The sequence below is a fragment of the Sphaerodactylus townsendi genome, linkage group LG04, assembly GCF_021028975.2.
Source record: "Sphaerodactylus townsendi isolate TG3544 linkage group LG04, MPM_Stown_v2.3, whole genome shotgun sequence".
Classification (NCBI taxonomy): Eukaryota; Metazoa; Chordata; class Lepidosauria; order Squamata; family Sphaerodactylidae; genus Sphaerodactylus; species Sphaerodactylus townsendi.
The window spans coordinates 82,722,944-82,794,629 of record NC_059428.1 but is presented as its reverse complement, the minus strand read 5'-3'; the positions used below and the strand labels follow the sequence as shown (position 1 = coordinate 82,794,629).

Here is a 71,686-nt window from a genome sequence, read left to right as displayed (position 1 = left end):
CAAGGTGTCTGTTGTGAGGAGAGGAAGAAAATGCATTTGAAAGCTCCTTTGAGAGTCCTTACAGAAGAGAAAGCCGGGATGTAAATCCAAACTCCTCCTCCTCCTAATAGTTTAATCCTATATCAAGCAACTGCTGCCCAACTAACAGATCTGGGGGTAATTGGAGTATGGTGGAAGGGGATTAGGAGGTCTGCTGGTTAAACAGGAAGTCAATTAGGGACTTGAGGTATTTTTAATATAGTTAAAGTTTGGATGCTGTTCTTGTCATCGGAGACAATTAAAAGTTAAAAGCCTTCTGTTCCATGTAATAAGTCTGACTCAAGCAAGAAACCTGTTTTGTAACTGTTATGCTTTAGTAGGTCCCAGGTCTTCAGTAACTTTGTTACTATAATACTGAGAAGGTTAGAGAGAAGGAAAACAAAGAAACAGCCAAATGATGCATACTACTGAAATAAAGCAATATCTCAGTTGTTTTTATCAAATTTGCTGCATGGCTCCTCAGATCTATAATTCCTTCTTAATAGGCTAAGTGAATGCACCCTAAATCCAGGCATTGGCCTCACTGAGGACTAGTAGTTCCAAAAGCCTTAATTATGAAATTAAGTTTTTGTTTTTAAAAAGAAGTTTGTTGGGTGAAAAATTTAAGTCTCTAGTTTCTAGGTCTGGTGACCGAATCGGATGTCACCATCACACTCTATCTTAAGACACTTGGACCCACTACTCATCTGAACAATTACAGCAACGGAAGGCTGTCAGAGTCAGACAGACCCAGAGAGACTGCCATTTTTATTGCAAGAGGGGAGTTGTATTTAGTATCTGTGAAAGGCAAGATGGGGACCATGGGCTGTATGCTTGACTAAACAAAAGCTTGCTGAGGAAGCATTATGTTTGGCTGTACATGAGAGGAGAAGGGACAATTAGGGGCCCTGGGAGGCCAAGAATTTCATAGGATCATTCCCCTAACATCAAGCCACAGCTTATCTCATCCAAACTAATTACTTCAGTGAAAAATTAACTGCAATCCCAGGAATTCTTGCTTAGTCCTCACCATTTCAGTTCAAATCAGTGTGTTTGTGAAGTTTCATTTATATCCAAAATTTATCATACCAGCAATATAGTTTACATAAATTCACCTTGAACATCAATTGCTAATCTTCACTCCTTAGATAAAGGTCTTTCAGTAATTTTGATATAAGAGAATCCTAGCCATTGTTAGAATTAGTTTTCTTAAGTTGCCCCCATGTGGACATATGGGTGACTTGCAACTGATTTTTTGGTTATAAGTTAGAGGAAAAATTTGGATAGAAGTTAGAGGAGGAAACAGGCTTTTGGCAGTTTAGTAATCAGATGCCCACTGGTAGACGTTTAATTTTTGTCTTGCTAGCAACATCTTCTTCAGAAACAGTTTGGGTCATGGAGTGGGAACATTTTCTGGCTTGGACAAATACTTTTTATTAAGTAGTAGAATTTATGTCATTTTATGTCAGTGATTATCTCCAGTGATTACTAAGGTGTAGTTCTGTTAGTCTAATGTAGCAAAATTTTTAAAAAATGTCTAGTGGTACATTAAAGATTAAAAACATTTACTTCAATATGAACTTTTGAGAGTCACAGATTACTTCTTCAGAACCTCCCTTCTTGGGGGAGGGGGGAATTACCTAGAGAAGGAATTAATGCAGAGGGAATTTTGTCATGAGCCTTTTAAGATGCTTTCCCTTAAGGATTTCTGGTTTGATTTCCATATTTATTATTATTCACTTTATTTATACTCCATTCATCTCCCCAATGGGGACCCCAAACAGCTTCCATTATTCTCCTCTCCTCCATATTTCTCACACTTACCCTGTGATGTAATTGTGCTGACTGGTCCAAGGTTTGCATGGTTGAGTGTGGATCTGAACCTGTAACCTAGACCAATATTCTACCCATTAAATCACACTGGCTCTGAAGTATCTGAAGGAGTGAGCTGTGAGTCACAAAAACACATACTGAAATTAATTTTGTTAGTCTTTGAGGTGCTAGTGGACTTCTGTTTTACGCATCTCCAGTTAAACTTTCCAATAAATATAAGGAATTTGGACTATTAAAAGGGCATTGGTATTTATGAAAGCAACAAATTAGAAATGAGAGACTTTGCAAAGTACAAGAAATGACTATTGATTCTGAATAATTAATCCTGAAAACGGATGTGGTGCACTGAGTAGGTTAGGATCTAGGAGGCTCTAACTCAGTGGTTCTCAACCTTCCTAATGCCGCGACCCTTTAAGTGGTTCTCAACCTTCCTAATGCCGCAACCCTCAGGTTGTGGTGACCCTCAACCCCAACATTTATCCATTTTACAGATGGAGAACACTGATGCAGAGTCTTAGGCGACCCCTGTGAAAGAGTCATTTGACCCCCAAAGGGGTTGTAACCCACAGGTTGAGAACCGCTACTCTAGCTCAAATTCCCACTCTGCCAAGAAGGTTTGCTGGGTAACTTTGAGCCAGTCACATACTTCATTCTAACCTGTCTTTGTACATATTGGAATAAAGTCAACCTTAGATTACACAACTATTATTTCTCCTCTTAAACAATTATTTCACTTCCTATAACACCCTGCCAGTACTTTATGACAACAGGATATTCCCAGCATATATCACCCAAGCTATTTGTTATATCCCACAACATACGTTAGATACTGTCAGCATCTGTGAAACAAATAGTAGTACAAATAATTTTTTGCTAAATTTATAAGTCTTCTATTCTGAGGATTGCTGATTCTGGGTTGAGAAATTCTTAGAGATTTAAGAATGGAGTCTAAGAATGGTGCAGTTTCAGGAGGGGAAGAACCTCAGTGATGTAAAATGTCATAGAGTCCACCTTCCAAAACGGCCATTTTCTCCAGTGAAATTGATCTCTGTAGTCTGGAAATTCATTGTTAAGTGGAACAGATCTCCAGGTCCCACTTAGAAGGTACCCACTCCAGGTCCCACTTAGAAGGGAGCAGCAGTGGCGCAGTGGCTAAGAGCAGGTGCACTCTGATCTGGAGGAACCGGGTTTGATTCCCAGCTCTGCCGCCTGAGCTGTGGAGGCTTATCTGGGGAATTCAGATTAGCCTGTGCACTCCCACACACACCAGCTGGGTGACCTTGGGCTAGTCACAGCTTCTGGGAGCTCTCTCAGCCCCACCTACCTCACAGGGTGTTTGCTGTGAGGGGGGAAGGGCAAGGAGATTGTAAGCCCCTTTAAGTCTCCTGCAGGAGAGAAAGGGGGGATATAAATCCAAACTCTTCTTCTACCAATTCTTTCTATTCTAGATCACTTTTGGTCTATTTAAAAACTAGCCTGATCCGAATCTATACATCAATTTCAGATATCAATTACATGTTTTGCTAGTATGGCTATACAGATCTTTTAATCCACATTTAATACAGAAATAGGACTACATGCCGCACATTGTGGATCTTTTTCTTCTTTGTGTATTAACATAATATTTCAACATTGGCTATGCCTGCCTTCAAACACTATTGCCTGTGCAGAGGAATGTAAAATAAGCCAGTTCCTTTAGACAAGACATATAAAATGCTTTTGTTACATCATCAGGCCCTAGGGATCAAAGTGCTTACAGTTTTTAATTACTGGGTTTATTTCTTCCATGGAAACATCATCTAGGACTTTATGCTCTGATGATATTTGTGGTTTTAGGGTAGCCTTAATAAACTTTCCTGCATCATTGTTATTACAGATATCTGCCATATATAATACTTCAGAAAAAAAAATTGTACTCTTTTGCATTTTGGAAACAGAAAATATTCTCCAGAATTATTTTAAATTATTTTTAAAACTCTCATACTTTTTATTGTATTTTATTTCTACCCAGCCGCCTCCTCGGTAACAGCAGGGCTCAGGCAGCTGACAACATACAGCATATATCATTAAAATCCAGTGAAGATATAAATATATGAAACTTATATCAGATTGAAATACAAATGAGTATAATATAATCCTAAAAAAACTCTGATGTGGTATGTATGCTGAGATGTGATACAGCAGTGCCTCCCAACCTTTCTTCACTCACGTACCCCTTGGCAACCTAGTTTCCTAAACTGTACCCCCACATTACCAAACCCATTACATAATTTTTTTGCATACCCCAAACACTGTCTTGCAGACCCTTGGGGGTATCCCTGGGGATATATGTACCCAGGTTGGAAACTACTGTGCTAGAGGATTTTCAGATTAATTCTCTATTCAGAGATAGAGAGAGAGATAGAGAGAGAGAGAGAGAGAGAGAGAGAGAGAGAGCAATTTAAAGAGTTAGCTCAAGGAAAACTTCTTTTTGCATACTTCAATATTCCTTCAAATACAAACTTTCCACTTTTTAGAGCCATGTCCTACAAGATTAGCGACTTCAATATTGGTCCAATTTTGTCTTCTCTCAAATCCTTTCCCAACAATCTGAAGGCTGCTTCAGGTATTTCACCTTTCTAGAACATTATTTGGTTCTATTTGTGTTGACTACTGAAACTTACAGTGCAATCCTGAGGGGGTGGGACTGAAGTCTCTCAGGAGGTGGTGTGACCTTCCCAGAATGACCATGAATGCCACTTGTGCCAGCTTAAGGAGGATATTTACTGACACAGGCATTTATGCTGGTGTTGGGGAATTGCCCAATAGCATGATGCCTGGGTACTGATGCCACTGTGGTACCAGCACTCCTTCGGTGAAGCTGCTTGCACTGGCACCAAAGGCAGCATTTCCAGGGGCAGCGGTGGCTTTAGTAGATTTCCTGAGCTCTTTCAGACTGGGGAAGCCTGCATTTGCTGGTACAGATTTACACCAACAAAATCAGAGGCATAGCCCACTGAGCTGCATAGACCACTTTAATTCTTCTTATCTTTCTTAACTCTCTTCCCAACTTTGTTAGAATGCTCCTTGTTCTGTTCTTGCACAACTTTATGAAGTTGAGTACATTTAGGTTGGAATATTTTTTGCATTTTCTGAATCAATTTTAAAAATGATCAACAGACAGTATTCCAACACAGGTAATTGAGACTCTTGATTAATACAATCCATTCTATTTTGAGACTAAATCAGTTTCCAAAAACCTTCAACTGATCTAATTATTACTCACATGATATTAGCCATGGGCAGCCCTGGGAGGCTGGAGACAGAACCACTGGGTGATAATAAAATGTATTGTAGTATACACTAACAAATTTCCATTCCGCAATCACACTATCCCCATTAATAAGCAACAATGTTTAGAAGTTTTAATGCACGTTGTGTTAATAATTTTAATCCCATCTTTGATAATTATAATGTTAAAAAAAAGCTTCACTACAGTTGTTATAATTCCAACATTACATATACTCTGACAGTGGCAAGAGTATTAACGTATTACAATGTGTATAGTATAAAACTGGCACTGCACTATACGTCAATTGCTTAAATCTTATTTCAAACATTGGAAAATGTTAAATGCTTCAGAGATGCAACATCCTTAAAGTACTTCCGTCTATCAGGAGTAGGGAACCTGCGGCTCTCCAGATGTTCAGGAACTACAATTCCCATCAGCCTCTGTCAGCATGGCCAATTGGCCATGCTGGTAGGGGCTGATGGGAATTGTAGTTCCTGAACATCTGGAGAGCCGCAGGTGGGTGGGGGGGGGGGGGGGTGGGGGGGGGGGGGGGTGGGGGGGGGGGGGGGTGGGGGGGGGGGGGGGTGGGGGGGGGGGGGGGTGGGGGGGGGGGGGGGTGGGGGGGGGGGGGGGTGGGGGGGGGGGGGGGTGGGGGGGGGGGGGGGTGGGGGGGGGGGGGGGTGGGGGGGGGGGGGGGTGGGGGGGGGGGGGGGTGGGGGGGGGGGGGGGTGGGGGGGGGGGGGGGTGGGGGGGGGGGGGGGTGGGGGGGGGGGGGGGTGGGGGGGGGGGGGGGTGGGGGGGGGGGGGGGTGGGGGGGGGGGGGGGTGGGGGGGGGGGGGGGTGGGGGGGGGGGGGGGTGGGGGGGGGGGGGGGTGGGGGGGGGGGGGGGTGGGGGGGGGGGGGGGTGGGGGGGGGGGGGGGTGGGGGGGGGGGGGGGTGGGGGGGGGGGGGGGTGGGGGGGGGGGGGGGTGGGGGGGGGGGGGGGTGGGGGGGGGGGGGGGTGGGGGGGGGGGGGGGTGGGGGGGGGGGGGGGTGGGGGGGGGGGGGGGTGGGGGGGGGGGGGGGTGGGGGGGGGGGGGGGTGGGGGGGGGGGGGGGTGGGGGGGGGGGGGGGTGGGGGGGGGGGGGGGTGGGGGGGGGGGGGGGTGGGGGGGGGGGGGGGTGGGGGGGGGGGGGGGTGGGGGGGGGGGGGGGTGGGGGGGGGGGGGGGTGGGGGGGGGGGGGGGTGGGGGGGGGGGGGGGTGGGGGGGGGGGGGGGTGGGGGGGGGGGGGGGTGGGGGGGGGGGGGGGTGGGGGGGGGGGGGGGTGGGGGGGGGGGGGGGTGGGGGGGGGGGGGGGTGGGGGGGGGGGGGGGTGGGGGGGGGGGGGGGTGGGGGGGGGGGGGGGTGGGGGGGGGGGGGGGTGGGGGGGGGGGGGGGTGGGGGGGGGGGGGGGTGGGGGGGGGGGGGGGTGGGGGGGGGGGGGGGTGGGGGGGGGGGGGGGTGGGGGGGGGGGGGGGTGGGGGGGGGGGGGGGTGGGGGGGGGGGGGGGTGGGGGGGGGGGGGGGTGGGGGGGGGGGGGGGTGGGGGGGGGGGGGGGTGGGGGGGGGGGGGGGTGGGGGGGGGGGGGGGTGGGGGGGGGGGGGGGTGGGGGGGGGGGGGGGTGGGGGGGGGGGGGGGTGGGGGGGGGGGGGGGTGGGGGGGGGGGGGGGTGGGGGGGGGGGGGGGTGGGGGGGGGGGGGGGTGGGGGGGGGGGGGGGTGGGGGGGGGGGGGGGTGGGGGGGGGGGGGGGTGGGGGGGGGGGGGGGTGGGGGGGGGGGGGGGTGGGGGGGGGGGGGGGTGGGGGGGGGGGGGGGTGGGGGGGGGGGGGGGTGGGGGGGGGGGGGGGTGGGGGGGGGGGGGGGTGGGGGGGGGGGGGGGTGGGGGGGGGGGGGGGTGGGGGGGGGGGGGGGTGGGGGGGGGGGGGGGTGGGGGGGGGGGGGGGTGGGGGGGGGGGGGGGTGGGGGGGGGGGGGGGTGGGGGGGGGGGGGGGTGGGGGGGGGGGGGGGTGGGGGGGGGGGGGGGTGGGGGGGGGGGGGGGTGGGGGGGGGGGGGGGTGGGGGGGGGGGGGGGTGGGGGGGGGGGGGGGTGGGGGGGGGGGGGGGTGGGGGGGGGGGGGGGTGGGGGGGGGGGGGGGTGGGGGGGGGGGGGGGTGGGGGGGGGGGGGGGTGGGGGGGGGGGGGGGTGGGGGGGGGGGGGGGTGGGGGGGGGGGGGGGTGGGGGGGGGGGGGGGTGGGGGGGGGGGGGGGTGGGGGGGGGGGGGGGTGGGGGGGGGGGGGGGTGGGGGGGGGGGGGGGTGGGGGGGGGGGGGGGTGGGGGGGGGGGGGGGTGGGGGGGGGGGGGGGTGGGGGGGGGGGGGGGTGGGGGGGGGGGGGGGTGGGGGGGGGGGGGGGTGGGGGGGGGGGGGGGTGGGGGGGGGGGGGGGTGGGGGGGGGGGGGGGTGGGGGGGGGGGGGGGTGGGGGGGGGGGGGGGTGGGGGGGGGGGGGGGTGGGGGGGGGGGGGGGTGGGGGGGGGGGGGGGTGGGGGGGGGGGGGGGTGGGGGGGGGGGGGGGTGGGGGGGGGGGGGGGTGGGGGGGGGGGGGGGTGGGGGGGGGGGGGGGTGGGGGGGGGGGGGGGTGGGGGGGGGGGGGGGTGGGGGGGGGGGGGGGTGGGGGGGGGGGGGGGTGGGGGGGGGGGGGGGTGGGGGGGGGGGGGGGTGGGGGGGGGGGGGGGTGGGGGGGGGGGGGGGTGGGGGGGGGGGGGGGTGGGGGGGGGGGGGGGTGGGGGGGGGGGGGGGTGGGGGGGGGGGGGGGTGGGGGGGGGGGGGGGTGGGGGGGGGGGGGGGTGGGGGGGGGGGGGGGTGGGGGGGGGGGGGGGTGGGGGGGGGGGGGGGTGGGGGGGGGGGGGGGTGGGGGGGGGGGGGGGTGGGGGGGGGGGGGGGTGGGGGGGGGGGGGGGTGGGGGGGGGGGGGGGTGGGGGGGGGGGGGGGTGGGGGGGGGGGGGGGTGGGGGGGGGGGGGGGTGGGGGGGGGGGGGGGTGGGGGGGGGGGGGGGTGGGGGGGGGGGGGGGTGGGGGGGGGGGGGGGTGGGGGGGGGGGGGGGTGGGGGGGGGGGGGGGTGGGGGGGGGGGGGGGTGGGGGGGGGGGGGGGTGGGGGGGGGGGGGGGTGGGGGGGGGGGGGGGTGGGGGGGGGGGGGGGTGGGGGGGGGGGGGGGTGGGGGGGGGGGGGGGTGGGGGGGGGGGGGGGTGGGGGGGGGGGGGGGTGGGGGGGGGGGGGGGTGGGGGGGGGGGGGGGTGGGGGGGGGGGGGGGTGGGGGGGGGGGGGGGTGGGGGGGGGGGGGGGTGGGGGGGGGGGGGGGTGGGGGGGGGGGGGGGTGGGGGGGGGGGGGGGTGGGGGGGGGGGGGGGTGGGGGGGGGGGGGGGTGGGGGGGGGGGGGGGTGGGGGGGGGGGGGGGTGGGGGGGGGGGGGGGTGGGGGGGGGGGGGGGTGGGGGGGGGGGGGGGTGGGGGGGGGGGGGGGTGGGGGGGGGGGGGGGTGGGGGGGGGGGGGGGTGGGGGGGGGGGGGGGTGGGGGGGGGGGGGGGTGGGGGGGGGGGGGGGTGGGGGGGGGGGGGGGTGGGGGGGGGGGGGGGTGGGGGGGGGGGGGGGTGGGGGGGGGGGGGGGTGGGGGGGGGGGGGGGTGGGGGGGGGGGGGGGTGGGGGGGGGGGGGGGTGGGGGGGGGGGGGGGTGGGGGGGGGGGGGGGTGGGGGGGGGGGGGGGTGGGGGGGGGGGGGGGTGGGGGGGGGGGGGGGTGGGGGGGGGGGGGGGTGGGGGGGGGGGGGGGTGGGGGGGGGGGGGGGTGGGGGGGGGGGGGGGTGGGGGGGGGGGGGGGTGGGGGGGGGGGGGGGTGGGGGGGGGGGGGGGTGGGGGGGGGGGGGGGTGGGGGGGGGGGGGGGTGGGGGGGGGGGGGGGTGGGGGGGGGGGGGGGTGGGGGGGGGGGGGGGTGGGGGGGGGGGGGGGTGGGGGGGGGGGGGGGTGGGGGGGGGGGGGGGTGGGGGGGGGGGGGGGTGGGGGGGGGGGGGGGTGGGGGGGGGGGGGGGTGGGGGGGGGGGGGGGTGGGGGGGGGGGGGGGTGGGGGGGGGGGGGGGTGGGGGGGGGGGGGGGTGGGGGGGGGGGGGGGTGGGGGGGGGGGGGGGTGGGGGGGGGGGGGGGTGGGGGGGGGGGGGGGTGGGGGGGGGGGGGGGTGGGGGGGGGGGGGGGTGGGGGGGGGGGGGGGTGGGGGGGGGGGGGGGTGGGGGGGGGGGGGGGTGGGGGGGGGGGGGGGTGGGGGGGGGGGGGGGTGGGGGGGGGGGGGGGTGGGGGGGGGGGGGGGTGGGGGGGGGGGGGGGTGGGGGGGGGGGGGGGTGGGGGGGGGGGGGGGTGGGGGGGGGGGGGGGTGGGGGGGGGGGGGGGTGGGGGGGGGGGGGGGTGGGGGGGGGGGGGGGTGGGGGGGGGGGGGGGTGGGGGGGGGGGGGGGTGGGGGGGGGGGGGGGTGGGGGGGGGGGGGGGTGGGGGGGGGGGGGGGTGGGGGGGGGGGGGGGTGGGGGGGGGGGGGGGTGGGGGGGGGGGGGGGTGGGGGGGGGGGGGGGTGGGGGGGGGGGGGGGTGGGGGGGGGGGGGGGTGGGGGGGGGGGGGGGTGGGGGGGGGGGGGGGTGGGGGGGGGGGGGGGTGGGGGGGGGGGGGGGTGGGGGGGGGGGGGGGTGGGGGGGGGGGGGGGTGGGGGGGGGGGGGGGTGGGGGGGGGGGGGGGTGGGGGGGGGGGGGGGTGGGGGGGGGGGGGGGTGGGGGGGGGGGGGGGTGGGGGGGGGGGGGGGTGGGGGGGGGGGGGGGTGGGGGGGGGGGGGGGTGGGGGGGGGGGGGGGTGGGGGGGGGGGGGGGTGGGGGGGGGGGGGGGTGGGGGGGGGGGGGGGTGGGGGGGGGGGGGGGTGGGGGGGGGGGGGGGTGGGGGGGGGGGGGGGTGGGGGGGGGGGGGGGTGGGGGGGGGGGGGGGTGGGGGGGGGGGGGGGTGGGGGGGGGGGGGGGTGGGGGGGGGGGGGGGTGGGGGGGGGGGGGGGTGGGGGGGGGGGGGGGTGGGGGGGGGGGGGGGTGGGGGGGGGGGGGGGTGGGGGGGGGGGGGGGTGGGGGGGGGGGGGGGTGGGGGGGGGGGGGGGTGGGGGGGGGGGGGGGTGGGGGGGGGGGGGGGTGGGGGGGGGGGGGGGTGGGGGGGGGGGGGGGTGGGGGGGGGGGGGGGTGGGGGGGGGGGGGGGTGGGGGGGGGGGGGGGTGGGGGGGGGGGGGGGTGGGGGAGAGGGGTGGTGGGGGGGGGGGGGGGTGGCCGGGGGGCGGGCGGGGGGCGGGGGGGTGGGGGGGGGGGGGGGGGGGGGGGGGGGGTTTGGGGGGGGGGTGGTGGGGGGGGGGGGGGGGGGGGGGGGGGGGGGGGGGGGGGGGGGGGGGGGTGGGGGGGTGGGGGTGGGGGGTGGGGGGGGTGCGGGGGGTCCTCTGGTGGGGGGGGGGGGGGGGGGGGTGGGGTTGTTTGTTTGTTTGTTTGTTTGTGCATTCCTTCCTTCCTTCCTTCCTTCCTTCCTTCCTTCCTTCCTTTGGGGGTGGGGGGGGGGGGGGGGGGGGGGGGGGTGTGGGGGGGGGGGAGGGGGGGGGGGGGGGCTGGGGGGGGGGGGGGGTGGGGGGGGGGGGGACTTCCTTCCTTCCTTCCTTCCTTCCTTCCTTCCTTCCTTCCTTCCTTCCTTCCTATGCCTTTTTGTAATGGGTACTTTGGTGTGATAACTGTTAAAAATGAAATGTATTTAAGATAGCTAACCTTCATTAGCTGATCATTTTTGTTCTTGTTGTTCAGTGGCTACCCTCTTTTAATTATGGTCAGTTAAACAACATTTAAACAAACAAAAACATTTCTTGTAGTCTAGAAACTTTCAAAGTATGTGTACCAGACAGACTTCCTGGGGTGTATCTGTGTCAGCATCTGCCTAATAATGTGCGGTGCTCTTGATTAGAGCATTAGTTCAAGTTGCTTATTAAGGAAGTCATTGCCTTATTAAAGATGTACCATCTTTATTGCATTTTGGGAATTTCATCCTTTGCCAACCTGTCTCTTAGAGTAGGTCTGTTTGCAGGTAAACTTGCTATTCTGGTTCAGAGATCTAGTTACTGGTACCCCTAAAGAAGTTCTGCCATGAAGAGATTGTATTTGCTGAAAACAGCTGTGAAGAGCCTCATTTCAGGTTGTTTAGCACTCTGTCAATCTGTGTGAGTGAACCATAAAAAGAGTGGAACTTCAGCTGAAGTTTATGAAAGTATTCTGATCATTGACTGCTCATTTTATTATGAGCACAAACAACGTTGTTTTTGTAACCTTCACCTTTAGCCTTAGAATCTTAATGGTGTTATAAGGTAACAGCGTTGTGTAGTGGTTACAATCAGGTGGATTCTAATCTGGAGAACCGGGTTTGATTCCCCACTCTTCCACCTGAGTGGCAGAGGCTTATCTGGTGAACCAGATGTGTTTCCACACTCCTACATTCCTGCTGGGTGATCTTGGGCTAGTCACAGTTCCTCAGAACTCTCTCAGCCCCACCTATCTCACCAAGTGCAGCCTTGTTGTGGGGAGAGGTACGTGTTGCTTATAAGCCACCTTGAGTCACCTTACAGGAGAGAAAGGTGGGATATGAATCCAAACTCCTCCTCCTTCTTCTAACTTCTTCTATCTTCTTCTTCTATCTTCTTCTTCTTCTGTACTTACTTTGTTTATACTCTACCCTTCTCCCTAATGGAACCCAACGTGGCTTACATCATTCTTCCGAGAGCCACCGTGGTATAGCAGTTAAGAGCAGTGGACTCCAATCTGGATAACTTGTTTGTTTTCTCACTCATACAAATGAAGGTTGCTGAGTAATCTTTGTCTAATCACAGTTATCTCAGAGCTCTCTCAGCCTCACCCACCTCACAACGTATCTGTTGTGGGAAAAGAAGGGAAGATGTTTGTAAGCCGCTTTGAGACTCCTTATAATTAAGAAAAGCAGGGTATAAATGCAAACTCCTCCTCCTCCTCCTTACAACAACCCTGTGAGCTTTCTCGGGCTTTGACAGAGAAAGAGAGAGTGACTTACCAAGGTTACCCAGCAAGCTTTCATGGCAGAATGGGGATTTGAACCTTAGTCTCTCAGATCCCAGGCATAAATTATTGGCAGGCTCTTATAGAGGGTGCCAGAGACCTGCAAATTTGGGGGGATGGGGGGCTTTTTCTGCTGTCTCTGTTATTGCTGGGATGAGCTCTGCTTTCTGACAAGCCTGACTTCCCTGAATCTGTGGGGTGGTGGGGAACTTACGGATAGTGCTAGCCTGACAAAGGCCTTCCATTGTCTTTCTTAGAGGTATAGCACAGAGACTGGACTCAGTGAGTTTTTACATTATTAAATAGGCATACCTAGTAATCTGAAGTGCACTTTTGCTGTCAGAGATATCTGTTATAAAATTACAGCATTTCTTCCCCAGGATTTCCAGAAGGCTGCTCAATATTAGATTTTCCATCAGTGCAGTAATGAGTTCCAAGTCAGGAACTGGAGTGACTGTGTGATGCTATTTTTTCACTCGGTTACTGTAATAAGGCCTAATTTTTTTCTGTTCAGTGAACCCTCACTTTCGATAGAATGACATTTGTTTCCTAAGGCCTTCTCAGTCTCCAAGTTGGCTTTCTCATCTAACTCTTCATACTTTGGTTCAAAAGTATTTTCAACTTAGTCTTCATATCTCTAATATGCTTCTTCTAATAGCCATCCTGGTAACATAACTATCCTCATGGAAGAAATTGTCAATTTGTTATGCATGTGAGTTCATTTATCTTTTAGGTATAGAACGAATAGCATGTTATGAATATGGTTATGCACTTCTGTTATTTGGAACAGTTCAAGGTGGGTAGGTATATCAGAACCAGAGTAGACATTACCTGTGAGATAAGGTGGAACATAGGTGCGTGACCCAGCTTGTGTTGTATGTCTGGGGAACTTGCTTTGAAAGTGCTCCTTTGCTCTGTTTGACTTTGGAGCACTGTGGGGTGGTGGGGAGGGGAAGGGAAGGTCTTCCGGTTTCACTGTTTTCACCAAAGATAACAGCTGTGGGGTAGCCTACTTGCCTCTCTGTGTCCTATGGAATGTCTCATTTGACTTTTAGTCTTTAGCAACAAAATGAAATGGGAGACCAGTGACAACAACCAACAGGCTTTATTCCAGCATGTGATTTCATGAGTCAAGCTCACTTCAACAGATGCATGAAATATATTTCCATTAGATTAATACATTTATATTAAAGGTTGCATAAAACAATAAGGTGAAGAGAGGGGGAAATAATACAAAAAATGTCCAATTTAAAACAAGTTCCAATCAAGAGTAATCAGTCCACTTAGTGTGCATTAGGACTATTCCCAATTGTTGATAGGTAGACAAAGTAGGATGAAATAACATCTAATCTAGGAATGTTCCTCGTGAAACATAATCAGAGCCATTAAGCATTGTAGAGGTATAGTCAAACTAATAAACATCTATAAGGGGTGAGATATGCAAAATATTAGCTCTAATATGTGTATTGGATTTCCTCTCTGGGTTGAGAAACTCCTGGAGACTTGAAGGTGGAGTCTGGAAAGGATGAGGTTTGAGGAGCGGAGGAACCTCACCAGGATATAATGCCATTGTGTCCACTTTCCAAAGCAGCCATTTTCTCCAGATCTCTGTAGCCTCAAGATTTGCAACCCTAAGTAAGTGATAAATCCCAAGTGTTGAGAGTGTCTGTGTGTAAAGGTAGTATCAAACTTCTGGATAAATCCTAAACCAGCAGTTTGGTACTGGAGTCTTTCTTTAATTTTCTTTCATGGGAAAACTGTAGCTTTTAGATCAGAAGCAGAATGGCCTGGAAGGTCAAAACATTTACCCGCTCATTCATAAACACAGATTGTTAATGTCAGGTTTGTGTCTGTTCTTTTGTCTAAATTGTTTACTTTGGACCACTGGCTTCATTCCCAGCGCTATGGTTTGCCTAATCTTGTAGATTGTACCCAGGTGACCTCTAGATATAGAGGTGGTAATCTGAAACTTTAATTACATTGCAGAGCATTACCCACCTGTGGTACCCAATGTTTATTTTATTAAATAGCTATCCAGCAGAAGAGATTTTCTAATAGTTTTATTTGCAAATAAAAGAACAGAGTCCATTTACTGTCCACAATACAGGCACATATATACAATCCCTTGTCCCAACATGCAAGTTCCTCTCCGTTCCTTCGTTGGCTAAAAGTACTTGGAGTTTCATCTACCCGATCCGCTTTCTATATATCAAGAAGCCCCTTCCTCATATGTTGGAAGCCATTTCATGTTCATTATCGACACCCTTTAATCAGCCCTGGGTGTGTCAGTTAATATATATTAGCTAATTAAGCATGCATCTTGGCCCCTTGCCCATAAAAACTCTTGCCCTTTGTCCTGCTTTCAAGCAGCTTGGGGTCTCAACTAATCCTGGCTAGTTTTTCCCAGCCTGGTCTTATGATCTGTTCCTTTCCTGGCACGAAGAAAATATCCTGTTCCTGTTATCACACACCTACTGCTATTAGGAGCCTCACACCGTACAGCAGTTTACTGTGGCAGGTACTTAGGTATACTTTAGTTTCACTTCCTAAACAGAAAAATGAAAAGGATCCAGTAGATAAGGATCCAGTAGATCCAATGAAAAGGATCCAGTAGATCCAGCTTTTATTGAAAAGCTGAAAAATTGAGCAGTTGCACCTGCTGAAGTTTCTCAGAGTTCTTGGGTACTTCCCATCAAGGCTAGCCTTTTCAGATATCATGCTTGGCCTTCTAAATGATACCTAACTGTGTGGATATCTTTTGCAACAGTATATTGGTGTCTATCAGCATCACAGGAATGGGCAGGCAACAAAAAAATTGCTGCGCTTCCATGCGCAGCCCTGCAGCCCGGTCAATTTGCATGCTTTCCATGGGACACCCGTCCATGCGAACGCCCTGTGGTTACAGTGTTTTTGTGTACACCAACTGCACTCCCCTGTTTTTGGCCCATGCGGAATCCGCCATAGTCTACAACTCCCTGACAGTTACAAATAGAAGATTTTTCTAAAATAGGGGAGTTAGCAGAGTAGTTATTTTCAGCTGAATTTGTAGGAAAAATTGGCACATTCAGCTGACAAATTTAAACATGGGAGACGAGTTAAAATATACCTAAATAAGTCAATATTACTGCCAAGTCATTTGCATTCCGCATGCCAGTTTAAAAGTCCACCGGTTGTGTATTAACTAATTATTTTCTCAATTTTTTCTTTTTACTAAAACTTAAAATTTTGAAATTCAGCTAATAGCAGGCCAAGAATGTATGTATTTAGTGTTTCTGCATCCTAAAGTGATATGTTGTTGGTAAAAGGAACATTTTTTTAAGATTATATTTGAATCAAAGCTGTTAATGCTCAGTCATCCCAGGTGTTGAAAATTTAGAATGGAAGAAGTTTCCTTTCAAGACCCATCTCTTACTAACCTATCCAGGTTAGATTTCAGAAATCCGCTCATGCAATGGGTTTTATTTATTTATTTATTTTTAAATTCATACCCTGCCTCTCTACCCTCATCAAGACCACCAGGGCAGATAACTGAGTAAAAACATGCATAATAATACATATATTAAATGTATTTAACCTTATAATAAAACAAAAACACATTGTTCAAATTATTAATATGAAACTAAAATAATACTTATTTACATGATTTAAAAAATTAAAAACAGGGCAGGAATGAAGGATTGCTGAGGGAATGCCAGATGAAACACAAAACTCTTACCTAATGGTAGGAAATGGCAAGACAAGGGAACAGGTGAGTATTTCTCAGGACAGAGTTCCAGAGTTTTGGTGCTACAGATGAGAAGGTCTTCCAAATATCCACCTATTTAAGCTCAGAAAGTAGTGACACTTGAAGCAGAGCTTTGGAAGATAAAAGTGGTTAGGTATGTTCATAAGGGAGTAGGCAGTCCTCCTGGTATCCTGATCCCAATCCGTGTAGGGCTTTAAAAATCAGCATTAGCACCATGAATTGTATCTGGAAACAGTTTGGAGGCTATGGAAACTGTGGTGACATTATTCCTACAACCCACTCCAGTGGTGCAGCATTCTGTACCAATTGAAATTTGCAAATACTTTTCAAGGGCAGCATCGCATAGAATACATTACAGTAATCTAATCTAAATGTAACCAGGCGCTACAATGGCAGATCTTTTTTGCTCAGAGAATGCTGCAGTACACTGTCCAGCTGCTAAAAAGCAATCCTGGCCACAGCTTTCTTCTACTTATCCATCAGTGTTCCGGGGTCCAAATACACCTCCAGACTTATGGACATGTTCCTTCAAAAGAGGAAAATGCAACCCCAGCCAGAACGGGTGAGTCCTGTTCTAGGTCAGACTTTCTGCTTAAAACTAAAAAAGCCCTAAGGGTTGCTTCAGCATATAAAGTAATTTTGGAGAACGTGTGAAGCAAACACTGTACCTACAAAAATTAGTGATGCAATGATTATAGTGATGGTGCAGTAGGAGTAAAAACAGGCTGGAGATTGTACCATACAGCTAGACCATGAATAAGTGGAATCGTGACTTATTCACCTAAATGTGGAGGGTCTACTGCACCATTAATCCTACTGTACAAACACCATAGTCATTGTGTTATTAAATTTTGTGGGGAATTTGGCTATTTTGCTATTGGGAGGCAGGCAGCAGAACCCTGCTTCCTAGTATTCGCACGTTTTACCATATGTGGGGATCCTGAGAATGTATCTCCTGCAAATGATGAGGGTCTGCTGTATTCATTTGATGTCAACCTACATGTTTTCTATCATGTATATACTTGGAAAACTGCTGCGGGCTGTGGCTCAGCAGATGTATATGGTCGAATCTCCACTTGAAATTTGCATGCAGATCCAAACCTGTTCGCTGTGAAACCGTGTCCTCTTCATCAGAGTTCCTCCCTCCCCATCACAGCGAGCACACAGCAGACACAACCGGTTGCAGAACTCTTAGCAATCCCCACTACCAGGCGAGCTCGCTTCGCTGGTCTCCCCTGATTGGCTGGCGTGCCTTGATGGGGTGGGACCTTTTCCCACTGCGGAAATGTACATTGTAGGGGCGTGATTAAAAAACCAGCGTGTAAACGTTTAATGTTTAACTGTGCAAACAGTTAATCGTTACCTGTGTAAACCATTAACGATTCAAAGTTACATGTTTGACAGTTTAACGTTTGCGTCCCCTTCTGCTGGCCGATCATAAAAGCAGAAACAAAACCAAGGAAAGGCTTCATGCGCGTCGCAGCACTGATTGGTTGCCCGAATTCCACATCACACTCCAGGGCGGGAAATGAGTCAGATTTTCAATCCTCATCCCTCCCCTCGGATCAATTCTGAACCATGTTAATGGGGTCTATGCCACTTGCAACCAGGTCCTGCTGGAACGCAGATTAATGGGGAGAACGAGCGCCAGAAACGGAATCTGCCACGCAAGCAGTGGGGAGGTCATCCCTCAAACCTGGTTAGTTTGTGTTCTGAAACCTGGCTAAGACCGTAGTGGAGATTTGACCCATATACCATAGGCCACTCCTTGCTGTTCGAATGCATTTTCCTTACAAGAAAGTTGAAGAATGTGTAGAGTACTTCTAATGAACCAGAAGAAGATATCTTACCAATTTCACTGAAAGCTGACAGTAATGAGCTGGGGATGCTTTTATCAGTAAATCACAAACAAAGTACAGATATATGTAAGTCCAGATTATATTTTCTTTGTACACATAGAACATGGTACATGAAGTCCAATGCTATCTTTAGCACTGAAATTCTGGTTGTCATTCATAATAGATTATTTTCCAATAGGCATCTATTTGAACTTGTTGCACACGTTTTGTATGTTTTAATTGTGGCTGACAGAGATGCTACGGGGTACTAGATGGGGAGCATCTGGGAACGATGATATGGAACCAAAAGCTGTCTTCATTTGTGTTACTTGTATCACAGCTCAGGATAGGTGCCCTGAATGAAAAGAGAATTCGGATGTTGGACCTAGACAAAAATAGTTATTTTTCTCACTGGAAATGGAACAGTAATAGCAGAAACCAAGGATTTTTCCTGGTATATAGAAAACTGCCTCTTTGTGGGTGAGCTTGTTTTTGTTGCCTTGGGACTGGCCAAAGGATTCTCAGTTTATTATTAGGGGGAATTAATTTCTTATTAATTTCTTATTATTGTTAAATGAAATTTCTACTGACATCCAAACTAAAATACTGGCAATGATGCAGTTTAGCAAACAATGATGCTGTACAATTTTTGTTCATTTTAATGAAGATACTGAAATAATACAATATGTTCAGCAGTAATAACTGCTTGGTTGTGCCCAAGTGCCTTTAAAAAGGGTACATGGCATGTAGCTTTCAAATATAGATGTAATCTGTATCCAGAATGTGGCTTATTCCATGCAACACTAAGCTGAGAAACAATTAAATTACTGTGGATCACTGAGCTTTTAAATTTTAAGTTGTCTTTAATGCAGAGCTATAGGAGTGAGCTCCAACTGCCATAATATATATGAAAAGCTTTCAAGCGTTGAACAAGTGCAGTGAAGTAGAGAGTGTCAAATGAATGCAAACCAAGAGGTACAATACATCTTTGGCTCATCACTTGAAGAAATCCCAAGCCTTGCATATACTAAATAAATGTATGGCTGCATCTCTTTTGCTGGTTTAATCAGCCTATATGTTTATTATTTTACAGAACTTAAATGCAGCTTTTCCAGAGAACTGTTTAAGGTAACCCATGAAATATAAGCAGTACAATAAACTCATCCAAAGAATGATAAATATTGGAATTAGCCATGAAACAGTCCAGGAACATAAGAAGAGCATAAAACAGCACTGAGCAGACTAAAATTGAAATATGTTTTATTTAATTATTTTACAGTTGTTTTGTTTTTTGGAACCTTGGGAAGACTTTAATATTTGCCACCTTGGGAAGACTGATTTCGGTGCAAAGGTAGCGCAGAAGCGTTTTAAATAAACAAATAAAATTAGATTCATAAAACAATTCTCTGTCCAGAAGCAGAACAGCTAAAAAAAATGGAACCCCTTAATTGGTTTATCAATTTGTTGTAAGAAGAATCAACATACTATTGCTACTAATGTGATTCTGTGCTATTTTGGAATCATGTAGCACAATATAGTTCTAGGAACTGCATCAGTGCTCCTGTGCCGCTGTCAGCCCTGTTGGTGCAGTGGGGGCATGCCAGAGGCATTTCGGGGATGGTGCTGACATTAGTCAGCTTCCACCCTGGCTTTGCAGGCACTTACATTGCAGCCTGAGTGGTGTAAGGGACTATAGGAGTAGGGAACCTGCGGCTCTCCAGATGTTCAGGAACTACAATTCCCATCAGCCCCTACCAGCATGGCCAATTGGCCATGCTGACAGAGGCTGATGGGAATTGTAGTTCCTGAACATCTGGAGAGCCGCAGGTTCCCTACCCCTGATATAGACATTAAAAAGCAGGGAGAATAGCATTGAGCCCTGGGGACCCCCACAATGAAGCTCCCAGGGCTGGGAGCAGGAACCCCCACACTGCTAACTTCTGGAGTTGGCCCCAAAGGAAGGATGAGATCCACTGAAACACAGTGCCCCCCCAATCCCAACCCACAGAGTCACTTCAGGAAGATACCATGGTTGATGGTATCAAAAGCGGCTGGGAGATCCAGGAGAATTAACAAGGAGGTATTCCCCCTGTCCCTCTCCTGTAAAAAGTCATCCATCAGGGAGACCAAGGCCGTTTCCATGCTGAAACCCCCCAGATTGGAACATATCTAGATAATCAGTTTCCTCCAGGCATGTCTGCAGTTGAGTAGCCACCAAGAAAGGGGACACTGGCAACTGGACAATAATTGTCCAACGCTGTAGGTTCCAGGGAGGAGTTCTTCAGGAGGGGCCAAACCACTGCCTACTTAAGAGCCAGCAGCACCATCCCCTCCCTCAATGAGGTGTTAACCACACCCTGGATCCACTCAGCCAGTTCCCCTCGACTAGATTTTATCAGCCAGGATGAGTATGGGGCCAAGAGACAAGTGGTAGGCCTCATCCCTGCAAGCAAACTGTCCACATCCTCAGACCGCAGCAACTGAAACTGATCCAACACAACATGACCAGACAGCCCTCTGCCCCTCCCCGAAAACTGTTCAACGGTGGCATCCAATCCCCTTCCGATCTGGGCAACTTTATCCCGAAAATGCCCAGCAAAGGTGTCACAACAGATCTACGGGGGTATCCCGGACCCTACCCCCCAATTGGAGGACAGTAAACCATTCACCACTTAGAGCCTGATCCACCTATTGCATACCGCTCCCTAAACAGTCCCCAAGCCGCTGCCTTGGGCTACTGGTGGAACTCCTGCATCTGCCAGACCCCACCCCCTGCAGGTGTTTCCAATGGGGTGGGTCATGTTACCTTTGGAAAAAGAAGATTTTACATATATATTAAATAGCATGCAATAATAAATAAAACTGGGCATTTTTTTCTGTGTATGCAGCTGAAAATATCATATATCTACTCCAAACATTTGCTGTTTTGTATTTCCTTAGTCTACAACAGGGGTCCCCAAACTACGGCCCGGGGGCCAAATGTGGCCCCCTGAAGGCATTTATCCGGCCCGCCAGGCATGGTGGCGATGGCTCCATTCATGTGCAGTGGGGCTCGAGGGAGAGGAGGAACTGGCCCCAACGGCTGTTGATTGCAATTACATGATGGCACCCCCAAATCTCCATGAATTTTCTGACGCAGAGTTGGAAACCTTACACGTGGCAACTCCTGCTCCGCCCTTCCCTCTCGGCTACTCCATGTGTTGCTCTCAGGCTTTCTGTTCCGCCTCACTCCCATTGGCATCAACCAGACTGGTGAATTGCTCACTGGCTGCTAGGGAGGAAGAACCCAGGAAGATACCTAATCCTGGGTTAGATGGAATGCTTCATTGGGAAAGTTCTGCTTTTTTTAACAGGGGAAGGTATTCCACAGCCTCCCCAACAATATTTGGAGCCCGCCCTGTACTTGACATACTTTGGTCACTGTTCTAAAAATAGACCATGACAGAAAGGCTGAAAGGTGAAATCAAACATTTTACAATCATTTGTGCATAGGAATTTGTTCATAGTTTTTTTTAGTCCGGCCCTCCAACAGTCTGAGGGACAGTGAACTGGCCCCCTGTTTAAAAAGTTTGGGGACCCCTGGTCTACAACAATTTTATTCTTGGTGCTGTGTCAATTATACCACAGTAGTAGTTTAAATTTTATCACTCCTTTTTTCTAGCCGAGTTTACAAGGTGACTTAGAGATTACATAGCTATTCAACTGTCCTTGAATTATGTTGCTTAGATCTACCTTCATATTGATAAGTTAGTTGGAACAGTTTCAGACAGAGGCCAGACTAAGTGCTTTTTAAGGATTGTGATTGGCCTTCTTATCAAGGTTTGTCAGATATATCTCCTATGCACCTGCTGATGAGCTCTTTGCACTTACCTTGCTTATCTCTCATTTAGTTGAAATCATCAGATATCTAGAAATAACCACGTGCAGTTGTAATAAATCAAACTTTTAGAAAGACAAGACTGATATTTTCTGTAAATAAGCATCTTTGTGACAAGCAAGTCAGATTTCTCTGGCTGTAAGGCTCAGAAGAAGAATAGATAAGATTGCTGAATGGGATTTTAAATAACAAGTTTTTCAATAATTCCTAAAAGCAATGAGAGAAAAGTTGAAACTTGATTTTTGTTAAAGCTGTAACATGGAAGCAATATCAAGATGCTGATACATTTAGCTTTCATTTCCACAGTAACTGTGGAGTTAATTCTTTTATGTCTTTATTTTTTTCTGCCTTTCTGAATAAAAATAATCCTGTCTTGTTCGCTGGTAAATAGTTCAGAAAATCGAACTCACTCCCTACACATTGTATTATCAGAGTTAGAGACAGAGAAGTTTTTCTAACTTGATAAACCCTGGAGATCTCTGTTGCTAATCAATGTTTTTACAGGCAAAGCCTTGAAAACTGTCTAATGTGGAGCCTTCAGTAAGGTGCTGGAGGTAACTCTCACCAAACCACAATTGATGATTTTTCCATGGAATGAATTCATATGTTTGAATCTCTCTCTTTCTCTCCCCTCCCCTCCCCTCTCCTAATTCCTCCATTAGTATATGTAACAAAATCTACATTTGTAGTTGCATTATAATTAGTATTTGCATTATAATTCCCTGGCATCTGTAAATTGTTAAATACAAGTTTCTAAAGTTATTCCTGGCATGAACTTCTAGCCAAGAAATGAGAGCTTTCTTTTTTTTTCTTTTTCAGGAAGAAGGCAACATTAAAGAGATTGCAATAACATATCACGTCAAAGAAGGGCATGAAAAAGCAGACCCTTCACAATTTGAGCTTCTTAAAGTACTGGGACAGGGGTCTTTTGGAAAGGTAAGGAAAGATCTTCTGGATTTGTGGCAGCAGCTCCAAAAATCTTGCCATAGTTTGTACTATTCAAAGTTTCCAAACCAGATGTTATGGTTTTATAATACTATGTCTTGAACCTTTTATTCCAATCTCCAAAAGCTTCATTGTCTAGCTTGTTACCATAACTCAGATATGGAAGAATGCCAGTTGTTGAATATTATTCTGAACTAAATGTGTTCTTTGAAATATCATTGGGTCTGCTCATATTTATGCTTTATATTGTCAAGAATAAATCAATTTACACGTCCTTGTCTGGTTTACATTTTTTATTATTCTTTCTCAGTGGTAAAAACCCATTAATCCTCAATACACCTTCTCAAAACTAAATCTATTAAGGATTTTTCCTCTGGGACACCTCCAATAATTGAAATGAAACTCATTTTGTTGTCAAGCTTAATACTTTAACATCATTATGAGAAAAAATTATATCTCGTGGAAACAAGGTTTGCTGTATCTCTTGGTTGTGAGGAGGAGGAGGAGCAATCTTCCCCAGTTCCCCACCCATCTAATTTCAGTCCAGTGACCAAAGTGCTTTTTTGTCTGAGGGTCCTCTGACTCCTGGCAAAGTCATAAAAGGAGAAGGGCAATAAAGTTCTCTTTTCCACCAGAGAACATCCACTGGATGCAATCCAAGGAATACTGCTACAATTGCTGTGGTAGCATGTGGAGGGGGTTTTCTTTAAAATGCTGGATGTCTGATGTGAGAGTTTCCCCACACCTCTTCATGGATACATTTGATTTGGCTGAGCACATCAGGAATTCTCTTCTTCGTCATAACTTTATATTTTCTTCAGAGATTAATGGAAATATTGTGGCTATGCTTAATGTGACTGCATCACAGACTAATACTTCTCCCCACTGCAATTCATCTGGATAAAACCAAAGGCAGTTTAAGTAATGCCTGTGCTACTTAATTTTACCTTTCCAGGTGTAACAAATTCAGGAAGTAAGAATCTGTGATCAACACAGTGTTCATCTTTCCTGTGAGGAGCAAAAGGGCAATTGGTGTTCCTAAGTAATAGCTATGCCACATATCTTTAGTTCCAGAAACATAACTGAAACATTTTAAGACTCAGAAGCATCCGAACAATGTTGTGTTGGAATTTACTACTAAGATTTGCTTTGTTCACATGTACCTCAGAGCATGTGGAGTATACATGTGGGGGAGTAAGTCAGTGCCTGGCCTGCCCTATCCTCAGGCCTATATTAAAGGTTAGAAGGTATGATTTTGTTAGGAACTATGCATGTTGCCTTAATTGGTAAGCCTTAACCCTCATAATCGGGAGACCCTGGGAAATGTAGTTCCCACCAGAACAGGAAGGCCTGTTCTCCAACCTGCTCGGTTTCCTAAAGTAAGTGTGTGGGGGGGCGCCGCAGGGGGGCCGCTGTGGAGGGGGGATCACGCCGCCCCCTCCCGCGGTGGCACCCTCCCCACACACTTACTTTAGAAAACCGAGCAGGCTGGAGAACAGGCCTTCCTGTCCTGGTGGGAACTACATTTCCCAGGAGACCCTGGGAAATGTAGTTCCCACTAGAACAGGAAGGCCTGTTCTCCAGCCTGCTCGGTTTTCTAAAGTAAGTGTGTGTGGGGGGGGGGGGATGCCGCGGGGGAAAGGGGGGGCTGGTGGGATTTTGTGCCCTCCACGTGACCCAAATTCGTGCACCTGGTGTGTCGTGCACCCTCCGCCCCCTAGGAGCTTCGCTGCTGACATGTGGAGTGTATGTGTGAAGTGTGTTGATTCTGATGTGTCGCCCTTCAGAGGTTTTTGCCCTTGGACTATTCACCTCATTTATTTTTATTTATTTTTTTATTTATGGGTTTTGTATGCTACCCTTTCCCCAATGGACCCAGGGTGACTCACACCATTTTCATAATACATACACAATACATACATAATACATACACAATATTAGTATATTTGAAACATTTAAAAATTGTTGTGATTTATGGGATCGCTGTAGAACGTTTTTAACTTGTATTTTATACAGGTATTCCTTGTAAAAAAAATCTCAGGATCTGATGCTAGACAGCTGTATGCAATGAAGGTTTTAAAAAAGGCAACTTTGAAAGGTAAGAAATATAGTTTATACGTATTTAATCCTGTTAGAAATAACACAGAAATAACATGTACTGGCTTCTGCTTTAAAAATGAGTTTTAGAAACATATTGACAGTTTAGGGAAATGACTAGGATAAACTTATTTTGTGGATCTGGCACATTGGTGTCTATGGACTCGTTCAAAGCAGTTTCCATCTTCTGGTGTTGACTTGCTGCATGAGCTTCTATACATTGTTTTGAAAAATTGTTTTTATTTTGTTAATTGTTTGAAGAAATTAGAATTTGAGACATCAGACGTAGAAAAATTCTATGGAAAATGTGTTTTTAAAATTATTTATTTTAAATATGTCCTTGTCAGTGTATATGATAGCTGACAAAATAATATGTGGGGGAAAATATGCTGTCAGGTAATCCTGTGACGCTTTATACACTAGGCATTTCCAAACGGATATTTGGGCAACCTTTTGTTGTGGTTCTTATTATGCCACTTTTGCAGCTCTTGCTTTGTAGACGTGTGCAGTCAGACTGTGTGCAGTCAGACTGTGTGCTTCTCTAAGTTTGTGTTCAACATATATGTTGTACTCCTAGTGTTCTTACTGAGCCACTTCTAAATTTTAATCCTATGGTGATTTCTTTCTTCTCCTATGTTCATAAGGGTGCTTATGAGCTTTTCATTTATTGATTTGAGTGTTTGCATTATTAATGCACCTAAGTGCCTTACTAGAGAAGCTTATTTATTTAAAAAAATTTTTACACTACCTCTCCACCTAAGTGCTCAAGGCAATTCACAGAATGAAAATAATATTGCTTCCTAAACAAAAAAAATCTATTCAAATAGTTACGAGAAGTACCTTTTTCAGTTACATTTAGCTTATAAGTTGGGCCCTTATTTAGACTCTGCAAACCTGAATATATAACTGATTAGATGTCTTTTGCATGAACTTCTGATTCACGCTATGTAGTCTTTGTCTCTCAGTGAGAAAGGCAGAGTACAGATTCATTCAATAAATAAATAAATAAAACTCCCAAGTGCATTGCCAAGTTAGTAGTATTGATTTGAGCTAACTGTTGGTTGTTGTTCTGTAGTTCGAGATCGTGTTCGGACGAAAATGGAACGTGACATCTTAGTAGAAGTTAATCATCCCTTTATTGTTAAATTACATTACGGTACGTTTTTAAATTTCTTAAATTAGTAGGGATTTTGCCACCATGACATCTGTGTTTGCCATCTGTGCATATAATCCTGATCCTGTCAATATAGAAACAAAATACAGCAGGAAGTTCCCCATATGATACATTTGTACAAGTTCATTTGCAAAGTTCTCATTTATTACAGTGATTATTGTTTAGAAATGTGAGATCTTGTCTTTATCAATTGACACGGGTAACTTCAGGGCTCACAAATTGGTGTTAGCCTTGTTCTTGCCTATCTCCAGATGGTGCTATCGTTTGAAGCCTCTTCAGATCAGTTTGTATTTCTATGTAAAAAAATTATCTGCCAAATTCTGGTTTACGAGTCTTTCAAAAATTCTTACCCATTTTTGTCTTTGTCTAAAATAGCCATCAGTGGCAACTAGGCATGGTAACTAAAGGGAATCTCCCCAAGAAAAAAGAAAGCTTGGAAGAAGCTTTCATGAAGTTCTGTGAAGTTCCTTTTGGCTTTAGTATTGCTTTGGTTTAAGTAATTCTCTTAAATGATGATGGCTTATACCCTGCCCAGAATTTCTGTGTGTTTTTGCCTATTCTCCCCATTTTGTAACAGAGCTGCAGGCCACCACTGTAGTGTATACTGCTATATTGTGTAATATCATTGTTCACAACAAGTTTCTCATGTAAAAGGTGCTTGTTCATAGCACACTATAGCTGAACAGCTTTACTGCCACATAAAGGAGAGTGTGGTTTCTCTCCCAGATGTCCCTTTGTGTGGTGTGCTGCCCTCTTAGGAACCTGGGGACAGAAAAGTGTGTTCAGCCCTCTCTTGTCTCTGATAGTGTGCCACCACACCTAGGTCCGGAAATCTATCCCCTCGCACTTGGGACCGATGCCAAAGGAGACTCCTATATTACTATTGCCGAGTAGCACAGGCAGAGAGTAAGGAAACTACAGATGGCTCTTTAGTTAAACAACTTGATTACTTTATTTCTACAAGGCACAACTCATGGCAATTACAAAACAGATCTAGGTACATCTAAGCAAAATAAAAACAACATGAAAGAAAAGTCACTGACTTGTTAACTTTTAATCTTTTAGCATAAGATCCATCCTCAGAGGAAGGTTACCTTCAAGTGTCCTCCAGCATCATTCTCCTCTGTCCTCTCTCATCACAGCCATTAGCAACAACATATCTAAGGCCTTCCTCGCTCCGAACAAAGGAATAGCTCCTCTTTTCAGAACCTCTCCCACTTGGGTTCTTGGGGCCTTAGCTCTTAGTGCCATGACCCTGGCCTCAAGCCCAACAGAACATGGTCCCTCAAACCAAGAGGTGTTAGCACATCAAAGTGCTAGCATGTTTTCCCTTTGAGCCATAAATGACCCTTTCTATTCAGTGAAGTATATCATTCTCATACTCTGTCAGTCTCTGGGATGCCAACTCAGCCTTCTAACTGTCACATCTTGCCCATCTGCCTCTCATCTACAAAGGATGTCTAGATAGATCACTTACAAATTAATATTTTGAATAAACTTGTGTGGTTGAGCATGGAAAATAAATATGTTTATAATAATAGCTGTCCAAATCAGCAGTCATGTTCAGATATCATGGCAAACCTCTAAATGTGATAGGTACAAACATGACTTGTTTGCTGTGCTCACATGTACGGATATTATCTGCACATGTGCAGGTATCACAGAAATTCCCAGATAGTAATTTCAATTGCAACCAAAATGGCTCCTGAAATTGTGGCAGTGGTTGCTGCTACCAAGTGGGAGTGAGCAGGGATAGAGGGAACAATCAGCAGTGGGGGATAAGCTAGTAGAGTGGGAGGAGCCAGTAGCAGGGGAAGAAAGAACCCGAGCTGCAGGCTAGGAGAGTAGGGAGCTGCTGCCGAGAAGTAAAGGGGAAAGGATGAATATGGGGATTACCCTTTATGTTCAAGTATTCAGACATCCCCTTCTTGCTTGTTCATAGGAGCAATTAAATATGTTTCTGCAGGGCTAAGAATGACCACACTAAAATACGTTGCTTGCTTTTCCAGCTTTTCAAACAGAAGGGAAGCTGTACCTTATTTTAGATTTTCTCAGGGGAGGAGACTTGTTTACACGCTTATCCAAAGAGGTAAGTAATATTTTCAGTATAAAGGTAACTTTATCAGGGTTTGGTTTCGTTTTGAGGAATATACTCAAGTAGGGCCTGCTGTCCAAACCAGCTTTTCCAAAAAACAGAAGACATCACTGAGATGTGACGCTTTATTGAAATATTTGATAGGTGATATGAGGTCATTTGTGCTAAATGCCAAATCTGTTGTGTTAATAAATGTGTGGGATCCTAATCTTTTAATTACAACGCTCATTCTTTCTAGTTATGAATGTATCTTTTACCATTTGGATCAAATAATTTATTGTGAATTTTCTTTTGTAGGTGATGTTCACAGAAGATGATGTCAAATTCTACTTGGCTGAATTAGCACTTGCTTTAGATCATCTACATAGTTTGGGAATAATATACAGGGACCTAAAGCCGGAAAAGTAAGCACAAGTTATTAATTCTCAGCAAATAGGAAGAACTAAGATGTTGAACAGCTACATATAATAATTATATACATTAGCTACCTCTTTAAACTCAACATACTATACATTTTCACCTCTTGTGCTAAAATAACATTGCAGATATAGCTGTGGTATACTAAAGAGAAAGCATAAAGATTCATGTGAAAAAAGTACAGAATTATTTTCTTAATGTTAACATTGATTGATCAGGAAAGACATAAATTTGAAATAGATTTTGTTACATAGAACTCTGCATGAATACTATATTTCCAAGGTTTAATGTTTATGTTCTCAGTAATGCATGTAATCATTTTGGTGCTTGTTATTTTTAACTCAAGCAAACTTTTCACTCAATCAAACTTTTCAAAATGGCTTTTTAAATTTGTAGCATACTACTTGATGAAGAAGGACATATTAAATTAACAGGTATGTAAAAGCAAGCATCTATTTCATGTAGGCATGTTAGGCCTTCCACTGTGGCTAGAGATTTGGCAATCCCTTCTGTTTCCCACTGGCAGTTTACAGGCCAGGAGGAGGGGAATGGGAAAGGGAAAGAAAAGAGATGGGCTTACTGGCATTGCACCAGTAAAGGATGTAACTGACAGCAAAAAACAGGTGTGATATTATGACAATGGCTACAACACTCTAGGATTTGTCAAACGTTCTATGAGTTAACCACAGAGTGACTCCTAGAGCATCACTGCTGATGATACGCTGTCACTTTTGCTGACTCATGCCAGCATGGCTGTCCCACCCACCAGAGGTATAGCTGGGTCAAACTGTATCTGGGCCGGACTCTGCATTTCCCGCACCATCACCCTCCCCCCATGGGCCCTGCTACTGCCCTGCCCTGCGGCCCCCCACTTACCTTAGTTCTTAGTTTCAGGCTTAGTTTCAGGCTGAAAAGTGGCCTGTTCAGTTTAGACTGAAAAAATCCTGGGTGGGAACTACGCTACTCAGGAGACCTTGGGACTCTCAAGGTCTCCCAGGTAGTGTAGTTCCCACAAGGGCCCATTTCATGCTGAATGTAGCAGGCCACTTTTCAACCTGAAACTAAGAACTAAGGTAAGTGGGGGGGGGGGCACGAGGCGGGGTGATTTTCCGCCCCAGGTGTGTGCCCGGTGCATGGCGCACCCTCCCGTACCCTTGTAGCTTCGCCTATGCCACCCACAAAACATCTGGTGGTGCAAGGCAGCAGCATGACATTTAAAACTTCATTAGTAACTTTTATACCCTTTTGGTGTGGAAAACAGTATTGAAGAGAACATAATTGTGGGACATATGCTGCTTATCAGTAAACCATTTTCAAAAGTAACACTCTTGTGACAGGAAATACTTATTCTTTCTTCTCCACACATCTAGATTTTGGCTTAAGCAAGGAGTCTATTGATCATGAGAAAAAAGCCTACTCTTTCTGTGGAACAGTGGAATACATGGCACCAGAAGTAGTTAATCGGCGAGGTCATACACAGAGTGCAGACTGGTGGTCGTTCGGTGTGTTAATGGTAGGTGTCTGGGGAACTGACACAATTTATCACTGTGGATACCTGATCCTCAGTTTGTTTACTTGATAGTTACTTTCCACTGAAATAAATGGAATTATTTTCAAAAAATGTTTTTCATATTTTCATTGTAACATGAGGAAGATGAATTGTCTAAATTCCATGACCACAGAAAAGGTATTTTGGAGGCAAGGGAGCACAAGTCACTCAAGCTTTTTAACCCATTTGTTTGTAATTTATAAAGTTATTAAAATTTCTGCAGTATTGATTTTTTTCATATGTGGACAGATGTTGTAAAATGGGCTTAATATTGGCAGTATTGTATTGTTGGCTGCATATCCATCATGCTTCCCTAATCACATCATACTTTTCTTGTTTGAAAGTTAACTTTGATGTGGAGTCATTTTATTAAATTTACAAACTGAGGGCAGTGACACAAGGTTCTGTATGAGATCATGACTACCCAACTGAGTACCAGTTCCTTATGTGGGCCTGCTGTATATCCACATATGGGCATCATATTTTCCTAGTTCCTATATGTGAAAACTCCATCACATGTATGCCCAACTTATGCAGATTACTCTCATTTTATTTGAGATGTAAGATACTGTTTAAGCTTACATATGTTTGATGAATGGATCTGTGGATCCATCTGTGGATGCCCATCTGTGGATGTCTGTTCTTCCCTATTAGCTCCTGTCAGTATGGAGGGCAGGTGGCATGGAGCCAGTAAGTTATCAGAACTGGGCAAACATTGTTCTTGAATTAGCCAAAACTGTTTGGGCAGCACAGTCCAGATGGCAGTAAGGGGGAGCACTGAATAGAATACTTCATTTTATTTTCGGTCAATGACCAAATATAGGGGTGCAGTGTGGAGGGCAGGGACAGTGTGGTGAAGGTGGTGCCGCACCACTTCCAAAGGGGCTTTTGGCTACACAGTAAGGGAGGAAATTACAAAACCCTTCTGCTTTCCAAATCATCCCACACTTTTTAGTGGCTTAAGCCTGTGGCCATGGAGAACAACATTCCAGGACTGGAATGCTGGTAGAAGCTGACCTCAGGGAACACCCCAGCTTACCTCCACTGCATTGGTGTCCACTCAGATGCCAGTGTAGTTCTCTGGCAGTTCCCATTTCTGGGTTTGGCCACTGCAAAGCTGTGCAGCACTCCGATGCCAACATCTCTGCTGGCATCCAGAGGAGACAAATGCACCAGCAGGGCCTTCCACTGCTCCAAAACCCTGTTTCATCCCCTCTCATCTGGATTGAATCACAAGAGTTTTCTTACATTGTTTAGAACAGGTGGAGGCAAATTGTGACAACAGTACAGCACTTCACAGTTTTAAGTTGGTTGTCCTTCTGTGTTTGAAGGCGCTTCACTGTTCTCAGCGCAATGTGACATAATGATACTGAACTTGAAACCCCACTGCTTGTCTGATATTTCCATTAAGAAACTAAAGAAGCTTATTTTCTCCATATGAAGGGGTTGGATCCAGACTGCATTGGCAGTTGTTACCAGTTCTTCCTCCTGCTGCAGAAACCCCCTCAGGTGGATTAGTGAGCCGCAGTGAGAAGGTGGGGAGGCAGGGGAGTTCCTTTTGATGAAGCTAGATTCAAGTCTAGTAGCATCTTAGAGACCATCAAGAATTCAAGATATAAGCTTCCAAGAGTCAAAACTCCATCAGACACAAGTAGGAATGGAAGTCTCAGAGTCTTTACATCCGAGTCAGAAGGTAGGAGGGGTGTGGTAAAGGAGGAACTCGGGATGCAAAGATTCCAAGTGTATTGTAATCTGCAGAGGGGAAATGCTTGGGGCAGAAATTTAGCATCTGTGGTGTAGATGACTAGGAAGACAATGTGACATCACCGCATGGTAATGACCTGTAATGACCAGTAATGACCTGGTTCTTGCACAGGGAAGTTACCTTTAGTTCTTTAAGAATCAGAAGAGTGACCTCTGAAGCATTAAAATACTTGTTAAAATACTTGGCAGTATTTGACAGGTTCCTAAAATCTCATTCTCATAATCTTGCACATATTCTTCTTTTTAAGATGTGATGTAGCCTTCTGCAAAAGTGTGAGAAATGTCTCTTGAGAAATTTCCTATATAATATTAGTAAAAATGCACAAACAAGGATTTATAATATTTTGCAATGATACTTTCAAAATAAAACTTTGGACATGTCAATACACTATTGTAATTCACTTGCCATTGGAGAATTTGTAATTTTTGAATTCTTTTATCAAAACTGATTGTTATAGTTGAAAAGAATACAGATATCTTGAGTTTTACTAGACAGATAATACAACCTCATTTGGAATGGAATAAGCTCCAATGTACTTTTGTTTCTGACTTGAAGATGCATATGCCCTATTTACTAATTATCAGAGTGCTGCTTTTATTTATTGTCTGGTAACACCTTGATTGCTTTTCATAGTCTGATCCCGAGGTTGCCATTTTTCCATCCTTGTCACCTCGGTCGGGCCACTGTTGATTCCATCTGGGCCCGCCGTTTTCCTCCCTCCCTTCTTTCCTCTACTATGTATTTTCCTCCCTTTTAGCCTTGGGAATGGGCGCCTGCCTTAAACTGTTTAAACTGTTTTAAGCTGTTTTAAACTGTTCAGACCGTTGAATTGTTCGAGCTGATTGAACTGTTTGAACAGCTATATTGTTAAGTTGTTTTAAATTATGTGACTGCTGCTGGTTTTAAGAGTGTTAAATTGTGTTGTTGAGTTTGCTGTCGGAGAACAGCCATGTTGGAAGCCGCCTCGAGCCCCTTGGGGAAGAGGCGGCCTACAAGTTCGAAATATAAATAAAAATAAATAAATAAATAAAAGATTAACAAATAATCACATTACAATTTGAATTTAAGTCTACATTTGCTAGCCCCCATTTTTGCCTTACAGTTAAATAAAGTTGATGTGTATATAAAGGATTACAGGAAAGGTTATATAGAAATAGAAACATTTTAGAGGCACTTAAAGAGTAAAATTATACTTTAAGAGCAACTATGACCATTAAAATACAGTTAAACCTTGGGGAGGAGAAAGATATATACTAAAAAAATACTGTAAATGTGAGACCCAGATATATTGATTAACAATAGTAGTAGTTTTAATTTTGTTTAATGGATTGTTTCTCTTTTAATCTCCAGCATCTAGTTTGCTGTTGCTCAATTAGATTTTTTAAAATTTAGCTTAATTGAAATAGACATATTTCAAGTTTTCCAAACAATTTCAGAAATTTACGGTTAAAAGTTATACTGCCCAATGATACAGTCTTTTGTTTGAATGTGAATATAAAGTGTAGAAATATTGTTTTGTAGAGACTTAATAGTTGTATGTAGAAAATGGTTTTTAGAATGCTATTCTGCTGAGTAGTTTTGTCAAAAACAGATTTTGTCCAGATCTTTTAATGTAATTGATTAAAGTTTTACTCTATACAGTTTGAAATGCTCACTGGTACTCTACCTTTCCAAGGGAAAGACAGAAAAGAAACCATGACTATGATTCTCAAGTGAGTATACTATTATTTGTATATTTTTACCAGGTATTCTGGTGGGGATACTCTTTGGGCTGCAATATCTAATTCCCACTCTTCTCTTATTTCCAAAAGGTACTCATAAATCCCAACTCACTAATCCTACTAATACCATGGTTCTATTCTTTTTGTTAAAAACTGAGAGTAATAAGCTATTTCAATGCCCATTATCAGCCCTCCAGGTGTAGAGCGGTCTACTCAATCTAATATATCATCATCTCCTAATAACAATTGTGATATTTTCTCCACTATCTTTTATCTTTTTGTCGGCACTCAAATCCTTATGGTGTAATCCAACCTTTGAGAACTTTCTCATCTTATCTCCTTCTATTGTATCTTTTATGTTCCTTCTGTTACCAAGGATCCTTCCTTCTAGTCTACTGTTTCTGTAGCTTCTTCAAAATGCCCTCCCTTGATCCTCACATACTGATTCAAGTATTCTCATCAAGATGCTTCCAAGTTATACTTTTATTCTAGCATTTCATTGTAGCATGAAGCCTTCATTACAAGAAGCATCTGCCAGTGCAAAGTATTTTGCACCAGCACAAAATGTCTTTTTTTGCAGGTGCAATACTCTTTACGTTGAAGGAAAGCTCAATAGAAACACTAGACCTAATCTTGTGGTCTCACCTGGAGCTAAAAATGCAAAATTATGTTTTTTTTCTGCTTTACAAGAGATCTTTCCAGTGTTGAATTTTTATTTTTATTTTTTGCCTATTTACCGGTAGTTTATAACTTTGGCTTCTTTGGCTCTGAGCTTGCTTTTTCTTCTCATAACATTTCTACATCTGTGATCTGACAGATGAATTCTCTGGCATGATTTGATGTCTTAATTTGCTTACATAATTTGTTTGTATAATTAAGATGTGGTTTTCAATATGCATGTCTTTAGAGATAATTCACTTCCTTCCTCCTGCCATTCTGCAGAAATTTATTTGATACAAAACCATCAACCAATGATAAAGTATTTGCAAAACCAACCTAAACATTTTTATGCCGAGTCCCACACAAACCTGAAGCACTGGTACGGCAAGCAACAAAATAACATAGAAACTACACAGTGTCATTAAAGAAGATATTATCTAGTGTTTATTGTGCATTGAACTAAAGACAACAATGTGCTAAAATTATTCAGCTGTAACAAGTAACAAAAGAACAGTATCTTTAAAATATGGACATGCTAAAGAACAAAGTAAACAAAACGTGTAGCTACAAATACATCTCCATTGATTCACACACCTGTCTTAAGTCAGCAGTCCCATACAACCTTCTTCTGTTTTTAATTGTTTTTTGTGATGTATGTATTTTGAGGAAGGTTAATTTTAATGGTTTCAAAATGTGATTTTATTATGGATGCTTTAATTTGTTACCACCTTGGTGGCCCTTAGGAGAGTAAAAAAGTCAGATATGAATTTTGTAAAACAAATAAAAATAAATTGGCAGCCTTTCTAACTAGCATTACCTCTATTTTATTTGGACTCAGCTTGTTCTCTTCCACCACCACCTCATCACAACAACTACGCACAATTTGGAATGCCATGCAGGGAAATTTAGTGGATTTGATCACTTTTTGAAGGTTAATAGTGCTATTGTATGCTATGTCACTCCAATCTAAACTCATTGGTGGCAGCAGATGGAAGTATATCTGCATAAGATGGCAACACAAAGCTGGCATTGTCTTCACATTTTACAGCCAAGATTTTTTTTCAGGAAAGCAAGAGTTTGATAGCCTTACCTGCTGTATGTGTAAAAAAATTATATTCATGGACTGCAGTAAAATGAACCAAAGTATTTATTTTGTCAAATATTACCTTCCCAATTTTCCTTTGTTTCCTTCTTTACTCAACAAAAAACTAAGTTATGTAGAGCTTTTGTGCGGGAGGCAGGGAGTAATTCTACATCCAGCTGTTTTGTTCTGTAGACAGTATTATCAAAATTTTGAACAATCACAGATTCCCACCATAAATATTTCTTGTGTTATTGATATTTTTTGTATAGAGCCAAACTTGGAATGCCCCAGTTTTTAAGTTCAGAAGCTCAAAGTCTTTTGCGAATGCTTTTCAAGAGAAACCCTGCAAACAGATTAGGTAAGCATGTAATGAAACTATCCTACCCCAGATCTCAACTTCAAGTCTCTTATTTGTCTACTAAATATGTCCAATACTGGTTTTGAAAGGAGCAGGTCCAGATGGAGTTGAAGAAATTAAGAGGCACCATTTTTTCTCTACAATAGATTGGAATGTGAGTAGGAATTACAATAAAAAGAGCGCAAAAATTTAAATATTCACAAAATCCTAAATTGCTTTATATTGTTCTATTATGTACCATTTGTTTGTCCTAGAAATTATACAGGAGAGAAATTAATCCACCATTTAAACCTGCAACTGGTAGACCTGAAGATACGTTTTATTTTGATCCTGAATTTACAGCAAAAACTCCAAAAGGTGAGACATGTTTACTGTTTTCAACAAAAATTTCCAAAATTTTAAATTTTCTATAAAGCTATACGTTGAATTTTTATGAATGATTTTTTCTAGTTTCTGTTTAATCTCAGAGTTCTTCTGAATTAATTATGCATTACTGAGCAACTATGGTTTGTTGTGCCCATGGTTTTATGCTATTATAACAGTTCCCAATGTGGTGCTTGGGGGTACCACTTTGGCGACACTGCTATACTTAGGAAACATTCCTTTTACTCTAGCACAGTATAGTCTAGCCAGCGTGCGCCACCCCCCACCCCCCGCCCCAGCAATTACCAGGCATCCCACAGGGAGTGGGAGTTGGAATATTTTCACTGCAGTATACAAGCGTGCACACAAGCGTGCACAGTGTCATAACTATGATAGTTTCACTAGTTGTAAATAAATCCTGGTGCCATCCCAGATAAATCCTGTTTGGACAGAGGCAGCTCGACATATGTCAAAAGTACCTATATGTGCCAACGGCAATGTTATGTGATTTGTGTGTCTGTATGTTCATTTACAGATTCACCTGGTATTCCTCCCAGTGCTAACGCTCACCAACTCTTCCGAGGCTTCAGTTTTGTAGCAATTGCATCAGATGATGAAAGTCAACCAATGCAGACGTCTGGTGTGCACTCAGTTGTTCAGGTGAATGTTCTTAATGAAGAGCTATTTGTATTGGCTGTGATCCAGAGCACAGCAAACAAACAAATATATGCACAGACATAAGTTATATACACAGTTGGTTGAATTGCATATGCAATGTGTACAAGTACCTTGCATGTACTTTGGAAGATGTTTTGAAAATGGTTACATTTTCCTTGTGCTAGCTTGCATGAACAGCAGATAATAGGAAAATAGTTGTGCACATGTTGAAACCTGATTCTACACATGGGCTTGTAAATCCACTTTTATTTTGCTGCAGCTGACAATCTCAATGTGGATATATAAGATAAATTCTTCCCATGTCCAAAATCTAAAACTAGCAATTCATGACATTTGCCTGCTTTTGTTTCATACCTCTGTCTTAATTATTGTGGTTCCATGCTATTTAAATAACCCTTGCTTACATGCCTGATTGTATAAAACTTGCACAGTAAAACACTGCTCCCGTTATAATCACTTTTCTTTTTGCTTGTTACAACTGGTGCTGCACACTTGTGTCAAATTTTGTAAGCAGCAAATAACTATGTATTTCATTCACTGACTTTTAACATTTAAACCAAAACAGGGATAAGAATAAAATTCAGTAAATATGTCCTTTTAAAAAGTTCTGTGTAATTCTCTAGTAACTGGTAAACATTTGGTATATATTAGATGTCTGTACAGTATTCATTAATTGATGATATTTTTGTTAGCAGTTGCACAGGAACAGTATTCAGTTTACTGATGGATATGAAGTCAAACAAGACATAGGAGTTGGCTCCTATTCCGTATGTAAAAGATGTATACATAAAGCAACGAACATGGAATATGCAGTAAAGGTAACTTTTTTTATACCTTAACATGTTCTTAGAGAATCTGTGTAGAGTTGAAGTTTGGGCTAGGGTGGATGGGATATAAATTGAGAGCCATGGTTATGGGTGAGAGTGTGTATTATGAGTTTGAGAGAGATTACTTGTCCAGCTGAAGTAGTTTGCATAGATGATATAAAACAATAAACTACCTGGAAGGAAGGCTGGTTGTATAGGCTCAGATTCTATACAACATCCAGAGGAATGAGCTTCTTCAGTACAACTTCCAAAAGGCTCCAGTTTCGTCAATATTCAGACCATGAGAAGTAGTAGTAGGTCCATGACCTAGAAAGAGTACCATTTTGGTACAACAGCAAGGAGTCCGTGCTTTCAAGCCTTTGAAGATCCAGATCCCATGAGGCAGAGGTCTGTGGAACTAATATGCAGATAATTAAGAAAATGTTTATCAGGAAGACTGGGCTAAGATAGTGCCTTCTGCATCCCCAAGGGCTCATCTGTCTGGAACTGAGAGTGAAGATGGTATAAGGAAAACTCTCCAATTCAAAGTGGGGCAACGGCCCATAATCCTATTCCCTACATTGGCTGTAAGGTGCCTCTGGTGTGAAAAGGCAATGGCCTTCTTCTGTTACTGTCCCCCTCCCCAGCAACTGGTATCAGGGGTGGAGCAAGGGAAAATGCACCTAGGGCACATGTACCCCCTGTGCCCCTGCCGCAGTGCCTCACGCCCAGGAATGCCCTGGCCATGCCCCCATTGTAGTGCATACCCGGGGCATCAACCCCCCCCCTCCTGTTGGCACTACGCCCCTGACTGGTATTCAGAGGCATATTCACTCTGATCGTGGTTGTTCGCTTTAGTAATCATGTTTAATTGTCTTTAATACCCTGTTCTGAATAAATTTGTCCAAGAAGCAGGTTGAAACCAGCTGCTTCCTCTGTGACAGAAGGGCAGGCGAAGTAAAGAAATGATGTAAAGGCCACACACCACTTTGTGTGTCACAAAGCCCCTGGTGCTGATTTTGGAAGGAGGTTAGCACTCCTTGACAAACTACACTTTAAGTGCTTCCAAGTAATGTAAAGCAATTTTAGGCTCAAACTGTGCTGCAATTTAAGTCCATTGATTTCAAGTCCTCTTCCCCCTCCAGATTATAGACAAAAGTAAAAGGGACCCTACGGAGGAAATTGAAATCCTGTTGCGATATGGACAGCATCCAAATATTATTACTCTCAAAGATGTAAGTATGCATTTTCACTATTTTTGTTAGAATTCAGTCACAATTTCAGCATGATGCCTTTTGTCAGGGGTCCACCAATCCAATCCACTTGCTGGGTACATACCCTACATGCCATCACAAAGATCTTCTTTGCTCCCTAGAGTTTTTCATGAACTGCAGAGATCTTGGGGAGTGAGTGGTGTTTTCTTAGGCTTCATGCTGGACTTCTGCAAAACGTACTACTTCTATCAACATACAGTGTAAATGTTAACCAATACTATTCCTGCCTCGTGACTTCTCTACTACTGACATCCATATTGAAATACAATTCATAATATCACATGTTTCCACTAAAGTTCCCAGCTTCTAATTTGCTGATCTTGGTAAATTTTGAATCAAACCTTTTTATGTATTATATAATCCCTTTTAAGGAATGTGCTTAGTGTCCTTAGACCAGGAATCCAGTAAATTGTACACTGACTCTAGCCATACCAGAGTTTAGAGTGGTGCATAATTTCCAAACTGCTGTTTGAAGGAAAATCACATGGTGTTGAAATAAATTTAGAATGTTAGTTTGCAATTCTGGTTCATTATAACAACCCATTCAGTACTTTCTGCTTAGTACTGGCAGATATTGCCCATGTGTTTTTAATTCTAATAGTAATGGGATATTTTGTGGCTTCATCAGAACTGTACCCCTTATTTAGGTTGCTTGTTCAGTTGCAGACTCTTATGGACACATAATTGAGCTCTTTCAGTGAAATGTTTCATTTTTTTAGGTGTATGATGATGGGAAATATGTATACCTAGTAACCGAACTAATGAAAGGAGGAGAACTGTTGGACAAAATCCTTAGACAAAAGTTTTTTTCTGAACGAGAAGCCAGCGCTGTCCTGTTGACAATAACAAAAACTGTTGAATACCTCCATGCACAAGGAGTAAGTTTGCTTCCTTGAGTATTTTTATAAACATACTATTTGAGTTGACACTTATCTTTGACATAATAGAAGTATCCTTTCATTGTACAAGTAACTTTCATTCTTCCCCAACTGCTTCTCTCTTCTGATATGTATTGCATTGTAAATGTAATTATAAAGGCTGAAAGAATAAGAAACTACAAACAGTAGATAGCTACATGATCATTGCTGCAAATTATCAAAAATCGCTTCCTTGTGGAGACAGCCTCACACAGTTGCCTTATGTCTGTGATCTACATAAGGCCAGAATCACACAAAAAAAGCCAAGGTTTACTTACTTTTTTTAAATGAAAGCCGTGAGCCTGACAGATCTGATGGACTGATTGTTGTGACATAAAGATATACTTGCTAGTTTAAAAAAGCACTTCCTATGTGGAAGTCTCATTGCTGCTGCTTTGTATCAGCTGCCACAGCAGCAATAAAGATATTATACAAACCTTTCCCAGTGTGGAAACCACCAAAACGAATGCTCATGAATAGCTGTTCTAAATTTGAATTCAGGATTCATAATTATCTTCCTCATATGATGTCAGTGAACAAACTGTTGTAAAATTGATAATTGAAATATATCCTTTATAACCTTTGTCAGTGACAGTTAAGCAAGAAAATAAAGTGTGTGTGATAGAAAACTCTGTTTTTGTTTTGGTTCAGGTGGTACACAGAGATTTGAAACCTAGCAATATCCTGTATGTTGATGAATCGGGCAATCCAGAATCGATACGGATTTGTGATTTTGGATTTGCAAAGCAACTGAGAGCAGAAAATGGCCTTCTAATGACTCCTTGTTATACAGCAAACTTTGTTGCTCCCGAGGTAAATTGCTAAATTTGACAAGAAGGAAAAAGGATGTAATTTCATGATCCAGTCCCATCCTTTTGCCCTCAGTCATGGACTGGCTGTTTGTCATAATCACTACACATGTGTTGGCCCAACTGTGAAGCTTTCAAGAGACTAGTCAAAACATGAAGCCTTCTTGCTCTTCCTGTCAGAGCACTGAGCCTGTTTACAAGGCATCAGTGGGTGTGGAGAGTGGTTTTCTACTCTGCTCTCCTTGACTTCCCTGTGGTACACAAACCCTGACTTTCCCCTAAATGTAATGTTAACAATTTTTTCTAGTCAATTTTTCCTCTTATTGCATTTTAATGTAGTACAAGGCTTTGGTTTTCTAGGGCCCTTTCTGCACAGGGCCAAAAACAGCAGCCCAGGAACAGAAAAACACCAGTCCCTGGGGAGCTGTTCGCAAAGGCAGCGGCCCCGAGCGGCATGAAGGTGCTGCTTTCCACCTCCATTCCCGAGGGAGGTTTTTTGAAAGCGCTGCCTTCCCGTTCCCCCCCCCCACCTTTTCCCCCCCCTTGTCCTCCAGCGTCATTCTGGAGGGCTGCTGAGACCCGCCCACGCTGCCCTCTGACCCCTGGAGGTCAGAGGGCAGCATGGGCGGGTCCCTGCAGCCCTCCAGACCGACGCTGGAGGACGAGGTGAGTGGGGGGGGGACGCAGAAGAGGCGGCTCCGTGCGGAGCCACCTCTTCTGTGCTGGCTTTTGCGGGGGCCGCTCGCACACTCCTGTGCGAAAGGCCCCCTCCCCTCCACCGGCATAATTTCTGCCAGTGGAGAGGCTCCCTTTCCACTGTGCAGAAAGGGCCTAGGGCTCCTCTTATTTTACTTGACGTGAGTTTTCAGGTTTCCTTTTTTTCTGTATTCCTTTTTCAGAGTCCCCACCCACAGTCTTCAGAGTAGATTATTTAATTGTTCAGATGTAGTTGCTAAGACATAAATGAAACCCACACATTCAGATTTTTTTAAAGTGACTGAACTAATGATAATAATCACAAACTCTGGAACTAATTTTGCAGAAACTAATGGATGAATTGTTTCACATAGGTTTTAAAAAGGCAAGGGTATGATGCAGCATGTGACATATGGAGCCTTGGTGTTCTGCTTTATACGATGCTGACAGGGTATGTGTATGGGTGCTAAGTTTATACTGACTCATAAAAATGAACCAAATTATCTGCTTCTCAGATCTTGAGGACCCATTCTTAACCCCCAATGCCTCACATGTATATTTGTTTACACATATGCACACACTACGTTCTGTTAAGACGTCTTTACATCCTCTTTCTTTTCATTGTCTCTGTTGTTTCCCTATTCCCTTCTGCCTCTGCATGCCAAACCATTCATGTATTTGCATATGAACACACACCTCTCCTCACGCTCAACCCTTATATACACTCACACTACTCAGGATGTAAACACACTCTCAATTAATCCTTGATATTCAATCGTAATCGTAGGACTCCCTAGGTGGCTTTTTGTGAGCATGTCTGAAAAGTTTATTCAGCTGTCTACTAGTTGCTCAACTATTGGAACTAGAAATCATAAGAGTGGGCATTATTAATAGAATAACTAGTACAAGTTGCTTTTACTTTTCAGGCATGAGGCACACAATTATTGCAGCATCTTGAACTTCATCATATGGCTGTGGAAAGTCTAGTAGATTCCAAAATTAAGGAGCCCTTCAGATCTTATGACAGGCAGGTCCCAGTCACATGGAATAGTAGAAAGAGTAATGGGTACCCATTACTCTGATCTGATATCCATTCTCCCTGTTAACTGCAGGGACTTCATTGTTTATATGGAATCATCCAGCCTTACCAATTAAACATACAGCTTGCGCTATGTGAATAGATAACCAATGTGGTATAGTGGCTGGAGATTACAGAAGGATTTGGGAGATCCAGATTTGAATCCCCACTCGCTGTGGAAGCTTGATGAGTGACCTTGAACCAGTTACACAGTTTCAGCCGCACAGGGTGGTTGGAATGATAAAATTAATAAGAGATCAATGTAAGGTGATTTGGGTCCCCATTGTGGAGAAAAATGTGGTATAACTGAATGAATAAAGAATTCATCTCATCAGCCACTGCTTTATTCATTTTGAGGATTTTTTGAAGTTCTATGAATGAGACCTGTGCTGATCATTCCCTTTTAAGAAGCACAGGCTTTTGTTTCTTACTTCACACTCAGTATCACAGAAAAGATGTACCTGCCGTTAATTATCTTCAAAAAGAACAGCTGCTCTAAATAGAGTAACCCCCTGTTTGTGATAACCAATTCCACCTGCCACTCATACTCCAAATGTTCAGGCATCCACTATGCATGCATTTCCTCCTCAGTGTGGGAATAGCTAATCTTTTTTGTCTTCTCTTTCCACTCCTCTTTAAAAATAGTGGAGTAATGTATTGTATGCTCAAAAGGCTTCCTGAACTGTTATGATATTCTTCTTGTTATGAACACAATCCATGTAATACCTTTTTTATTTATGACAGTTTGCAAGTTTTCAAGTTCATGAGAACTTTCCAGCAGGCCAGATGTTACCAAAAAAAGAAGAAAAGAGCAGACGTTTCAGGTCATGATTTTAACACCTTGTCATACCAGTGTGTGGTGGATCTTCTGGTAGACTAAGAAGAATCAGATCTCAAGTTGCTGCAGGCGAAGGGCCATAAAAGCAAGAAGTAATAAATAAACTAAATACTATGGCAACAACCATGCCACTCTCTAATTTCCCTCCTAGTCAGTGAGAATTCATCTTTTTTGGGGAGAGCAAACAGATATTACTTGCTAGAAGACCTACCTTATACTGGCATGGCAAAGTCTTAAAATCATGACCTGAAAAATCTGCTTTCCCCCCTTTTCGATGTTATTTTATAACATCTGGGCTGATGAACAGTTCTCATGAACTCAAAACTCTCACTTTGTTATATGTCATTGCCTTGGTTTTAATAAAAGGTACACATGTTGATGGTGTTCTTGGCTTTTTGGCTTTTACTTTTGGACTGACATGGCTGAAAACCACTTCTCTACTGGAATGCTTAAACTCTTTTGAAAAAGTCCAAGAAGACCTTTGGGCATATATGGCTTGTCACACACAGTTTTTGAAGAAAGCTGGGGGAAGAAGGGGCAAAGTGGATGAACTGTTTCAGTTTGTTGATGGTGGTGTCAGGTGGGGTAGGAGCTTTGCAGTGGGTAGGACAGGATGCTGGCATCTGGAATTCATGTGATGGTAGAAGTGGTGCTGCTGGCAATCCAGTTGCTGGTTTCTGTGCTAACCATTTTTCCCCTGCTTCTGACATCAAATAGAGGATATACTTTGTTTTAAAGCTACTTATATTGACCTCAGCAAAGTGGCTTTTAGCCACTTTCTAATGCACATATTCCCATGTGTTGCGAGTTCTGTATTCTGATGATTAATAATGCTTGTCTTCTCACTTTTATAATAGTTCTAACTCAACAAGAAATTGTAAATAATACTTAAATTCTTTGGTTAATTAGCTACACTCCCTTTGCAAATGGCCCTGATGATACCCCAGAGGAAATTTTGGCTCGTATAGGTAGTGGGAAGTTCTCTCTCAGTGGAGGATACTGGAATTCTGTTTCAGATACAGCAAAGGCAAGTATATGTTACATTCCTTTTGTTGTTATTCATATGTCTTATCATAAGAAATAGTATAGGGTTTTTATGCGATTAAAAATAGTATTAAAAATATTTACTCTAAATCTTCCATTTGTAGAAGAAAAAATTATATTACAGCTGTCATGTTCCTAAAGTACCAAATGAAAATTTAAATGTGAAATTCCGGTCCCAGGTTTCCTGACTTTCTGGATTAGGGCAGATTCTATCCCCCTACAGTGTTGCCAACTGCTTTGTCCTGCTGAAGATAATGCATGAAAGCAACTAAGTAGAGTAAAATTAGGGACGGTTAAGGGAAGTGATGACTCCCCCATCTGAGATAAAAGGCTGGTTCACCTTTCTCAGCTGTTTTGCATAGTGCAGCCAATTTAGTAAGAACCAATAAAAAGAATCAAATATGTCTCTGTCGGTATAGTCTCTCTGGTGGGAATATCTTGACATTATGCTGGAATCTTCCTGACAGAGCAATACATAAAATCACCAAGAATTGCCATTTGCTTTATTCTTCCCACTCCTTGCAATTGCTTGGGCCTCCTAATTAGCATATGTATGTGTAAATGTGTTTCCCCTGTTTTTTTCTTCCATTTCCCCCCTTCCTTTCCTTTGTTCATGTACACAAGCTGTAGCAAGGAAAGATTGCAAGTGGGAGCGCTCTGGGAACTATGTTACACACAAACATTGCCTGTGGCAGCACTCAGATCCACATACAGATATTCGGGGGGATGTATGGGGGAAGTATGGAAGAAGCAAGGCTACTTTGCAGATAGTGACAAAAATTGGACTGATATGGCTACAGGACTCTTGTATGCTTAAATGAAGAGAGATTAGGTAGGCCTGCTCTGGATTAGATGTAAAATAATGGAGAGGGAGGAAACAGCCTGCATTAAGAAAAATAAGGCCAATCAGGCTGGAAGCAGAATTTGAAGGTCTACTCTGTTCCATCCATTCCACTACAGTTTAGCTTTATGGCTACACCGTCATACGCCGTCATTCCAACCATTTCATGGGCATTTACATACCAAAAAATAGAATACTTGTTTTTACTCCAAGAGAAGACCCTTTTTTTCATAAAGAAACAGATGCCAAATTACCATCTTGAAATAGTAACTGGTACTTGAGAATATGGTTGAAGGTCAGTGAGTGTCTAAATTGATATGCCATGCATATGGATCCAGTGGAAACATAAATGGGCTATGCATTACCTAGCACTTTCTTCCCAATTATTATAGTGTGAATATCTTGGGAAAGCACAAGTGAGACTTGTAACAAGTAACTACCATGATTTTTTTTCTTGTGTTTCTGCTTGTACAAGTGCTCAAATGCAATCAAAAATCTTTAACTAGACCTAACCTATTGTATCCTTTTATTTGGCTCATTCTTTGTAATTTTTTTATTTAATTTGGCAAACAACTTCTGCCCATGCCATGTTTTCAGATGTTACGTTGGAATAACCTAAAATATTTTAAGAAGGTGACTTCTGATTTTTATAACTGATTTTACTATTTGTTACATGCTGGAGAGCCAGCATGGTGTAGTGGTTAAGACCAGGTGCACTCTAATCTGGAGGACTGGGTTTGATTGCCCGCTCTGCCACTTGAGCTGTGGAGGTTTATCTGGTGAACTAGATTAGCTTGTGCACTCCATCACATACCAGCTGGGTGACCTTGGACTAGTCACAGTTCTTTGGAGCTCTCTCAGCCCCACCCACCTCATAGGCTGTTGTAAGGGGGGGAAGGGAAAGGAGATTGTAAGCCCCTTTCAGTCTCCTTAAAGGAGAGAAAGGGGGGATATAAATCCAAACTCTTTTTCTCTTCTAAAAGCTTGAACACTCACTTACTGGGTTTAATAACCGCTCTGTTCACAGGATTTGGTTTCAAAAATGCTTCATGTTGACCCTCATCAGAGATTGACAGCTGCCCAAGTTCTAAAGCATCCATGGATTGTTCACTGTGACCAGTTGCCTCAGTTCCAGCTAAACCGGCAGGATGCTCCACATCTTGTAAAGGTAAATAACATTTGGGAACTGCTTTCAAAATTCAGATGTGAACATATTCAGTCTTCTTACATTTGAAAACCAACCTTCTGCTCTCAAATTCACCCCCCTCTACTGTTCTCTCAAATTTCCCCTGCCCCAGCTACACTTGCCAAGTTTTCTACTGGCTGAAGTCTGTAGTTGATTTTCAGTAGATTTTCTTAGTTCACTCTCCTATCAGTAATTTCTTCGTACACCATAACCAAAAATGTTTCCATAATGAGGACAACAAATGTGTTACAATTATACTTTCATTCCTTGTTGAAATTATGTATACTTGCTGTGCAGGTTATTTACTTGTATCTCAAAAGACAGACCTCATTACTGATGTGTGAAGACATAAAAAACCATGGGAACTTAGGCTAGACTCATCTTGTCTTTTTAATTTGCCATTTATACTGAGCTGATAAGATGCAATTGTAAAAAAGTACAATAGGAAAAGAGAATGAGAAGTAACTGACATAAAAGGCCAATACACTGGCTTGATGCAGACATCATGCTGCCTGGAGACCAAAACATGTTAGGTAGTTTTCTGCACTCCTCTCCAGTTGCATAGGCATTGCTCCTTTCCCATTAAATTTCAGTATGAATTATAGCTATAGCTATTATTCACTATTTTTTTTGCTGCCAAGTCACAGACAATTTATGGCAACACAGCTTGGAAGATAAGAGGCATTCAGAGGTGGTTTGCCATTGCCTGTCTCTTTGCAGCAAACCTGGTATTTCCTGGAAGTGTCCCATCAAAACCTTTACCAGGCCAACTCTGCTTACCTTCGGAGATGTGATGGCATCAGGCTAATCATGACGTTACTAACATTTAACAGTAACTACACTCAGCGTCACTCATGCATCCAAATTGTGCTTTAGTGCTAAATGTGGTTTTTAGCCCTTTCCATAATTACCTTCATAAACTAAAATAAATCATACAAAATAAAACTACCAGTAGTTTTGTAACACAATTTTGAATTTCCCATTTTGATCTGTGTAATACACTTCTGTGTTATTAAATCTCGTTTTTATAATTAAAATAATTCACAATTATAGAGTAATATTTGGCAGCTTTTAAAAATTCTTTTTGTTTCTAGGGTGCCATGGCGGCTACATATTCTGCATTGAACCGGAATCAATCACCTGTTTTAGAGCCAGTGGGTCGTTCTACACTTGCTCAGCGGAGAGGTGTCAAAAAAATTACCTCAACTGCCCTGTGAAGTTACCTCAATTGAAAATGTTGGTACCATAGTTAAAGATGATAGCACAAATCTTGGCAACAGGTAGCACATATCCAAGATACCTGCAAGCACACTGTTCCAGTTGGTACCTGTTATGCTGCTGTTTCCTGCTTTCATCTACTCTTGCTTTAAACTATTGATGGTTTAAAAAAAAACATTGCCCGTCAGATGGAATGTAAATCAATAGAAAAAGAACATGCATATGAGAAAATTATGAAAACTTCTCACATAAATACACTGAATAAAGCACTCTGCACCATATAGCATTATTTTTATGGGGAATGTTTCTGGTCCCTTTAAAATATTCTTTGTTACATGGATGGATGGACCATTTATGTTAAGCACTTAGCTTAAACAATCTGTTTATATTAGCACTGTATTATTTGTGCCATCCAGCATTTTATATGTTTTGTAAACTTATCATAAACAGTACACTATACTGTTTCTTTTACATGCCTTCTATTTAGACTAATTAAAGGACAATGAAATCTGATTAAATAGTTAATCAGTATGGTTGGACATCTCTAAAGCAGCTAGACTGTTAAACAGCTATTGAATGTAACTTTGTGAATAAACATTTCCCTTGCCTATGTCTCAACCCACAGATGCATTGTTTAGGAGTCATGAGAAACTAAAGCTGTTATAGCAGTTAAAGTTATAATAGAACTCTCACTGTTACTCAGATTCTCACTTGGCACTGACCTGAGGTGAAAAGTATCTGTGTATCTCTAGTTCCCTTGTCTTTTTATTGACCTTGGAAGCCATGGCAGAATAGTTGTATTTCAGTCCAGGCTTTGCCCATAGCTAGCCATTCTTTAATGTCACTGCTTTAACAGGAGGTATAAGTCTTGTGCAGGGCTTCAGTGTTTGTGTGGGGGTGGGGGAGTCATTTTAAAAGCTATAGTGGTTCATGGTCTAATAATAGGTATGTTAAAGGATTTTTTTTTCTGTGATCAGGGCATCACTAAAAGCAGATCTGTTTCAGCTACTTTCATGCTGCAATCAAAAATAGCATGAATGTACCCAGAGTGTTTGAGACCAGTTATTGTGGACAATAGAGTTGATGGTCTTCAGGTTAACAACCTTGTTGTTGATAGTATAAGATCAGGATCCAAGCAAAACAGAGCAGCATCTTCAGTTTTTAATCTTCTTTGAAAAGAAGAAAATAGCACTATATCTTCGACTCTTTCCCAGTCCCAATATCGTTTGTACGCTTTCTGGGAAACACTGAAGTTACATTGAGCAAAATGTGCAAAAATGAGCAAAAAAATACTGAAAAGGAGTATAATTTCAATGAATTGTCCCAGTATTCTACCAAAGACATTCTTCTCTATGTAACATTTTCCCATTGTATATTGTCACTAATGTAGTCATCATTCAGTGTGTTAAAGAAAATGACAGCAAAGAGAAGTTTAGTGTTGGTCTTGGTGCAAATGCTCACTTTCCTTCTGTCCTGGAGTCCCATGATTTTTCTTGTTCTTCCTCTTCAGATTTATTTGTAGAAAACTACTTCATCTTACATGCTTTTGCCTTAATATGCTCATGTGATTACTCATTGTATTCTATCTGCTTTATGTTAGCAGTTTTTTCAGGTCATCAAAAATAATACAGTTTCATTCAGAACTAATTATTTAAAAACATAATTGCAATTTTAAGAACTGATTGTTTTCTTTCCTTTTTGCATCTGAATAATTTGCAGTTGTATTTGTTTTCAGAGCTGCCTGCTCTTCTGGATATATTTTCCTTTAGTTATGCCACCCAGCAGCCTTTAATTTATTATTATTTGATGAATTTTGATCTTTAGATCCCATTTTACACTTTTTTTGCTATGCATAGGAACTTTTCAACACCATCTCTTCTCTGCATGTTGCCTGCAGCCTTCATTGCAATGATAAATATGAAAGTCCTAATCCCCCGACTGACCTGAACATTATTTTAATTATTCTGAACACTTCACATTGAGTTACAGAAGAATTTAGCTGATAATCTGGGAGATATGTCCACTGTTATTTGTTCATGTTAATTTTTAGTGTTCTATGCGAAGGATGAGCCATCTGCATTTTCTTAGCTGGAGTTCTTGAGCGGTGGTCTATAAAATGATCACTCAATGTATCTTCTTAATGTTCTTCCTTTTATTTTTACCTACAGTTTTAAATAGATTGCTGCTATTACTTATGCGGTCCTTGATGTTTCATCCCCAGTATATCATTAGCATCTCAGCACCATTTTGCCTCTAAAGCACATATGATGCAATTCACAGCTAAATAAATAGAATTTGTAATGTATATCTGACTTCTGAAGGGCGCATAAAAAGTGTGCATTGTTCTCATGGAGCTTTTGTGTTTCACACACGTTTTAAATTATTGTGAAGGAAAACCATCTCATCACTTTCTGCAAGGTCAGCCATGCAAAGTGTTATCATACACAGGCTATTTAAAGTGGAGAAATATAGCAAGAGGATCTTAAAATTGGTAAGAATGTTGAAATATTTGCAGTTATCTGTGGAAGATCCAGGAAGTTTGCTTGGTTTCTGAAGTTAATTCTGGGACAAGGTAAGATTGACCAGAAGCTAGAAGGCTCCCCTCCCCCCCTTAGTCTGTAACAGCAGTCTGTACAGTCATATCTTATCCTATGCCGTGGAAAATTTTAACTTATTTTAATGTAGTATTCTTCCCCAACATTTCATAAACCCAAGAAAATTGTTCTAGCCAATTCAAAAATTCACTTGAGGATTGACTTCTTCAAGGGGTATCTAGTATTTCAAGGTGTTGGCTCTTTCATTATTAAAACTTACTCTGTAGAATTCTTTGCATGAGACCCTTGTCAAGAAAGAAAGATACTTTGAAATCATCATAATTGCATGCAGTTGAATTCAGACTTATTCATTCTTTTATTCTTTGCTCAGTTTTTGCTATAATTTTATGGGCCAGAGGTAATCCATTTTAGAGCTCTTCTATGAGTGAAAACTCATACCTGACTGCAAAGGATGGAAGGCCAGTTTCCCTAGATGTACTCTCAGAGTTCTTTTTTTCCCAGCATTGTCCTTACACAGCTCTCCTTCATCTTCCTGAACTTTACTTTATAATGGCTTCTTGGTCAGCCTGGGTAGCAATAATCTTGATTTGTTTCAAACAAAACATATCTGATTTTATCACTGATTTTCTTTTACTGTGTAGTCACAAGCTAATATCAGAAGTAAAAATTTCCTAAGTTGCACTGAGTGTGATTCCGAAAGCATCATATTCATTGGGGAAAATGGGAGCCTTCAAAAGATTTTACAGGTGAAAATGATTCTCAAGATAGGTAATAGTACGTTTAAAGACTTAGTTTTTGTTTCTGATCACTGCCGGCAAGTGATCAAACAGCAAGGTTTTCCTTTTTCTTTCTTTTTATACGACTCTTTAAATGCTACAGTCCTATAACAATTAAAATACATTTAAACCCAAGAAGCCACTACTACAGTTAAAAATGTGTGTATTCAAAACTGCCCAAGTTACAATGCTATAAATTAACTGTGACATCAGGCAGTATTTTCACTTCATCTTTTAATAGCTTTTTAAAAAGAGTTTCTTCTAACCTTTCACTCTCATCACTTGATAGAAGCTTTTTCAATATTACTTTATCTGAAAGTACTGTAAAATGTAACTATTAAAACACTTATGATTGTTTTACATGTGAGAAAAATAACCAGCCACCCTTCTTGACTCTGCTTTTTTCCTTCTTTGTCTTTAATTATTAGTATCAATGATTCATATTATAATTCAAAAGATTTAAAAAATATTTACTACATTTCTTATTTCGTGAATTGGTAAACTTAAGCTACTCAGTTTAGGACTGCTGGACCAGCCATGATTTTTAAAGTATAGTTTAACAAAAAAACCAACAATCGTGAGTTTACTAGAAAAACAGCATCTATAGAGTATACATTTCCATGGCCACTTCACCTTTCCTGTGTATTCACAACTGTGGTAGGAAAAATCAATATGCTTGCTTAAATGCAGCCTTGGCACCTTAAACCACAAGATTGAATTATTACCACTTTAAATTTGTGGTACTCATGGGGCTCTTTCATATGAAGTGAAATTGCTGCTCCTTTTCTGCCTCCTACATAAGCAAGATCTCTGGATCTATATTGCCATTCGGTAGACATTGAGCAGGAACTTTCAGTTTCTACTGTTTCTCTCTGATTATGAAACAACTGTCCAGAACTGAACATCTCCTGGCAAAATGTTAAGCAGTGCACCTTACCTCAAATAAGCACTGTGTTGTCCAAGAAACATGAAAAGTGAGATAAACTGAAGAATTGTAGTTAGATGGTTAGCAAAGCAAAATAAATTATCAGTTATGATTTGAATATCTAAGAAAAAGTGAGAGTTCTGTTCTGCGCCTTGTTAGATTAGCTGTCTAGTAAAGAGGAACCAAGTGAAGTATTTAAAGTGGCTTTTAAATACATAATCAGGGCATAAGGAAATGTATTTAGATTTTTGTTGCTGTAAATGTAGATGGACTGAAGTGCTGCTTTTCTGATAATAGAAAAGAGAGCTTGGTAAGCAGTAATGAACAGCTTTTAACTCATGAAAATGATGTATATGATTAGCTTTATCTTGATACTTCAGACCTAATCAAAGGGACAGTGCACTCATGAGGGATGTAATTATTTTGCAGTTTTAGTGAAGGGGGTTGGGTTGGGGAATCTACTTAAGAGATTTTTTAAATATATCAGAAAATATTTTTCTACAGTTCTGTACAATCATTCTTTATATGACTTCCTCAGCATGGCATGTAAGTCTAAGGTACAGTATAAAGGTTCAATTGTATTGTACCTTTAGGGTAGAACATTTTTTAAAAGCATCTACCAGATACTTGTATTAGCATAATGGAATGGAAATGCTAGTAAAAAGCCTAAATAGTACTGAATACTTGACTGTTTCATAGAGAGAGAGAGAGGCTTGAATGTTTCAAAAATATGTGTACATGTGTAATCAGAAGTATTCCAGACATAACCACAAACAGACCTGGAAAGATACCATTGCTTGTATCCTTGTCAAAAGGCAGGTTTTGTAGTCTTCAAAAGAAACTGAATTTATACAGCAAATAAACTTTCAAAGATATTAACAAATGTGTGTATTTAGTTTATTTTCACTTCTCAAATCTTTGTTACAGAATAATTATTAATGGTGTGGTTCTTTATTAATATTATAACTTAATAGCACACAAACCTCAATAGCTACATAGCCAGCCATTTCTTGTCATCACCAATTGATCTCCTCCCCAGAATCTTCCAGCATACCCAGAGGGCTCAGAGTGGAGTGGAGGAATGTCTCATTTGGGATGAGTCGTGGGACAGGCCAAATTATGTTCAACTGTTACCTTTTATAGAAGCACTTGAGGGGGAGCCTGAGATTGTTTTCTATTAAGCTGGCCTTCAAATTAGGTAGAAACAACCATCAGTTTCAAACAGATTTTTTGAGGACAGTTCGTGTTCCACTTTAATACACCATCCAGATTTTCCTAGTCTTTTCTGCAATCTTTCCCAAATCACCTTTGAGTCAGGAAGGCTGCAATGTGGGCAGAAAAGTCTGGATTTTTCTAGTTCTACCTATGTTGTAACTGTTTTCCCTTCTTCAGTCTCTACATTGGCCGTTCCCCCTTTGGAAATCTCTAAAAAGCTGTACCTGACAACACTGTATCAATGCATCAATTAAAGATTTTTTAAAACCTCAAGAAACCCACTCTGCCACTGCACTGCATTGATAGGCACAGCAACACTGCCACAGGACCATTTGTGTGGAAAAGGTCAACGTATGATTCAGTCATTCATTCACTTACTATGGGATTTATATGCTGCCCTTCCCCTTTCGGGCTCAGAGCAGCTGCCAATCTTTTGTAATAACACAATACAAGAAGAAGAAGAAGAAGAGTTTGGATTTATATCCCCCTTTCTCTCCTGCAGGAGACTCAAAGGGGCTGCCCTTCACCCATCACAACACACACCCTGTGAGGTAGGTGGGGCTGAGAGAGCTCTGAAAAGCTGTGACTAGCCCAAGGTCACCCAGCTGGCGTGTGTGGGAGTGTACAGGCTAATCTGACTTCCCCAGATAAGCCTCCACAGCTCAGGCGGCAGAGCTGGGAATCAAACCCGGTTCCTCCAGATTAGATACACGAGCTCTTAACCTCCTACGCCACTGCTGCTCCTGAACAAAATATAAATACAGTTTAAAATTTAGCTTTAAAATTCACTTTAAAATCTAATCTAAACTGATGGCACCACAATCACAATCAATTTCATAAATAATCAGGACGAAATAACAAGTGCAAAAATAGAAAACAGGAAGATAAGGGGAAAGAGGAGGCCGCAATGTTGGAACCATCATAGTTGTCTCAACCATACACCTGGTGGAACAGATCTGTCTTATAGGTTCTGTAGAACTCCATTAGATCCCACAGGGCTCTGGTCTTACCAGACAGAGCATTCCACCAGGTAGGAGCCAGGACTGAAAAAGCCTGGCCCTAGTTGAGGCTAGGCAGATCACTCTTAGGCCAAGGATCACCAGCAGATTTTCACTTGCAGTTGGCAGCTATCTTTGGGGGACGTACCAGGAGAGGCGGTCCTGTAGGTAAAGACCATTTAGGACTTTAAAGATTAGTACCAAAACCTTAAACCTAGTCTGGTACTCCACTGGGAGCCAAGAAAGCTGATAGAGCACCAGTTGAATGTGTGCCCACTATGGGGTCCCTATGAGAATCTGAGATGCTGTATTCTTTACCAGCTGGAGTTTCTGGAGCAGGCCCAAGGGCTCTTCCTGGGCTAGAGCTCAGATTTGTCCTCAGTCAAGGAATTTGCCTGGGCAATCTAGTTCACTTTTTTGTTATACCACAAATTTTTCTCTTTCGTGCAATTTACAAAACGTTAATACTTTAAGTTAGCTGTTTTGAATTTTGATTTGGACTAATGAAAGGAAAATGACCACACACAGTTGTCAAAGTATGATGACTTCCCTCAGTCCCATTGATACCCCAATGATAGATACCACTTTCATCACTGACACTTTTCTGTCTGTTCTATTTTTTCTTGCACCTCCTCCAAGGAGCATAGTACATGGGACAGTGTAGCACCACATCCCCTTCTCCTCATGAGATAAGCTGGATATGGCCAGCCACTAAGATTTAGGGAAGTGTGTGGATTTGAGCCTGGAAGTTACAGCCTTCTACTGGTGTATCTAGTCAGGCAGCATCCCAGTGACACAAGAGTCACTTATTCTTTTTGCTGACAAAATGAACAGTGGAACTATTGCCTTAATTCAACATTCCTAATTACTGTTGTGTTAATTTAGCCTTCTAACTCTCAAAGTATTTGATAACTAAATGTAATTATAATAGTGAAGTTGGATACTTTTAATCCCACTACAGTCTTATGAACTTGAGCTTGTAATTTTAAAAAATGACAATTTGGCTTATATAATATACTTGAGCATTTGTTTTTAGGTAGCTTTGTATGCCAAATAAAGAACTGACTGTTTAAATTTGCCTGAAAGTTCTTCAGCAGGCTGGTTCTTAGAACTTCAAGTCTATCTATAATCCTTTGTTGCTCCTGCTCTAGTAGGTCTCTAAAAGAGGCTTTTCAGCTCCTCATCCTGGTTTCTCTTCAGATTGTATAAATCTTTTGCCATTTACTGAAGTTATTAATATAGGTCTCAGAATCCCTAGTTAAATCGCTACTGGCAGAAATAGTTCTTTCCCTGTCCTACATTTTATCCATACAATAACCCTATAAGGCAAAATGAGACTGTTAGTTGCTGACCCAAGTTCACTCTGACCCAGTAAGTATGCTTGACCTTTTGACAAATCTACACCACACTGGTTTATTGCTTCTGGCCAATAGATAGGATCGGCTGATTTTCAGTAATCCTATGCTTGGGGGTAAACTCCATGAGTAAATTGGAAGCAAAATTCTTGCGACATCTTACAAACTAACTTTTCCTTTTAGTAAATCTAGCACAAACTTTTTTGTGGATTAGAGCCCACCAGTTCTTGCATTTCTTGGCCATTTTACTGTTTACAATTCTTTTTTATACATACATACATACATACATGCATGCATGCATGCATGCATGCATGTGTAGAAAGAGAGAGACTGAGTTGCCTGCCGTTTATTTTTGCTGCAATTGACCAAGAGGTTACTTCTTATAGCAGCAGAGGAAGATTAAATACGCACAAGAACCCTCCAGTCCTACCTGACGCAACTGCTATGACGGTGACGGGGTTTGCCTATAAGGCGTGGCTAGTCCTTTTCGTTCCTTCCTTCTCCCTTCCGCTTGAGGGCGCCCTAGCACGAAAAGAGAAACGCCGGACAGCAGCAGCCCTAAACATTCGTGGACGTGCTATCCTCCGACCAGCAGGGGGCGCCGAAGGGCTTTGCGGGCGACTGGCGGAACCACGCGAGCGAAGGGTACGCCGGGAACGGCGACGAGAAGGAGGAGCGTTTTTCCCACACTGTTCTCTTCAGTCGGGAAGGCCCTAAAAGACCATTGCGCGGACGCTGTCGCGAGAAAGGCGTCATTGTCACGCTTGCTCGCCGCGTTCCTCTTCGCTTCCTCCTGTTGCCTCTGTCGGGAGCGCCAGAAAGGCCGTCTTCCTTGCACCGCCGTCGTCATGCCGAAGAATAAAGGTGAGGCTTCTCGAGCTCTGCTTAGCTTCTGCGGGAACAGGTTAAAGGTTCTCCCCTCTCGGCCTGGGTTTCTTTCATACCTCCTCCTCCTCCTCTTGTGTGAAAGCAGTGTCCCGCATACACGTTTCATGGGACCTCCTTTGCTGCCCTTACTCGTTTTCTCACAGCCCGCCGCCTTGTCCGTGTGTTCAGCGGGGCGTCTTTCTCTCTGTGTTGAGAGGGGCCTAAGACATGTTTTCACCTCTTCTCTACATTTGCTTTGGCTATGGGTTCCTATGTATGTAGAAGGTACTCGGCTCAGTCTCCATCATCATCTCCAGATCAATAACTCTCAAGAGGGAGATACTGATGAAGGCTTTCTCTGCTTGGATTTCAGGAAAGGTGGTGCTGACTGGGGAGGGTGTCAGTGACCTAGCGATTGATCTGATTCATTATGAAACAACTTAAGGTTCTCCGTTCTGAGTGCTTTTATTCTTTTTTAGCTAATAGTCTGGCTTAGTAGCAATCTGTTATCAGGATTTGGTTGCTGGGTTGTTTCACACTGTATGCATTTGTGTTCTGTGTTAATAAAGTGAAATTTACCTCCTCTCAAGCAGCTATTTTGAGAAGTACCTCCCTGTACTTCTTTAAACCAATTTTTGTTGCAGATATGTTTATATTGAGGGTATAGTATGTGTTGTTAGACTGAAGCTCTAAGGGTGGTTGACAGTAAACAACTAATTAATTTTAATTTTAGACTGTGGTGACTTTTAAAATATGCGTTTGCTTACCACTCAGAATAGACATAAAATAGACAAAAGTTGAATAGTTTTTATTGTGAGGTGCAAATCTATACAAATGTTGCCAAGAGAAAATTGTATAGTAGCAAATCTTGCCTATTCTAGTTTGGAAAGTTGTCAAAGGCCACAAAAGTTATTTTGGACAGCAAACTTGGCTATGGTCTTGCGATTGCTGATCACACATCATCAACTCAAAAGTATATTGAAAATGATAGAACCATGTTGGAACCATATGTTATCTTTCCTGTGGGGCATTTGCAGGTGTTTTACAGCACATCTGTAAGCATATTATTAATTTGACAACTGGAAAACATTTTCAGTATTTTAAATCAGCTTTAATTGACTTAATGAACCTTGTTGGTAATTTTATATTTATTTCTAAACCGCACTTGTTTTTATTGTATATTTTTGCCACCACGCTTCTGATTTTTTTAAGTGCTGTTTTTCATACTAGTTTTCAAGATGTGGCTAATAATTCTCATCGTCTCAATTTAGGTAAGGGAGGTAAAAATAGAAGAAGAGGTAAGAATGAGAATGAATCTGAAAAAAGAGAACTGGTGTTCAAAGAAGATGGGCAAGGTGAGAAATACCATTTTATGTTCTTTCACTTTATGTATGAAGTAACATCTGGCATTATTTATTTGGATGTGTTTGGTTTTCAATATGCTTCTGGATTTTTTTCCAGTGCAATTCAGTAGATGGATTCTATAATCTGAGCCCATGGATTTCAGTGGGTTTAGGTTAACTGTGGGTTAACTGTTTACAGTATCACTAGTATTTAAGGAAACTGTAACAAATGTCTCAGATCTTAATATGAACAGGTTTCCTGCTCTTTAAATTGTGTGTGGAAGGACTGTAACTGAATGGTAGAGAATTAGCTTGGTGTGCAGAGGGTATCAGCTTAAATCCTGCATCTCCTCAAAGGATCAGGTAGCAGGTGGTGTAAAATACCTCTACCTGCTACTCTGAAGAACTGCTGCCATTCTGAATAGACAGTACTAACCTTGATGATCCTGTGGTCTGATTCAGTGGAAGCTAGCTTCCTATGTGTTCAGAATATACATGCTGATAATTAGAAGCTTGGGAAGTATGCTCAAAGATCAAGGTTCTTCACACTGAAAATATAGCAGTATTTTGAAACACTTTGACCCTGTAGTCTGTTAACAGCCTCCTTGGTTGTCATGATACTGGTGTGGATATCTGGATCAATTTTCAATATTTTATGTTGGGTTTTTTTGTCAGAAACTTTTTTGATCTTTGTTTAGCTTGACTCCACACCCACAATGTTTCTGGGAGTCCACTGATTCTCCGCTCTCCCAGGAGCAGAAAGAGGGATAGAATAGCAAGCTGTAATGTAGGGTGGGCTGCCATGCTATTTAAGGGTCAAAGCTTATGATGGAGCACTTGTTTTTTGTACGTTAAGGTATGAAGTTACTTCAGTTAATATTTCAAGTATTTTAGTATGCTACCTTGATTGTGTTTATAGAGTGGCAGTTAGATAATTTATAGCATATTCTAGATGCTTCATAGGTAAATTATATAGTTTGAAATCATTTGAAAAAAAATTGACTGAGGTGGCCAAATACTGTTCTTTAAGTCTCAGCATAGTATTCTCTGCATGGTTGTACAGCAGCCTTTATTCTCTTTGCAAGAGTCACATGTAATGTTTAAGAATAATTTTTGACTTGCTTAATCAAGGCTTATGAAGGTGGGTAACGGATCCAGGAAATCAGAGATGCTCACCGCAGACATCAGACTACACCCACCATTTTTGCTCACTAAGTCTTTTGGCTCGTGTTAATGTATGGCACTTAATATTCAGTCACATCTTGCTTGTATCTGGTTTTAATAGCTCAATACCCTTGAGTGGAGAAAAGTATAAATTATAGTAGTACGTCTATTTCTTGGCTCTTCTGTACAATTTTCTTGGCTGAATTGGCACATAATTTATTTCAGAATATGCCCAAGTGATCAAGATGTTGGGAAATGGCCGACTGGAGGCATTATGTTTTGATGGTGTAAAGAGGTTATGTCATATCAGAGGAAAACTGAGGAAAAAGGTATGTTTGAGTATGTATTAAACTGTATATGGGTATACAAATCTTAGAGATGCTGATGGTTCTGTATATTTTTACCAAAAGTTTTAACAGCTTACGTGAGAAGCTGAAATTGATTGTGTTTTAAAAACATTGTTCCATAAAGCCAGTACTTCTTTGTTTCCATTACCGCAATTGGTGGGGTTTTTGATGTTATATCTGAATTGGGATGGGAAAAATGCAGTGGAGAAATGTTTTGTGTACTTGGGGATTTGGTATCAAATGGGGGTTTGAAATACTTGCAAAGCATGCTGCATCTTGAAAACGTGAGGATAAGTGCAGGAGTCAGCTGGCTTCATCTTAGTTATATCTGTCAGCTGTTTGTCCTGGTTCGCTGATGGAAATTAGTTCTGGTAGCCATGCCGCAGCTAAAGTTTGCTCAGAAACATATTGAAAACTATTTGAGCTGACTTGCCTGTTGAGCCATCTTGTGAATCTACTGGGGAAACTTTAAGTTTATGTTTCCAAATGTAGTGCCCAGTTTTTTCTCCTCTCAAGGACAAAGTCATAGTATCTAACAACAAATGCATGGGCCACATACTTCAGAAAACAGTTGCTGAAGAATTTCAATAGTGCATATTACACCTTGTGCTATGATGAAACCACCAATGCAGCATCGTACAAAGAATTATGGGTAACTGTTAGATATTGATTACTAACTGAAAACATGATTGGGACCAGGTATCTCCAGACTTTTTTATGGGATCAGCAATAGCTAAAGGTACTTACAGTAAATTGGATAAAGCTTTGGATTCAGCACAACTGCTTCGATGAGAATGGTTACTGCTAAGTAAGGATGGGTCAGATGTCAACACAGATGTCATTCAGCTTATGAATGATTATCTTATTTTGACAGAGAGACAACCTGTAGTAGATATTGGCACTTGTAACATTCCTTTAGTCCATAATGCATTTTGAAAAGGCACAGCAGAACTTGGAGACGAAGCATCAAATTTGATTTTCTGTCATGGGTTTTTTTTATGGGTGGCCAACACAATGGGAAGATTTTACAAAAATTCGAAGAAATCTTGCTATCCCAAATCATTGTTTCTTGAAACAAGTTTCTTCTAGGTAGTTATTGCTAGAGATTGCTGCCGTAAGGCTCACTGAGCAGTAGTCAGCAGTTATGAAGTTCTTTAATGACTTTGTACCCAAAAGTAAAAGTGATGTGGTAAAATCTTCCACAGAGTATAGAAACACAACCTCTTAAAATATGAGACAATGAAATGAGAGGTGATGTTTTGTTGCACGAGTTCCTGCTTATTTAGAGTTCACTGGAATGTTCAAGTAAAAAGAGCATGTGATGCACAGTGAACTAAAAACACTCACAAGAACCATAATGAATTTATTTATTTATTTATTGTTTCGTCTTCTATACCGCCCGATCCCCGAAGGACAGAATTGTCTTATATCTGTGAGAGAAATAATCACTAAGACAAGCCCATCCTCAGAAATCTTCAATGCTTAGCTCCAGGAACAGTGAGTCAAAAAAGGATATAGTGAAAATAGCAGCAGCCCTCCCAACGGATATTCCACTGGACATGATTACAGACAAAATGGAAACTTCTTATTCTCAGAGATGTAACTTCCCGCATGTTTACATACTAGAATCAGTTCTTTGAGAAGACAAAAACACCTGGAGATCCCAAATAGATACTGGTTACCAAGGTGGTAAAAGCAGCATTATCATTATCACTTGGTAGTATGGGCAAAAAGGGTTTTCAAAATTTGGACACATTTTGACTGATGGAAGGCCCAGCATTTTGGGCTGCTTCTCCTGGTTTCTCTCCACCCCCTCACCCCACCCCCCACCCCGGTCCATTATGGAGCAGGGTAACCCAGGACAAATGAGTCTTATCTACAGGTAGGTTCAGTTATTTCTTAGAGTTTAAGTAATTCCTTGATTCTCAGTTGACTTCCAGGGGCCTTCCCCACTATCTGCACCTTTATTATCAGCCAAATTGTAGACCTGAGGAGTCTTCATAAACATTTGAAAATTGCCATGTTTATAATGCTGTCATTGTCTTAGGTGTTACTTTTGCTGAGTAAAGGGAGGTGTCTTTTACCTGAAAGATGCTTATTTTAATATCTCAGGTCCTGAATCCTTTAGGAAATATCTATTTTCAGTATGTGGACTCCTTGTATGAGTAGATTCAGTTTCAAAGCCTTTATTGACATATAAGAATATTATAATAAGAAAAGAAATAATAAAAGGAAAAAGGGTCGTATACATTTGTTCAATACATACAGGTACAGGCGGGTTTAGCCTTGTATGAATACATGGTGTTGCCTTTTGGCCAGCTATGACTGCAAGGGTATCCACCAAGTGTGTGTCAGCTGTGATAGCTTACTTGAGGCTCAAGGGGTGCACAATTTACCCATGTTTGGATGACCAGCTGTTTGCAGACAACTCTTACAACACTCTAGTAGACCACATCTAATATAGCCATTAGTCCATTAGATTCCTTGGGGCTGTTGGTGAATTGGGAAAAGTCCCACGCAATCTACCCCGTCCGTAGAGTTCATTGATGCTTTATTGGATTCTTTAAAAGGAAGGGCTCATTAACCTTTTCAAAGGAAGCAAGCCATCCAAGCACTTGCGACACTTCTTTCAGTACACAGTTTTTAAAGAGATGTTCACATTCAGGATCTACTGGTCCCCCATCTGAGACTCCATATGAAAACTCTGCAAAATTTGTCCATAAATTTAGGATAGAATTTAACCCTCCATGGCAATTATCTATTCAAGGCCCATCCTCAGATAACAGTTATTTTGGAGTATTTACTGTTCATCAAGGGTAGCGATTTGCCAGTTTCTTCGTTAAAGGTACACTTGCCAGCCCAATTGGCCTTTCACATCAATGTGAACAGTTTCCATGTTTTCTGCTCCTCAATCTAAGAGAGTTCCTAAAATGTTTGCTTAATCTGTATCCACAAGTTACTGCTCCACTTCTCCAGTGGAGTTTGTTGTTAGTATTAGCTAATGCACAAATCATTTGAACGCTTAGTAAAGTGTGGCTTGTCTGTTATCCTACAAGCTCTCTTTCCTGATGGTCATCGCCTCTCCACATAGAGGGGGAGAGTGGCATGTGCTGTGCTCCAATCCCTCTTTCACCAAGTCCATAAAATGAAGTGGTCTTCTACCCCAGCCTTTGCTTTCACTTCAGGTTGTTTCATGTCTCCCAAGATATATTCCTACCAGTATTCTTTGCAGCATCTCTTTCAACATCAAGGCAAATGTAACACACAAGATGCATAAGGAGGTCCCTCTTGGTTTATTTACAATGCATGAAAAGTTTTAGAAAATACTAGAACATGTTTCTCTGTTATGCCGGCCTTAATCAAGGCAGGGCAATGTTGTTTAGTAGTCAGATGGGTGGTGTCAGCAGTGAAATTGTCAGCTGATGTGATATGCCTTCTTCCACTGAGAACCCACTTCATCTGTGCCCAAGCAGCATCAGTTGCCTTTCTGAGCAAAGTTTATCTGAAAGACATCTGCAAGGCTGGTTGACTCTGTCCATGTTCATGAGACAGTACTCCATCAATGTGGATTCGAGGAATGAGACAGCAGGTAAGAGACTGGACCTGCAGTCACTTTTTTGCTGACTATTCCACTCCCATTTTCTCAGTATGTGACCTTGTGACTCTCCCATGTGGGACTTCATGGAAACCACAATGATGAAAACAGTGTGGCACTTACAGTGTACCCTTCTTTGTACACTGTGAGCTGCCTGTCTTCTTCTGTGACCATGAAGGGAGGACTGAGAGAGGAGTGATTTTCCACTTCCATCATATGCCTGTTTGGGCGGGAAATGCTGTCCCGATGCAGGGAGGAGGAAAAACCTCTCAATCTTGTTGAATTTTCTGCAAAGCTTTAGCATCTTACTCTCCATAGCTAGCTTGCACAGTCCTATCTGTGCCTGCACAGAATACTCGTTGAACAATATTTTCAAGTAAACACAACCCTGTTTTCTATCATCTCCTTTCTCTTACCAGGGCTGCTAAGACTAAAAGCCCTGCTAACTTTTATAATAAATTTATACTCGCCTCCCTGAACTTTGGTCATGACCTTCATATGCTCTACTGAAACTTCTATTATTGATTTGTGAGTTGGCACTTCTGTGGTATTCTTTGTATCTCTGACTTGCTCTTGTATTTTTATCCCTGTTCTGAAGATTATGCCTACTTCTTCAGTAAAGGTTGACAAGATCAGCTTTGAATTTCCTGTAACCTTCCTTGTCCATTTCCCTTCTATCTCAAACTGATTCTCCTTCTCTCCACCCTCGGTCCGGGATCGATTACCTTAATTTGCAGACTTTGCGCCCATCTCATTTATTATTCTCCTCCCCGCTCCCCCTTCTCAGGCTCAGTCCATTTGTGCCTGGCTTCTGTCCTTTGTTTTCAAGTATACTGTTTCCTACCTTTCCTCCTTAATCATAATAACTTTTGAGGCTTTTTTAAAAAATCCATGTGATCAAATCAAGAGGTTTACTTTTTCCTTGACATATACATGACTTTGACACTGATAATCTGCTTCTCCCAGGGTTTCCATTACCCTCTCCCTTTTCATTTTACTTTATTTTTCTTGTTTTACCTTTTTGGCTTCCTTTTGACCACCCTTTTGTCTTAATTGCCATCCCGTAAAGCATAATAATTGCTTGGTGTTAGCACTTTTTGCAGTTGATCGCATTGGATATTGCTACCTCTTACAAGAAATCCAAATTCCTTAATGCTATTGTTTGCTCTCACTCTCGTAATTTCTGCAAAGTGATACACAACTCCTGGGGTACTCCTCACCAGGAAGGAGACAAAAACCATTCCTCATTGCCTTAGATCCCAACTCAAGATCCAGTTCAACAACAGTTTCCCTAAATCACATGGCCCTGAATGGGCAGAGAGGTGGGACATAAATGTGGTAAATAATAGTGTCATTTTACCTTCTTTTCTGATTCTCCCCTCAATCTTCCCAGCCACTAACTTTATATTCTTGAGACACACACCCATATTCATTTTACAGAAAGGTCTTGCAGATAATGATATCCATCCCCGTTAGTCTGGTACGTCTTTCTTCACCTCACACTCTAGTTCGACAGCTGAGACATGTCCTCATTTGAAACTACCCAATCTAATACTGTTGTATTTCTTCTTGAAGATGAAATGTTTGTAAATTGTGATCAACCTTACAGATAATTTCATCTGGGCAATATTGAGGAATACTGACTTTAGTAAGTCTGGGAGCAGGCAAAGTGTCTGTCTTTGAGAAACAAATTTAGTGCATTTTGTTAACTTTCAGTAAAATCTTGTGCTTTTCTTAAAGTTAGGTTTTTAGTTTTAAAAAATGACTTATTAAAATACTTTAGTTGCTTGCTTTGTTTTTTTTTTTTAGGTTTGGATAAATACATCAGATATAATATTGGTGGGATTAAGAGACTACCAGGTAAACATTCTTTACTTTGTTTGGGTTATGTAACAATGAGCTCAGTTCTGAAGCACTTAATTGATTCAGTAGTGTTTTTCTATAAGCAAATTGAATCTTTTATAGAGAAAAGGTAACTATGCAAAGTCCAAAATTACCTTGTGCCTTGGTGTGAATAAATGTTATATACTCCCCATTTGAAAGGATGCCTTGGGGAGAATGGAAGTAAATTAGCTAATTGTATCAAATTGTGTTTAAAGCCCAAATTACCCATGCTTTGCAATGCAAAGTAAGTCATGAAATATATCAAAGACAGCCTGCAAGAGCTTTGCTGTAAGATTTCCTAGAATCCTTTTTCCAGGCAGTCTTGCTTTCATTGAGTTGATGCCGGTCAAGATCTGGAATGCTAGAACCCAGTTCCACTGCCTGGATATTGGGGAAAGGGTAGAAGTATCCAGTAAAGGGCTTTGGAGCATGGAACTATCAAGAGAGTCTTAAAGTAAAGCTTCTCTACCAGTGAACCATGTGAACCCTATTATTCCTGGCTTTTGCTCACTTGTGTCACAGCCTTCAACTTCATGCCAGACCTTGGTATGGGCAAAAGGAGAGAGTAAAGAGGAGCGATCCATAGCACCATTGAGATAGATCCAACAGCACAGGCCCATCTCTTACCCACACTGCTCACTATAGTTGTGACAAGCTGAGATAGGGAAAGAAGGAAAGAAAGTCAGCATGCTTTAGCCACCACATAATACTAGATTTATTAATATAATGTATATTATTACAAAAACTATCAGTATTCAGATTCTTAGAAGTATGACCCTGACCTTGTTGGCCCAGGCTAGCCCAGTCACATCAGATCTTAGAAGCTAAGCCAGCATGACACTGGTTAGTACTTGAATGGGAGACTTTTCAATGAATTCCTGTGTAGATGCAGTCAATGGCCTGTCTGTCTCTTCTGTTGAAAACCCTTACCAGTGACAGTGCATAGTTCAATAGATTAGTTTAAAATGCGAGGAAACTGCTTTTTCAAAATATGAGTTGATAAGATATGGTAGTTATAATGTCAAAGTAGCAGTGCTTTAAGAAGAAGAAACTCTTTGAGAATATTACTTACAATTTTTTTTTTTTTTTAGGATAACAAGGCCGACGTTATTCTAAAATACAATGCAGATGAGGCCAGAAGCCTGAAGGCATATGGAGAACTTCCAGAGCATGGTGAGAATTCCTCAAGTACAAATCAGGGGCACTGGGAGCCAGGGAAACAATTCCAGGGAAATGTCTGCTGTTTGTTCACTGTAATTCTCTCATTCAGCCAAAATTAATGAAACGGACACATTTGGACCTGGTGATGATGATGAAATCCAATTTGATGATATTGGAGATGATGATGAAGATATTGATGATGTAAGTATTGTACTGGAAAACATTCAAATATTCACATGGTGGCTCTGGGAAAGTGCAGTAAAACCTTGAAAGGTATGATTTTAAAGCAGTGCAGGTTGCTGGTTAATTAGTAGTTTATCCAGTGGTATTCCACTGTCCATCCTAATGGACTCAAATCTATTTCCTTGCATTTGCGTTATGAGATGTGTGCTTTTTATGCTACAATTTTGGATTCTTAAAAATCGATATGGCTGAATGTTCCAAGTAGTTCTTTTTCAGATGGATAAATTGAAGTTTATTGAAAGGTCTTCAGCTGCAAAACAAATGGAGTTAATCATTTCTATATCCTTGATCTCAGTGGGAAAGAATTGCATCTACATGTCATGCATACAAGGGCAATTTTTAAAAAATGGTAAAAGTGGTACAGGAGGCAAAAAAATCAAATCATTTCTGAATTTAATTATTTAATGTAATACTGATTATATGAACTTGAGTTAAGAATGTCATGATAATGTAACTCTATCCCTCTTTTACTTACAGATCTAAATGGAACTGAGAGGTATACATTCCGGCTTTCCACCTCAAGAATTATTTTGTCTCAAGTCTCTATTCTTAAGAAGACTGAAACTGCAAAACATTTGTAGTTACAGGAAACCTATCTATTACCCAATGTTTAAGTATTTATATTTCTTTGAGAAACAGATAATGTTGGACTTGCAAATGAAACGTTACAGCTATTTTTGTCTCTGTACTAATTAGACTTTTACATCTGAGTGTAAATACACTTACTATGAGCTCCCATATTTGCTTCATCTGTTTTTGCCACTAAATTTCTCTAAACCTGGGTTCTGAAATAAAAAATTGCTTGTCCTTTAATTATCATGGATTTTGCTTAAATGCCCAGTTCAGGTTAGTGTGGAATCTGCCAGTTCAGTATCATTTCCTATTATCCCTTAAACTTGAAGTCAGCTTGTAAGATTTTGATAATAGCGAAGGCGGGATTCTTCATTAAAGTCCATAATGCCTGGATGTGCTTTTTAGTTTAGCTGCATGTTACTTTTATACTGGTTTTGATATTAAATTTCCTCTCTTTCACAGATACAGTTGCCATAATGGAAAGAGAATAAATTTTAAAAATTATGTATGTTAAAACTACTATTCTGTATTTGGTAGTGGTAATACTGAAGTTAAACACTGGGTGGCACCGAATTTAAGTTATTAATTCATTTGGAAAACTTGCATCGTTCTCTTGTAATTAAACATTTTAAAAGGTTAGGGTTGCCCTTGAAAAGCTAAACACTGAACAGTTACATTGACACATACTTAGAATATTTTTACATTACAAAAAACCTTATGTTAAAGACTAAAGTTTTATTTTAAGCCTAAATTCCACAAATTATAAGGTACAACTGAAGAAATGTTTTAGTACAGTCTGATTTGGAGTATATAAGAGATTAATGCAAAGTTTTTTAAAAAAACCCTATCACTAATTACCAAGCAGATCAACTAACGGAAGAAGCATTTCCAGTTTAGGTGGGAGTGGTGCATCTAAAAAGTTCAATAAAGACTAACAAAGTCATATAAATATTGACAAATTCTGGACTGGGTTTGTGTCTCTTCGGTGTTTTCTATTGCAGTTTTGATTTTAATCAAGGGGAATTAAATTGCTATTACTTAGCACATTACGTATAATGATGTTCACATGAATACTGTCAGTTCTTAATTTAGTATGCTTCTTAAGAAAATTGTCAGACATGAAAGTGTAATAAGCTACATCTGATATCCATTTTGTGGAATTAGCCTCCTTTATGTTGAATTCTAAAGATGACAAACCAATGAATATTGAAGCTCCAATATTGCTTTCCTGATAAATATTGGAATAATTTTAATTGTGTTCTTTCCAAGGGATAAATGAAAGATCGTGTGTGCATGTTTGTGTCTTTTGGGTACATTGCTTTTTGGCCATAAACTGAAATAACTGTTTAGGAGGGGGCAATTGCTTTGAACACATGGTAGAGTAAAAAAAATTCCAGCCATTTCTGAGTCTTGAATAAGCAAATATTCTAGATAGCAGCATTACAATAATAATACATTGGAAATATGGTGGGAACTTGAAAGAGAGGCAGTGTAATAAGATTCTTACCAATTGTGGTGTTTTCATTAATGTTAGATAATAGAGAGCGTTCATCTCAATTCTGCATGGGTTCAGTGGTCTATCTCTGACCCAAAATAATTTAACTGTAGGTTTCTCTCTAGTATTTTACTACCTGAAATTATTCGGTGCCAGGAGCTGAACTTGGGCCTTTATACATACAAATCACATGCTCTCTTATGAGTAATTAACCTTCCAATTATATATAGCTGTGATCCAGCTAAATGATTTTTAGTGTGTGACAAAACCTTTTCATCTGCATATAGTAAAAAGGTTTTGTTTATCCTGCTTCTCCTCCAAGGGATTTGCTAAGGACAGTATATATGCTAGCTAGCACATTTTATGTTCAGAACTTATGATGCTGGTAGTTTGAGTTGAGACTGAGTTCCCAAACTATATTGGTATGAAGCAAATTGTGTGATTTCTGTAAAGTTGGTCCTTTGAAAAAGACTTCAGTCTCCTTTTGGAACTGTATGATTGGATCTTTTAAACCAGAGAACTCCTAGTTGACAACTGGTAATCATTCTATACTTGCTCTTTGAAGCATGAAAGAAGTTAATACTATGTTAGAGGTGGCAGACTGAATGTCTGAATCCAGTCTGAAAAAGGGAGCATGAAAAAAAAGGATAAAGTTGTGCTGTTGAGAACTGTTGTGTGTTCAGGTTCTTGGAATAATGAATTTGATTAAAATAGAGACAATAAGGACAGAGATAAATGATTATTAGTTACAGTCAGTTCGTATATCACATGGAGAGTTTCAGTGCTAAAGCCACATATTCCTCAGGTGGTTCAGAGACCATCTATTCAGATAGTCCTCATGCTGAACAGCTGTATAGAGTCAACAGTGGAAATTGCATCATGAATGTTGTTTCAAGTGGTCTTCACATCTTTTTACAACTTTTTGGCTAAACTTTATGAAATCCAGTAAAATATTCAATAATTTGATATACTTTTGAACCAAAATGTAATTTCCTTTATTTACTATTTTCTGAAAGTGAACTAAAACAATTTATATCAACAAACAGTAAAAAAAAAAGGGCAAACCAAGTTTATACTTTGTATGAGAGTCAGTATTACAGGCTTGGTGGAAATACTAGGTGATAATAACTGTTGTGAAGAATTTACATAAGTGGGATTTCCTTATTGCTTACAATCCTGTAAAAAGACTGTAGCCATTCCTGGTACTCTCAAAAGTTGTGGGTTTTCTGGACTGTGTGGTCGTGGTCTGATAGATCTTGTTCCTAACATTTTGCCTGCATCTGTGCCTGCCATCTTCAGAGGTGTATCACAGAGTCTAAACACAGTGTCAGCCACAGATGCAGGCGAAACGTTAGGAATAAGATCTGCCAGACCACGGCCACTCAGCCCGGAAAACCCACCACAGCCAGTTGAATCCGGCCGTGAAAGCCTTCAACAATACATCTTACACGCTATCTCAAATATTAACATGAAAAATGCAAACACTGGAGGAGTCCCAAGTATTGCTGCAAGCTTCATACCTGGACTTCTAAGAACTGTTTGTTAAACCAGGGAACCAGATGCATAATATAATTCTGAGGGTGATCGCTGGGCAAATGCATCTATTTTATTTACTTCATTTATATCCCAACTTTCTCCCCAGTGGCGACCAAAGGTTGCTTGCATAATTCTCATCCACTTCATTTTATCCTTACAACAACCCTGAGAGGTGGGTTAGGCTGCAAGTGTGTGACTGGCCCAAGGTCATCCAGTAAAGCTCCTACGGCAGTGGTGGCGAACCTATGGCACACGTGCCAGAGGTGGCACTAGGAGCCCTCTCTGTGGACACAAGCACACAGTCATTGTGAGTTTGTCATGGGGGGGGGGGCAGAAAATCCCCTCCCCAAACATCTAGGCTGGCCTGGGCTGCTGGGCACAACGTGTAGGTAACCTTGTTAAGTGCTGTTAAATCCCACTGATTTTCATGAGAAGAACTAAAGTATGATCCTTTACCAGGGAGTAAGCTCAGTTGCTGGCAATGGGGCTTGCTTCTGAGTAAAACCTCCTAGGGTCTTGATTCACCCATTCGAAGCATTGCATAGTTGCTTCAAAGCACAGCCACTGACTACCACCAAGCTTACTCCCAAGTAACACGCGCCTCGAAGCCAACCGTTTTTTCTAAACTCAAACCTCAGTATTCAGGTTAAATTGCTGTGTTGGCACTTTGCGATAAATAAGTGGGTTTTGGGTTGCAGTTTGGGCACTCGGTCTGAAAAAGGTTCACCATCACTGTCCTATGGCAAAGTGGGGATTTAAACCTACTGAAGGGTGTTGCCACAGATTATTTTAGCAGTATTTCTATATCAGGTATAACATAAACCAGTCCTGAGTCCTGTTGAAATGAATGGGTCTACACATTTAAATTTTATTGCAATAAAGCGTAAGCTTTACCTAATTTATTTTCTTCAGAAAGTACCCATTTGGGGGGTGGGGGACGGAGGGGAGAGAGAAGAGTTTTGGATTTATACTCTGCTTTTCTCAACCTTAAAAAGTCTCAAAGCAGCTTACAAATTCCTTTCCTTCCTCTCCCCACAACAAACGCTTTGTGACATAGGTGGAGCTGAGACAGTTCTGAGAGAACTGTGTCTAGTATCAAGGTCACGCAGCAGGCTTCATATGTAGGAATGGGGACACAAACCTGGTTCATCAGATTAAAGTCCACCTCTCTAACACTACACACACTAGATCTCCTGGAGTTACCATTCAACTGCACTGAATCCATTTGTGATTATAGAACACTTCATTAGCGAAACTGTATTCTTGCTTGACCATTCGCAGTATGCTTAACCCTTTAAGTAGAAGTTGGAAATATATGCAGAATTGAAGGTTTATCCTTTTTTGTAAGGAGTATAATTTTAGCTGGCTTTAATCCCCTAATTATTATCATTTAAATCCCTGTAGCCTGTTTTAGGATATTAAATTTCTAGGGCAAATGAGATCTGGAAAGATGATAAATGGTCACCAGTTCAAAATCTAATTGGTTGTTAACTTGTGTTGTAAAGTTAATATCTGACTTGGATTCAGCCTTCTTCTGAAACTACTTATAGATTTATGATTTTGAATGTAATATTCAACATGTTTAATTGCAGAGCACAGATTCTGAATGCAAAATCTAAAATTGTTATAAAATTATCTATTGTCTATTCTACCATTTCTAGAAAAATATAGTTAATCAAAACTGATAGCACTTCCTATAACATAATATTCATATATCATTATAATTAAAGTATATCTTTCAAATTTTAACATGTGATCAACAGGGGGAAAATGACAATTTGAGATTTTTTGCCTAATTAAAAAATGTTACTCCCCACCCCCACCCTCTAATATTAAAATGTGCAGGAGAAACAGGTTATTTGAAAGCTAGTGGAATAAAAATGACTTGTGGGATCCCAACTGATCATTTGTTGGATTTGGTATTGTAGAACCTCAAAGTATTTGCATTTATAAGTAGACTAGAAGTTTTGAGGAAAGCAGATAATAAATCAAATACAACATTTCCTTGTATATTTTACGTAAGCAGGCTTAATTTGAAAGGAAAGGAATGGTATTTAGTAGGGAAGTCTACGGTTTTTCTCTGCAAAATCTTGTTTCTAAAATAGATAAAATTGCTTGTGAATGAATGTTGGTAAAAGAAGATGTTGGTCATAATATTTACAAGCTCTTGCTGCAGAAAGATATTAGGTATGCTTTCCTGTGTAGTTAGATCACTTGTTAAAACATGCTTACATAATTGTATCTTCAAAACTAGGAAAACGGTATGCAGTGCTGCTGGTGTGTTTGTTTACATGCTCCTCCTATTTGGCTTGTGTGTTCTGACCTGGTTAGCCCCAGGCTCGTC

General features: G+C 43.0%; 2 protein-coding genes across 2 annotated transcripts; both read left to right on the top strand.

Annotated features, from left to right (window-relative positions):
• The first annotated feature begins 22,516 nt into the window (after positions 1-22,516).
• On the top strand, positions 22,517-52,445 carry RPS6KA3 (ribosomal protein S6 kinase A3). Its single transcript, XM_048493334.1, has 20 exons — positions 22,517-22,633; positions 24,659-24,740; positions 25,815-25,895; positions 27,923-28,002; positions 28,306-28,412; positions 28,822-28,859; positions 29,796-29,938; positions 33,381-33,451; positions 35,474-35,562; positions 35,652-35,716; positions 35,817-35,919; positions 36,461-36,585; positions 37,296-37,421; positions 38,555-38,644; positions 39,403-39,561; positions 40,252-40,413; positions 41,480-41,556; positions 43,931-44,048; positions 45,934-46,074; positions 47,187-52,445. Exons 2-20 carry the CDS (start codon positions 24,710-24,712, stop codon positions 47,307-47,309), a joined length of 1,929 nt encoding a protein of 642 aa, XP_048349291.1. The 5' UTR covers positions 22,517-22,633; positions 24,659-24,709; the 3' UTR covers positions 47,310-52,445.
• Positions 52,446-55,778: 3,333 nt separating this feature from the next.
• On the top strand, positions 55,779-67,270 carry EIF1AX (eukaryotic translation initiation factor 1A X-linked). The gene is made up of 7 exons (XM_048494235.1): positions 55,779-55,998; positions 57,273-57,356; positions 58,734-58,837; positions 64,260-64,310; positions 65,426-65,507; positions 65,605-65,696; positions 66,216-67,270. The coding sequence occupies exons 1-7, from the start codon at positions 55,983-55,985 to the stop codon at positions 66,219-66,221; spliced, it is 435 nt and encodes a 144-aa protein (XP_048350192.1). The 5' UTR covers positions 55,779-55,982; the 3' UTR covers positions 66,222-67,270.
• Positions 67,271-71,686: the final 4,416 nt, after the last annotated feature.

Excerpts from the sequence above, each read along its gene's own strand:
- RPS6KA3 (XM_048493334.1), top strand. The coding sequence starts at position 24,710 with ATGAAGGTTTTAAAAAAGGCAACTTTGAAAG. Across the intron at positions 35,717-35,816 it reads TCTCTACAATAGATTGGAAT|AAATTATACAGGAGAGAAAT; the intron begins GTGAGTAGGAAT and ends TGTTTGTCCTAG. Across the intron at positions 46,075-47,186 it reads ATGCTCCACATCTTGTAAAG|GGTGCCATGGCGGCTACATA; the intron begins GTAAATAACATT and ends TTTTGTTTCTAG.
- EIF1AX (XM_048494235.1), top strand. Across the intron at positions 58,838-64,259 it reads GAGGAAAACTGAGGAAAAAG|GTTTGGATAAATACATCAGA; the intron begins GTATGTTTGAGT and ends TTTTTTTTTTAG. Across the intron at positions 64,311-65,425 it reads TGGGATTAAGAGACTACCAG|GATAACAAGGCCGACGTTAT; the intron begins GTAAACATTCTT and ends TTTTTTTTTTAG.